The sequence below is a fragment of the Argopecten irradians genome, chromosome 6 (assembly GCF_041381155.1).
Source record: "Argopecten irradians isolate NY chromosome 6, Ai_NY, whole genome shotgun sequence".
Classification (NCBI taxonomy): domain Eukaryota; kingdom Metazoa; phylum Mollusca; class Bivalvia; order Pectinida; family Pectinidae; genus Argopecten; species Argopecten irradians.
This window is the reverse complement of record NC_091139.1, coordinates 3,401,938-3,455,178: the sequence shown is the minus strand read 5'-3', so window position 1 is coordinate 3,455,178 and position 53,241 is coordinate 3,401,938. Positions and strand designations below refer to the sequence as shown.

Below are 53,241 nucleotides of genomic sequence, written 5' to 3'. Positions count from 1 at the left end.
AAAAAAACATATAAAAAATAAAATAATGTTAAAAGTTTGTTCAAACATAACCCGATCAAATGATGATTTTTCATTTTTTAATAGTAGTATTGACATTAAAAATAGATTTCAGGCTCCAGAGGGAGTCGAACCCTCGACCTCCAGCTTTTTTTTACTTAGAATAAACCAATGCTATAATCAAATTGTTTTACAATAGTCCAAACATGTATTATCCTATCAAGTATTCTTTAACATGTTTTGTTTATTTGTGTATTGGTGTAAATCTGTATGATGGTGAATTAAATGTACTTTGTTTATTAGAAATGAATATAAATAATGATCATCATTTCAACCGATATTTGTTTGGCCAAATTTCAGTCCTTATTTATAAATTTATACAACATGTTAACATGTTGATTACCATAATTGTTAATGGTTTACATAAAAGATATGATATATGTTTAATGATAGCTTTGTTTAAGTAAAGGCCATGTTTATATATACATAAAAAATACTGCAGTTGATATCTGAGTGAGTTTGAACCTCTGAAGTCAACAGATGTCGTTTTACTACCTTTCCTGTACCTCAGCAACCACAGTTATTACTAAAATTATATGTCAGAATACTAATAATGGAAATTTCATGTATCAACTTAAATTTACCATTATTGTAAAAATTTCTTTGTTCATGAAGGAGGTTTTTAGTCATTTTGATTTTGTGAATTTTGTTTACAATGTTGTATTTTTGACAAAAATGAGTTTCCTAATATGCAAGGCTCCAAATAGTTCAACCATTCGACATCACAGTTTAATTGACTATCTCTGTTCAAACATAAGCCTGATCATTGTCATTTAGAGGTACATTCGACGAAAACAAGTAACTTTATTTTTCCATCATCACATATTCTAGCAACTGATATCCGGCGTTTGTCACGACTTGTGAAAAAATATGTCACCTTTTTACGTGCCATTTTTACGACTGGTATCTACTGATTGAATTTTGTTAATCATTGTCTTAGTTTGTTTTGGTAACCATGTTCAGTTTAGAACGATAAATAATATTGTCACTGATTTTACAAACTTCTTTATGATAACAGCAAAGATCTTACGATTAGTTTCAAACGTTAGTATATTAACTTATTATTTTAAATTTTGAAATTATCTGAATGCCCAATTAAGAGTTTGAAATTTTTGAACAATGTTATAATAGAAACTGTTAGAAATGTCCTTCCGAGTTAAGAAAATGGTTTCTTCAGTTTAAATTTTATTTATACCAAAACAATTTAATTCCTAAAGTTTGGTTTTAGGTTTAATTTCTTTGGCCATTGTATACAATTGTGTAAGGATTGCAAATCATATAAGTATCCTTTATTTAATTTAAGTTTCTACAATTTGAAAGATTTGCTCTTTAATACTTGTTTATAAGCTTTTAAAATATTTCATGCTAAATGATTATAATCGTTCCATTGAGTTTGTAAACACAAAGTTGATAATCAGAATCTATAATAAGTAATAATTATTTACTTAAATACCAAAATGGGACAAAAATCATGTGAAGAAGGAATTAATTTAGAATTAGTCGTTTTACATGTCTTTTGACATTCCTATGTAATATTTAAAAATGAAACAGTTTGAAAACAAGGCTCCATGAGGGAGTCGAACCCTTCTGGACCTCCAGTTTACTAGACTGGCGAAAATTCAATAGATTTGGATTTGAGTATACCATTTCATTCCGATAAATGGCAAGAAAGTGATATAATGTTAATACATATTTATTAATTGATCATAGTTATGTTCTTTATCTATTTTAACATTAAGTAGGGAAAATTCAATAAGTATAACTATTATAGCATATCTGCAAACAATTTAATGTATTTTTAACTTTAAAATTTCCTTTATGTTTCAACTTATTTACACTTTGATATGAATGAAGCCCTCAAATTAAAAATGATTACGATCAACAATGGTACCTTCAGTTTCTTCCCATTGTTTATGGGCACTTTTTCGTAAGCCAGTAACTTATAATTGACACCATCGGAGGTTTTCAATTATTTTCACAAGCATCAGTGTTATGAATAGCCGAAGCGATTGTTAATTTCCTTTTTCTTGTCAATAAAATTTTTCACTTATGATACAGTTGATTATTTCGATTTGTGTCATATAAATGACTCAAGTACATTACGACATGTCAAATTTTGTTATCATATATTTGGTCCATTTTTGTTTCGAGTAACATTGATTGACAGGATGTATCACAAAGTAAAATGTTGTAAGGATTCCACCATTTAACCATATTTTATGAAAAAGAAAATAAGCTGAAATGAATTTAATAAACAAATAAAAGTTTCTAAGCGTACAAATCATTTGTTATTTGGTCAGAACAAAAAGCAAGGAATGTTTTCAAAATGATTAAATAAAAATATGTGCAATGCAAGGGTATTTCAGTGAAACGATTCACATAAGAAGTTATTTTTCATTCCTATGTAATGTGTTTAAATACAAAAAGATTTATCGAATTCAAGGCTCCAGAGGGAGTCGAAAACCCTCGACCTCCAGTTTACTAGACTGGCGCTCTAACCAACTGAGCTATGGAGCCGATATATTGTTATTTCATTACACTGTAATTTATCCTTATCTAATATCAGAAATTTTCAATGACTGGTAACGTTAAGTTATGTAGTTCCATTATTTAATTTTTTCATTTTTTTTCATATTGTCATATTTGTCCTAATTATATATTATATGATGTAGAATACAAATTGTATTGTACATGTGTGTGGAACATTTCGTTACAAGTATATTATCGATATTTTTGTTTTAAGATATCAAAGATTCATGTCGTTTAAAATCACATTTGACATATTTGTATCCAATGCTTTCTAGTTTTACACAAATAAAGTATAATAAAACATCTTTGCAGATTAATCAAAATAAATATCTTGTGAAAGTTAATTTCATTAGAATCATTATAACTGCATATAGGAAGACGATAAAAAGTTTTAAATCAATGAGAGCGTTCAAATTTTTGTCTTTTAAAACACAAATTGAGAACAATTTTGATCAAATACAAGATTGAAAGCTGTATGTTTGAATCGAACAAGTAAAAAATAAAGTCTCTTTTTCGATATAGATGAAAATGGAAGTAATCAAATTTATTTGTTTATTCAGTTTTTCATAATGAGAAAACAAAATTACAATAATTATTATGATTATGTTTTAGAAATGTCAAATTTTAAAAAATGTCCTTGTAAAAACATAGTTTAGAAAATGGGATCAATAAAGTGATAAACAAAGATTGAATGATTTATGTCATTTTTTTTTCATTTGAAGTTTATTTATGAACAAAATTAATATCAGATTCCAATCATGGATAAATGCATGGCTCCATTTTATAAAGTCGATATTCGTCAAGCGTTTTAAAACACATTTCTCGGAGTCTTATGAATTAACTGATAATCCACTTGGGTTGTTTTCAAAGTTAGTCAATTCATGGATATCTTTGTTTAGTAAAAATTAGTAATAAATATTTTAAATTTGAATAGCAATAAGTTTGACATAAGAATTTGATAATGTTTTCAGATTTCATGTTTAAAATGAAAATAGAGTTTGTATTGAAAACAGTTTGCTCCAATTCATATTGCTAAATGTCGAATTTTCCATATTTTAGTTTTTAGAATTTTGGCGTTTTTAACCAACTGAGCTATGGAATGAATGTGGAATATCGATCTACTTCTTTTTTAGTATAAGCTGAGTTGTATGTTGATAAACTCTTTTGCTCCATAGAAACTAGTTTCAATTTTAGATTTCGGTGACAAAACCGTAAAAGTGTATGAGATGCGTCCAAGCAAAGTTTTGTTTAATTTTTCATTAGTTATAATTTTATTTATTGCCGCATGATATTTAAAGAGTAACTTAAATTACATTTAAATGTTTGAACATTTAGTAGTTATTGACAAATTGACATAGTTTAGTTTTAAGACGTAATATTAACAAACAATTTAAATTAATTATTGGCCTTCATATAGTTATAACAATTGAAGTTTTAAGAGAAATAAATTTAAAAAAGAGAACTTTGTTATTAAATAATACTTAAATCGTTTCCCCTTACATAAAATCATTCCCTGAAAAAAATAGTTCAGATATCATGCATCTCAAGTATAAAAATTTAATCTGATATAAATTTTAATTGATTTTAATCTACAGTTACAGAATAATTTATATCATATTTAGATGGAATGGCCAATTCGTTTCTTCCAACAAAGCATAGACCATGATTTTCAGAAATGTTCTAATTTATATGTCAATTCGTTTCTTCCAAATCATTAGATTCCTTCTTAAAATAAAATATTTGATAAATACCAATAATTCACAATAAATTTACTTTATAAAATATTCTTTAAGACACAAAGCACATAAGCTGTTAAGTTGCAAGTTTGTTATCAAATCATATATAAAATATAAAAAAAATGGTTTAAGTGAAGACATGTTAAAGCGAGTGAAAGGTTCATTTTGGATTTTATCATTTTTGCATATCTAATGTGTTTACTACAAAAATAGATGAATTGTCAACCAGGCTCCAGAGGGAGTCGAACCCTCGACCTCCAGTTTACTAGACTGGCGCTCTAACCAACTGAGCTATGGAGCCGATATTTTCATCTATTACATGTGCTAATATACGTTGAGGTAATTTGAACGTTACCTCTGATTATTTCGGTAGAACAGGTAATCATTATTTGTGTAAATACAATGTATAGTTTTTATATTGTCATTTTCACGATACAAGTTCTGATATCTACTTCTTTATTGCTCGTTTTCCACCGAATGGCAAAGAGTGTAATGCCAATGGTTATTGAGAGATATCCATCTTGCTAAATATCAATATTTATTCAAATCTTTAGAATAAAAAATAAAGAGCTACGATATTTTCAGAAAAAAAGCTTTATTTAAGAAATGCATATTGTTCTTAAATTTCGCATACCAACTTCCTGTATTCTGAAAACAAAAAACCGTTTTAAGTTAATAAGTTTTTAGGTTTGCAAGTTATAGAATATAAAGGATTGAATATGTGAGAGGACTATGATTCTGGTAGATTTTATACTTTTGAAGAATTTACTCAAAAATATCACATAGAGACTAACTTCCTTCAGTATCACAGTGTTATTTCAGCAGTAAAACAATTTAATCGCAATCCAGGTTTTCCTAAAACAGAAATACCTTGTCCATTTATTCCAATATATTATGAGCAAATGTTTAGCAAATCTAAAGGTTCCAAAGTATTTTATAATAGTCTGATAAAAACCAATATTGTACCATCAGGACAAAAGAAATGGAATTCAATTTTCGATTTGAGTAATATATCATGGAAAAATGTTTTTAAGCTTCCATTTATGATTACAAAAAACACAAAATTTCAGTGGTTTCAATATAGAGTTAATCATAATATTCTGGCAACTTATTCTTTTTTATTTAAAGCTCGAATTGTTCCGTCGCCTATGTGTACACTTTGCAACTCGGAATATGAAACTATTACACACTTGCTTTGGGAATGTCAAGAGGTGCAAAAACTTCTTGTGAGTCTTGAAACTCTTTTAGACACTCTTTTTATTGAATACCTTGTAGTTTCAATAAAGAATCTTTCTTTTTTGGACTTCTTCTGTTCTGTTATGGAGGATTCTTACTTCCTATACTTAATATGTAAACAACTGATCAAAATTACGAGTTTGTGATAGAGGCGATTTTTATCAGTTTTTTGTATTGACAAATGCCTTTTCGTTCGAATATAACATATACAATGTACGTGGTTTCAATAAAACAGTATATTCTATAGTCCATATTGGCTTTCATCTTCTGGTTTGAGAAAAAGAAAGAAAAGACAAATCTTTCATTTTCAAAATAAAAATGTTCCGTGTTCACCGATTTTTCGACAAATAACAATTTGCATCAAAAAGAAAGAAAAATATAATGTTGATTACTGAAATGTGTTCCTAAAGATGATGATATCGCCATTTGGTTTCTTGATTAGTTGTTTGGCCAATACATAAAATACTTAGTTGATATAAATCGATGCTCTGAAGCAACATGTTAAAGCCCTTTGGCACTATCAAAAGATGTAATATGTCTCCATCACTTAATTTTAATGTTATGAAGGATACCACTGGTTCTAGTCCAAAATGAGTTTCCTATATACACAAATATGTATTAACATTTCATACATGTATTTTCTTTCCTTTTTTTTAAGTTCAAAGAACATAACCGATGTCCCACGACTTGTGAAACTTATTGTCCCCGTTCTTAACGTTACATGTCGATTTTCGATGTACCGAGGTTGTACTCCTGAATTTTGTTATCATTGTCTTAGTTTTTGTTGGTACATCTCCACACTATTTAGAACGATCCGGTCGATATATTCCCATCTTGACACTCTCATGAGAAAGCAAACGGTAGAATTGTCCAACACGTTCGTAAATGTCACCTAACTAACATCTTTTTTTCCGATATTTTGAATGCCCCCATTGACGAGTTAGAAATTTTGAGAACACGGTTAGAAGAAACTTAACGAAATGATAGTCCGACTAAAAATCGTTCTTATTTATCATTTCATTTTCAAACCAATATTTGATTGGTCGTTGTTGTTATCAGTTTTATGTTAATCCATGTTTAAGTACGATAATGCATATCATATAGTTCATTGATTCTATAACACTTTTCAATGTACAAACGCAACGGAAGATTAGACAGCACGTTTATACTGTTTTATCGAAGCGTTTTAACTATTGATTTGTTTTCCGATTATTATCATGAATGCCCAATTGAGAAAGTAGGACACATTTTGAGAACACTTATACGAAACTTAGAATGTCCGACCAAAAATCGTTCTTAGTTACCAATTTATTTTCAACAATTTGATATGGACTATCTCTCTGTGTTGGTAGGTGATTTTTAATCATGGCGTGTAGCTACCCCCTCTCCAAATAGTTCATAGGGAGCTGGGCTTTAAAAGGATTATACAAAGGGCACGATTCGAACGCGTGCTGGGTGTGGGGTGGAATGACCACTGACGTAGCCGATCTTATCGACTACACCTTTTGTCCCCTTCATCAACTTTGCTTTTTTATCCATAATCCTATTGACGATATTCGCAAGGAAATGTAATTACATATCAATCCAATCTGAGCAATGTTAACACGGTAGTACCCTTGGGGAATATTATGCAATACAATTTTATGTATTTATTTTGTAAGTATGCATATGTTTCCTTATTTCTAATCTTATATGAATGATAAAGAACTTACCTGAGTGGTTACATAGACATTTACTTTTCAGCTTCTTATCATTACTTTTTAGACTTTTTATCCTTATCCTGCAGATTGGTCTAAGACATTTACCTTCAGTTTCATATGACTAGTTTATAAATAATGGACATTTTTCTTTGTATTCAAGAAACTTTTCTTACCTAGGGTATGTGACTAAACCTACTTGGGTGGGGATCAATGAATATCCAATATGATGCTTTACCTATTATGTCTTTATGCACTCAAATTTGGACTTATTATAGATGTTATGTCATGTTTTGATGTTATCATTTGAACATTTATGTCTTTATGCACTCCAATCCGGACTTATTATAGATGTTATGTCATGTTTTGGTGTTATCATTTGAACATTTATGTCTTTATGCACTCCAATCCGGACTTATTATAGATGTTATGTCATGTTTTGGTGTTATCATTTGAACATTTATGTCTTTATGCACTCCAATCCGGACTTATTATAGATGATATGTCATGTTTTGGTGTTTGATGTTATCATTTTGAATAACTTTATGTCTTTATGCACTCCAATCCGGACTTATTATAGATGTTATGTCATGTTTTGATGTTATCATTTGAACATTTATGTCTTTATGCACTCCAATCCGGACTTATTATAGATGTTATGTCATGTTTTGATGTTATCATTTGAACATTTATGTCTTTATGCACTCCAATCCGGACTTATTATAGATGTTATGTCATGTTTTGATGTTATCATTTGAACATTTATGTCTTTATGCACTCCAATCCGGACTTATTATAGATGTTATGTCATGTTTTGATGTTATCATTTGAACATTTATGTCTTTATGCACTCCAATCCGGACTTATTATAGATGTTATGTCATGTTTTGATGTTATCATTTGAACATTTATGTCTTTATGCACTCCAATCCGGACTTATTATAGATGTTATGTCATGTTTTGATGTTATCATTTGAACATTTATGTCTTTATGCACTCCAATCCGGACTTATTATAGATGTTATGTCATGTTTTGATGTTATCATTTGAACATTTATGTCTTTATGCACTCCAATCCGGACTTATTATAGATGTTATGTCATGTTTTGATGTTATCATTTGAACATTTATGTCTTTATGCACTCCAATCCGGACTTATTATAGATGTTATGTCATGTTTTGATGTTATCATTTGAACATTTTATGTCTTTATGCACTCCAATCCGGACTTATTATAGATGTTATGTCATGTTTTGATGTTATCATTTGAACATTTATGTCTTTATGCACTCCAATCCGGACTTATTATAGATGTTATGTCATGTTTTGATGTTATCATTTGAACATTTATGTCTTTATGCACTCCAATCCGGACTTATTATAGATGTTATGTCATGTTTTGATGTTATCATTTGAACATTTATGTCTTTATGCACTCCAATCCGGACTTATTATAGATGTTATGTCATGTTTTGATGTTATCATTTGAACATTTATGTCTTTATGCACTCCAATCCGGACTTATTATAGATGTTATGTCATGTTTTGATGTTATCATTTGAACATTTATGTCTTTATGCACTCCAATCCGGACTTATTATAGATGTTATGTCATGTTTTGATGTTATCATTTGAACATTTATGTCTTTATGCACTCCAATCCGGACTTATTATAGATGTTATGTCATGTTTTGATGTTATCATTTGAACATTTATGTCTTTATGCACTCCAATCCGGACTTATTATAGATGTTATGTCATGTTTTGATGTTATCATTTGAACATAAATATTTTTGTCTAGTTGTTTTCGCAACCATAAAATGTGAAAACAATAACCAGTTGATAATATCATAAATTATAAAATAATCGTCCTACAGAGGGAGAATATATATAAAATTCCAACAGTATAAATGTGAAGAGACAATTATGTTTTGTAAAAGAGACATTTGTACGGTTTGGATAATATCATATTTTCAAAAACAATAGTTATTCATACTCGTTTCATTTAAAAATAAAGCCATATGGAAAACATATAACCCGCTTAGATGTGTGTTGTTAATTAGTGAGCATTGACAAAATCTCGCGTCAATATTGTGAGAGTGTCAAACATTGCAAGCTATTATCTTCCCAAGGCATTCCATGGGTTTTTGCTCTGTATCAATATCTTCATATTTACGACACAAAAAAAAAAAAAAAAAACCAATTGCCGTCTTCAGATCATGTCAACTCCCCATGCCTCCACCAAACAAATTATTTCTGTAAAGTTTTCGTGATGGTCTTTATTAATTTTGTATTCTTAAGAACAAAAAACAGGTTTGCGTATTGGGCATCTTTTATTTTGTCAGCAGTATTCACGTGTCTTAAAACAGAGTCTGAATTAAATTTCTCTTTAAAATAAATAAAACTTCTATAACTTTCAACATATACTGCAATAGCAATGATCACACAATCATATATTTATAAAAATAGCGCGACGATAAATGTATAACAATCACGTCCATACAACATAGTTTGAAGCACAGATATTTACATTGGAAAGTTCATCACTTACATTGTGCATTTTCAATTCAAGTATAATGATATTTAACACAGAAAATATTTCCTTTCATATTTCAGTCTATGAAGTTGTCTCCCTTCCAACAGTCTGCTCTCAAGACAACTCTTCTATGGTATTTGTACTGCATATCCGAGGCATTTCTCCACTGAACTTTGATGTCTTTATAATTTTACTCCAGTAAATGGTCAAACATGACAGAACTATATATTGCCCTGAAGAAGAAACGCGATGACGACAACCATCATCACCGATAATTCACAACATGAAGAATTCAAGTACTCAATAAAATGGAAGCATGTATATATAGAGGATCTTTCATGAGTGGTTATGTCATATGAAACTTATCAAACGAGTTCAATAATTTGATACAAGGCTCGTCGCATATCAAATAATTTAATGAGTTTGATAAATTTCATATCACTTAGTCACCAGTGTAAGATTCAATTTTTCACATAGCTTATATTAATAGAAATATAAACAACACCTTAAACTTTCGTCTCTAAATAAAACAGTAAAAATACTGCTCGGATGTGACATTTCCATCTGCTGAAAAAATCGTGCGACGTCATACATATTATGACGTCAAAACTATGTGTGACGTGTTATTACACGTGAGTCTTACGATCTTAATGACATGGCAGTATGACATGGTTGGACGGGCCAGATATGTGATAAAAATACATGACATTAGGATTCCTTGGAATTAAGCCCTTGTTGCAACCTTGATAGGAATGTTTTGATAAAAAGCTGGAAATTAAGTAAAAGTAGACGAAATTAATTGCATATGTAATTTTGTCCAATGCAAATATATAAATCTTCCTTTACCAAAATAAGTTTTTCTATAAAAGTATGTATATTATTCACAAGAATCCTGAGAATTACATAATGCATACCTATACAAACAGAGACACTTATATAGCGACGTCTGTTAAGGTGCATATTAGTTATTTCCGGATATTAAGCATTAATGTTCAATACATGTCTTACGGAATGAGGTCGTATAATGATGGGAGTGAAAAAGTCCTGAGGATAGGGTAAGATTTCTTAAGTAAAAAATTGGAATGTTATTCAAAGATGCTCCACCGCTGACAAATGGTATTTTTTCACTATCAAAAACAGGAGCAGACGATTTAGTATTTTTCTTCAGTTACAAAAGTTACTTACTTTACACCATTACCACCATTGAAAAGTTTGAGCTTCTAATTTTATTTTAAGTTAAAAATACAAAAAAAAATTAATTGCATCCCGAAAAAAATCTGTGCCATCTATATGGAATGAAGTACTGATTGCCCATTCACCAAAGGCAAAATGAATTATTTTATATTATTTTTTGTGTTAATTAGACATATATATACCTGATTAAACACCAATTATTGTTCAAATAATGAATATCATGCTCTGTCGGCGGTGGAGCATCTTTAATTTGGAAAAAAGTTGATAAAGCAAGAGTTCATAAGACACATGCATTAATGGAATAAAACATAAACACAAACCGAAACAAATAAAAATCTTAAATATCAATTAATTCATTACATCTTAGTTACATATACTTAGTTCAGTGAACTTACGATAGTCATTGGACAGTAAAATTTTCTATTTTTAACAAATCTTAATTCATAATAAAAATGGATCTAACTACATGTTGTTCATGCAACTATTATCATTGACAGTATTTAATATAAACTACAAAAGACGTAGTGGACTTAAATACGAGTTTCTAAACAAGAGGGTCTTTGAAATGACAGTAATCGCGCGACTCATGAGACATACAATAAATATAGACAATCATACTAATTCAGATTCTCATATAAAGATAGTCATCATCTTCTCTCTAAAAATTCTTTACTAAAATAAATAATCTATGAAAACCAAGATAGTAAACTAATTTGATTTTTAAAAAAAGCTTAAGCTCTAAATGTAATAATAATTTGATGTCAAATAAATGTTTAGAGCGACGAGTTGCTTCCCTTCTCCCCAATTTCTGTAAAGTTCAGAAATGCTCCCAATCTTATAGCAAATCTGAGAAAATGACATTGACACAGAAGTCTAACGGTACCTTTGCTTAATTTTATCGTTAATAAAATTAAATGATTTGTTTGCGTTTATACTTATCTTTTATATTGCATTATGATTTATTATATATTCCTGGGTGTGCGTATTTGTAAACGAACGTTAGCATATTTTAACAGTTATGGTTCAATAACATTCCGTATAAGATAGGGCAACGACATAAATTAGTGAGGTTATCCTCATATTTATAAAGAAAACTGAACACTACATACTGATAGTGAAGATGTTTCCAAAATTTGTTTTCCAAGCACACTAAGCAATTTTTGTAGTTTTAGTATTTACTTATTTTCAAAAGTAACCTTCTTTAGATGCTGAATCCCAAGCTTCCTCTTCCGGAACGCTTTACTACCTCACGTTATTGATGTTTATGGCATAATAACCTATTATCCATTATGATGTTACATTAATTCTTGTGTTATATACAGGGGTTAAAGAAAAATAGGTCATATACATATTTTTCTATTCCAGGAAAAAACAAGTTTTTCATAATTGTATTGTTTTGTTTATAAAAGTTGATGTTAAAAAATGAAAACTGGCGTTTTATGTCTTAAATTTTTTCTTCAATTCTTAATTAGTTTGATTTTAAAGTTATTCTTAAAATAACTAATTTTCAAAATACGACTGACACAATTAATTACAATCAAATTGTACAGATGAAGAAATCATTAAAAATATATACGAATACTCGTTGACATTAAATGATGACATCATCATTGTGACACTTGTAATGATTGTCATTCTTATCCATTATCGTTAAAGATTCCCACACATGTGAAATATCTTCCCTCGTAACAGAGAAAGCCTTACCTAACGTTCAAGGTTGACACTCATAAAATTACACAAAGAGTCAATTTTATAGCGGAGCGTCATGTTTTCTTGTTTAATGAATAGTGTGTTAGATCTGTCACATCGGGATGAATCTGATCATCATAGGAAGCAATTACTGGCGCCTAAATTATTTCCTTTTATCACTGATATTCCACAAACAAATATACCGTAGGTGTTGCCTGTTACGTTTGCTCATTAAAACGTCTTTATATGGTATTGAATAAGTGTTTAAAAGCACAATAGGTTTATACAGTATAGAGATAAACAGAGTTTAGACAGGTGGTATACTTTAGTACAGGTATGCAGACTAAGAAGAAAATACCATTAAGTATGTAGAACAAACATCCTTAAATGAAATAAGAAAAGAAATCTTACAAGATTTATAATTAAAGAAGGGATATGTGCGAGTTTAAAATATTGACACGATCTTCAGTACATTGGACTTACTATGTAGATGACTGTCAATAACGTTACTGAGACTGGTCTGACCAACTAAAGCTAGCCAGTTTTTTAACAAAATAATGGAAACTTGAAAATGAAAAATAAGAACTACATTCATACAAAAAATTTAATTTTCATCTAATGTTAAAATATCAAACAGGTTTTAGACGAGTTATCAAAGTTTATAAGTTTCCAAATTAAAAAAAAATATTTTTTTGAAGTTTTAAAAAATTCAAATTTGAAATTGAAAGCTGACAAGACTTTAAACATTCAACGGGGCAGTGCCCGTACTATACGTATATATACATATACATGTAAGCACTAGTTCCGCACAGGTGTCCGTAGACAATTACTTTATGAATTGTTCGTTCACAATAGACTATGCCTCCTCACACTTCCACACCTGCGAGTAGAGTCGGGGCCCGCCAGACTGGCGCCAGCCATACACTTAAGTACTGTAAAAATATACACAAACCAGCTAGCTAAGTACTGTTTTCTGATACATACTATAGTGCCTGTAAAGATTACCACTATGCAGTTTTTATCTTACAATATTAGCCGGATTTATAATGTAATCCTAAAATTACGCTACAATCTCCACTGGAGCGGCCGCTGTAGGCTGATTAACTGGTAGAATGTGTTCCTACACGTAGAAGGCCTGTTGCTTCAAAGATCATTTTTATTATCTGTTTGAAATTTAACTTAAAAGGATAACGCTTTATAAAGAAATTTTGCATTATTTATTTTATTGACATCAAAAGCTTTTTTAAAAATAGGACCAAAGTTGAAAAAGATACTAACACAAAAACAAATAATAAAATCATCGTAGTTAATAAAAAAAAACACTTTAAAATAATCACAAACAAATCATTTTGTACTTTTGTACTAAAATATCATGAATAACTTCGATTAAAAATATATATACATCCGGAACCGCAGCTTAATTAGGCTGACAAAATCTTTGATGTAAGCTTCTGAAATAATTGCGAGTCTCTGATCCTAAGAATGAATATTCCAATAATAATATCAATCATTTGATCATTTATATATTTGAACACCATCTGTTATTTTCAGTCACAAAACGCAAGACCAAAATATTCGGTTACATCAACTTTAACGAGCAACAACAAAGATGAGATACGAAACAGCCGCTGTAAAAAACCTGATTTAACATGAATACATATGTGAGGCATTTTCATTTAGTTTAGAAAACCTAATGAAACTGACATCCCCTACTAAGTAATGAGATTCCTATACGATACAATAAGGCCCACAGTGATTGATTATTCCAATGAAAAGATAACACAAACCTTCACCCCCATCTACACTCACTATGTCATAAGCACGATAACGACAAAACTTTGGGTTTTGTTAAATACCGGGGAAAAATAACTGATATTTCGAGTCTCTTGAATAGCGAAGAAATACTTCACACATGAATTTACATGGGTTTTTTCGCGTTTTCCATTCTTTTCTTTGCTAGTAAACTGATTATAGAGCCAGAAGGAAGCATCGAATAACGATATTGATTTCTTACTGGCCTTTTGTATGGATCACAATATCCTTGACAAAACCTGAAAAGGACTGTTTTGTCAACCAAGTTTCACTTTGATTTCTGTCGTAATTGTAACTGATTGATATAGAGTTATGCCACTATGCGAAAATAAGCATTTTCAAAGCAACACCATATGAAAGCAAAGTAGGTGACGAAGTTAAGATTATTTAAAAACAAATCAAACCCCAAAAACAAAATGAATTAAGCAATGTAATAAATCAATTAACCATTTGTCATAACTTCAATATCAAACGTAATCAGCCAATTTGAACTGAACTAGAAAGGATCATCGGATACCAGAGAGCACGCTCGCTAATGCCAAATATATTAAAATGAACGGCATTAAAAACAGAAATCGTATTTCAATCATTATTAAGTTGTATATCATGATATCATTTCAAATGATATGTTCAATAACTCCATTGAAAGAATGAATCGGTTGAATAGTTGAATAGTCGTTCTACCCTTAATTAAAGATTTACACAAGTATATATACGCAAATTAACATGATATTTTCATGTTATTTCTCCATCTAACATTCCATCGCTTAACTGACCTTTAATGATCAATTACGTTTATTGAAATGAACCAACCAAAATTTATTGAAATGAACCCACCAAATTAGAGAGTGCTTTGGTAAGTTGTGATGTCACACTCGAGTGTACACAGTGAACACCTGACAAAACTTTAGCCTTCAGGTATCTGACGGTCAGAGTGGGAGGAAAAATATGAAGTAAACAAGTAATATTTACGAGATTTTGATAGAGAGACCTTTACGGAAGCTAGAATGAACTCGTCGTGTTATTTTCAACCCTCGGGGAAAAGAGTTATCTGACATGTCAAATCTGTCTATCTGTAGCAATAATCGCAGGGAACTCGAACTCGTACAAATATGGATTTTATCTACAATTATCATATTGTTCTATCTAACTGTCAGGCAGGGTTATGACCCCTCTGAGTGGAGGTTATGACCTCACAGAGTTGGGTCATGGCCCCATATACTACATCAGTGTTTACTCTTCTGATAAAAGGTTCAGGGTACAACATTCTATGGGAAAATAAAACAATAAAGATTATAAGTTTCATTGTTTTTTCTTCATGTTCATTTGACATGCTTCAACTAAATTTATGTAAAGAATCTTAATGTATGTTAATTGATATCTATATGAAAATAATGATAAAGGGGTTTGTACAACACAATTAAAAACTTTAATGTTAATTATTATAATACACCATTGTGCCGATTACAAAAGAATTCATACATAAAAGTAAAGAAATAATAACTATTATTGATAGACTATTTGATAATATAATCGTGATATAATATACACATGAATGACCGACACCGCTGGCTCCAACACCAACTCACAAGGGGTATCGTATTTACAAAATAAACAATTAGTATCAACCGTGACGGATTAATAAAGAGAAGGCGACACCTAGGCTGGATGTGGACAGGATTGATACCACAGTACCAGGTGAGCGTCCCCTAATCTCAACAGCACAAGGTGTGAGATGATAAACAAAACGATGGACGGACTGTGGGAAATCCGGAAATGGTCGCTTTAACTGACGGCTCGGGCAATAGACTTTACTCCTAACACACACGTGTGTGTATTAACGCTATCAAAGCCTGGAGCGGTTTTGAGTGTAAGAATGCATGTCAAAACTCCAGTGATAACATGTGGTCGGATCTCGCCCCAGCACAGGTGCTCCGTAGACAGACTGGCGTCAACTGCGTTAGGCAGACACTCGTGTAAATAGCAGGGCTCGCTCGGCTAAGGCACATAATCAACTTCTCTATAGGCCTTTTGTACACGCCATTACAATACAGATCGTAAGCAGCTGTTTCAAGTTTTTATGACCGACAACAAGATTTTTTCAGGTGGAAAGGTGAAATGCTATTAATTGATTCAGTTAAGTTTACTTAGAGTAGATATTTATCCTTTTGATAGGCAGCTACAATTTTATTTGACTTTATGGGCCCCTTCTCAGTTCCCGACAGCCACACCGGTACTTTGCTCTGAAAGATGATACGCACCGTGTCAATAATTGCCTTGAAAAGAAAATAATTATTGATACAGTGATTGTATGCTTGTATCGGTATGTGAAACCGATGGTAGTGACAAGTTACTGAGGCCTGCGCCAGCTGTAGACGGCCAGTGTGGGAAAATCAACCAGTCATTGATACAAGTAGTTATGATAGCTATGATAAAGACTCTAATAGCCCGATAAACGGTTTATATTGATCCTAATTACTAGAGGAAGGAGAGAAGGGGTAAATACCACGGAGATCCGCATCACACTTAATACAGCGAGATCACAGCGAAAAACACCTCCATCCCTGTACCCATACATCAAGTTATGTCATATATGTAGCTTCCCTGAATACCATGCATATGACCGTTACTGTTAAGCTCATTTATCGTTACAAACTTGTGTAATCACACTAGAATTATAGCTCCTAAACGTCCAATACACCAACGGTATTATTTATGATTTATAACAAATTGATGGTACTATATTATCTTAGGAAGACTTTGTAAAATGTCATTATTGTCATGTTTGTAAATATTTCAGAATCAAATCTGATTTAATGCCAAAATATAAACGAGGATCTAGTATATATAATTATTTTATTTGTGATTATAAACAGCAACAAATACGTATACATGTGTTTTGAAGAATTTATTCAATTTTGATAAAGCAAGAAGAATAATACATAGATGTCAGATTTTTTTCTAACTTACAGTTATTTCATCAACGTGCATTATACGCAAATTCATACAAAGCAAAATTATCAATAAATTGAAATTATTATCAAAAATTATTGCAACATATCTGTTTACTATTATTTCTAAGATCGTGAATAAATAAATGTTTTTTAAGAAATTTTGGCATTTGATTCTAAACCCCCATTAAAGTCAACATTTTATATATACTTAGAATATTTCATTTCATAAGGTTAAGTTCGTATTTTACACACCTAAGTAGATCCAATGAAAACATTGTTTTACTATCATTAATCTCGTTATTATTAAAAACAATCAGGATATAATTGTAAAGTTGTAACTGAAATAATCTCCTGGCCCTATTTATTGTTCTGGTTTAATAATAATACAATTTTTGAGGTTGTTTTCTGACATAAAACATCACAATGCATTATGTCATATTAAAGCATTGTATGAAATATATGACAGTGACGGCTTGTGGTCCGAGAGCGAATTCTCATTTGTCAGCACTTATCACCGGTTTGAGGAGATGTGAGGTCAAGCTATACAACCGTTTGGTCTCTTGTAATGTTACCTGCCTCATTTTTTTTCTATTTCGACGTTTTCGACCAAAAAAGCATAAAAAGTAACAATTAATAAATCTGATAATATTCTTGACAAAGTTTCTTTAATCATGCAAATTTTCCTAATAACATTTTCATTTTTGATTTTGTTGCACTATGATTGAATAGTTACTTTCAATTTCACCTTTTTTCAATTATTTGATTCAATGCAAGTCATGCAAGCGATTAGTACTTTCGTCATTATTGAAGCAATTGCTAATCTTACTCTCCATTTCGAAGAAATTTTTAATTTGACGCGGGTAGCCCATACAGTCATTCAATATAAAACAAATAATAGAAATGTAGAACTTTTCTTAATTGATGTTATTTAACTTAATATAAAAGCACACATCACGAACATACCATATCGTTAATAATGATTAATGCAGCATTCACAATCTAACTTTTAACTCATACAAAATTTCGAAAATGCCCTTAATCTGTCTGACTTCTGGTTGGTGTTACATTTATTCCCTAAAATCATTCGAGACTTGCGCCGAAATAATTTATATAATCTCTACAGAAAAGCAAACATTAACGCAATGATATACCTACTTAAAGAGGAAACATTTATTTCTTGCCAAATATAAACATGATATAAAAACTGCACGGCGCCATGTGCAAACTTTGCATGTACATTACATCACTCGGTGTCTGTAAGACATTGTTTCAAAATTAGTCATCTATCGGTGAAGTAGTTATTTACATATACAACATTTAGTCTGCTAAGTGGATTGGTACAAAAGTTTTCAAACAGAAAATAAAAATTTATGAGGCTACACTCATTTTTATTTACGATTTATTAATTGATATGTTGTTTTACTAAATCAATATATGATGTCAATGTTTCTGTTATGACATAATGGCAGCGTCACGTTTTCTAAGTTGTTAAGCATATAAGAAAAACTGGGGTAATAAGAGCTAAAACGAAAACTGTATTCTGCATACAAGTAACGAATTATTATGCAATTATATTCAAAGAATTGCAGAAATGTCTCGCTATCATGCAACATAGCAGCATGCATTAATACCTTATATGGTAAGAAACCCAGACGACACGTTACCAGAGTACAGAATATGTGTCGTTTTTTCCACACCCAGTGACCTCTATGTGAAAGAAGGATACACTTTTTACACTAGTTATGATATGATTACGTGTAATTGAAAGGTAATTGGCCGGCTGGCGCCCTAGGGTGTAAATACATCTATCTGTGCATATGTCTAATGAAAACGAGAACAATTACTCTCTATGCTTGGTTTGCACTCTGGAACCCGCTGCATGTCACTAGCCAATATGTTTTGGTATTAAAACTATCTGTGTTTTGGCATTAATGGCCAGTATCCCGTCTGTAATATACCTAATTTAAAATAGATGTTGAATTCTCTATTGCTTCATTTAAGTGTTTGACCAAAAAACACATTTTAGCAATTCGTTTAATATCATATTCATTAATGTCTTTAAACTCGAATAATGAGATTACTTTGAAGCCTATACTTTCTGCTCTGTATATCTGCTGGTGTTTTGAATATATTTTATTTTAAAATATAATGGTCTTTCTTAATACAATGCAATGCTTAATCTAGTATCGTTTAATCTCCAGTTGATGGGGCACATGTATTACCATTTCGTATGTAAGATTTGCTCCAACTGATCTTACGTTTCGGACAGACTAGTTAGCCAGACTCGCAATTATGACTATTAACACAGCAAAATTTAAAAATAGACTATAAACTTACAAATTGGTTGATTTCTAGGTAAAATAATAATTAATAATGTCACGCCCCAACGACGCAACATATTAAGACCTCGTCATATCCACCGTCTGCCATCCAGCCGACGTTGCACTAATCCACTAAGCATAGAGCTCCAGCAGCTGCGGACGAACAAAGATTCTGCTAATGCCATCAGCCAGATTCGTCTGATTTTCTCTCGCTTGCATTTTTCCTTATCTGGACTTCAAAAGATCGCACATAGATATACTCAAACAATGCAGGTGTACCACATGTTCTGTACGGGTCCATGTTGTGCTCAGATGTTTTAAAGGAGAAATTTACGGAGATTAAAGAAAGAAGAAGGAACATGAAATAAAGATGTTAATAGCAGATGCGGCTATGTAATTTATATTATTATATAACACTTATTTGAACTACAAAATGAATAGCGTTATTTATATAACCAAGATATGTTTTAGGAGCTGCAAAATCAGTTGGATTAAAATCTAATTAGTGTTTTTAACACCAAGGCTATTGCAGTCTACACTGGTAAAAACAGTGTATTAGAATGTTTGTTATACATAATACGAATAATTTTCGTTTCAATGATGTGAATTGTTTGCAATAAGATCGTGTCTAGAACTATTTAGAGTCATAAAAAATGGCACTCTGTATGTATTGATTCTTTATCAAATATTAATACAACACTTCAAGCTTTATATGAAGAACTATAAATAGCTATAATAAAGTTAGATGAACTGTAATCACGCTTTGAAAGGAAGCTTCATGGAAAAAATCTCCATGAATCTTAAAGATTAAGGCATATTAACAAATACTCAATTTGCTTCTTTTACTTGAGGAGAATATATAATTTTATTTCGTTATAAATGGGGTAATTAGTATGTAATATCATAGGGACCAAATCAATATACTATTTGATTTGATTAAATGTAAATTGCATACTGAAGAATACTGAGAATAGGACCAGATGAGCCTGCATAGCAAACGTCTTCTGCTTCAAAGAACGCCGGTTGTCATTGAAATCAAGGTCAAAATGGTCCCGTGGTAACTATGATTATCATAATAGAATCAGAGGTATATTAAACATTTAATTAGTTTAGCTTTATGAAGCATGTATTACGAATACAAAATAGTGATGGAAATACATATTCGATTCGACTGCAGAAATAAAATACAGACTTTGTCTCCGAAAAAGATACATGGTCGTTTTTTAACCTCAAACGTATTTTATTATACAGCAAATATCTATATTTTTATATATGCAAAGAATAATTAACTTGTTAAGTCTTCTCTTGTAAACAAGACATGAATATTGTATCACAGACATGACAAATCAGGATATGATCGTTGCTATACTTTTATTTTGCTAAATCTGCCATTTGTCATTAAAACCATACCAGATGTTCAATAAAACAAACTGATAACTTTTTATACATATTAATACACAGATGTTCATAATGCAGTAGATAGAATGTAGAAATGGTTTTATTGTTGTTGCTTTGATGACAAATAAAAATAATTAAGCATCAAATAGTACGAATCGTTGACATATTTCAGTTGAAATGGCAAATGTCATCGCGGACACCACAGGGTGAATTCTGATTTTTTTTCAATGAATGCTGAATTCGTAAAAATCATAAGGGGGTTTGTTTATAGAATGGAAGCACGAAAAGACGAACAATTATGAAATAGACAATAAATAACACCAAATATAGGTAAGTTTATTATAATATTTATAATAAAAAAGACTAACTTTATATCATGGAACTATAAGATAAATAAACAGAATTACAACCATTATAATGAAGAAAAACAACTGATACAAACAATTCAGATGATAAATAAAAGTTAACATATTGACAAAATCATTAGTAATGTGGAAAATACGTTTTATGAAAATATCACATTATGTATTTTGTTAAATATATTGTAAGTGGAGATATATCAGAATGTGTTATTGAACACTATGATTTGTTTGTTATTTTCGTTCATTACTATTCCTAACTACGTCATAATTAACATAATTAATGTAACTCTACTTGTAGAAAACAACGCAAATATAAATAAATTATTGATAAATGGTAAATCATTGTTCATTTCGGTTATTATCGAACAAAAACTTTAATAAGTGCGAGTTATTTGACACAGAGGAGGTGAACATATCATAATAATATAGGAAAGTGTAATGTTTTAATGATGTAAAGACTTTAAATCTATGATTTAACATGCCCAATTATAATGTTGCTAAACACCCATTAATGCAGTTTAATTGAATATATTTGTTTCTATAGAGGCGTTAAATACCTCGATGTGATTAAATATCTCACGCAATCGGTGTTATAGTGTTAGCGTAACATGCCATTCAGCACCGAATTACTTATCAGATTGTTCAGGCAATGAAGCGTGTGCTATATGGCGACTACTGAACACGATCTGATGGCTCGACATGTAAAAAAACCACAGACCAGTAAATACCACAGACTAGTAAATACCGCAAAACCAATACAATTCAGATACAATCGATAAAGACCACATCGATTAAGAAAACTAGACATTGGAAACTGGGTCGTTTAACCGCAAATCGATAATATTTCAGCCTTTTTGAAAATCAATTTATTGAAAGAAACATTGTATGAAATACATTTCGTTATGATTTAATTCCATTTTGATTCAATTCAATTATTTCAACATTTAGCTAGGTGAAAAAAAAAAGATTAGAGCATTAAAATACAAACAGTATAATTATTAGTCATTTAGAAGATATTTTGCAATACAATTAAGATCAAGTATTTCATTGTAATTTTAGAACAATCGATCAGTATAGTTATTATAATCTAAACACAACCAGTAAAGTTATCATAATTTTGAAGAACTATTCAGTATAATTCTTATCTTTTAGAGTCAAAGATATATAAAGCTATTTCCTTTTGCATTAAAGATCTATGTATTGAATATTTTCGTCATGTTTACAAACGTTTAAATATTATTTGAAATTAGTTATCATCTGAATGAAAACACGTCCGTTTTGTATTCATTACATGTTTTGAAACGCACAGCAATTAATTCATGGTAAGATAGCTAAGAAGATAGAGAATGAAAAGGCATGCAATCATGACCTTACACTAATGGCATTAAAATATGCACAAAGGTTTCATTCGTCATTCGTTTTACTTGCCTTATTTTTATTTTATTTTTTAAGCTTGATTTTCCAAGAATTGATATATTATAATGATTTAAATCGTTTGCCGATGTCACGAAATCATTTATTTGGATACCTCAAACTGTCATAAGCATAGGTAAACACTGTTGTGTGTCGTTACATCCTTTTTCAGGTATACCAGTGCATTTGCCTGTCGTCTGAGTGACATGTCAAAAAACATCTCTAAAGTGTAACGTAATAGCTTATAGCTATTTGTTTCCAATTTAAAATTTCATTAAAACAGATGACTGGGGATATCGGATGTTACCATATTTAAAGAGAAATAAAATTTTATACGTCTACCCCACCTGGAGCAATGAATAAAAACCGTCTAATCAAATTACTATCCTATGTAAGCTATCAGAAAACGTCTGTAAAACAGAGACATCTTGATCTAACTTAACAGGTAAATAGATCAGCTTATATTTGATTCCAGCTTAGATTTCACGGACGGGGAAATAAAATATTAAAACAAATAGATGATTTTTGTTCCTGGTGCCGAGTTTATTCCTGCTTGGATATTTGTATCAACTAGATCTTATCTAACCGAACCCTTTTGTCGAGTTTATTTCTGCTTGGATTTTAGTATAAACCAGATCCTAACTCACTGAACTATGTTAGGATACAGATTTTAGTGTTATTTCTTATCAGTCATATATTATATGGCTCGTAATTTTATTAAGACATAATTAAGTTCAAATTTGCACCATTCCACCGGAATGTGAAGTTAATGACGCCAAAGTCAGATGTGTTTTCTTCCCATACCATTTTTTTTTTGGGGGGGGGGGGGGGGTGGTTCTTATGTTTTACTTCTTCCTTAATGAAAAAAAAATATTACGACATATTTGTTTTTTAATAAATTATTAATTAGACGTTTTGTTTTCTTTTTCAGAAAAGGTTTTATATTTTAAAAAGTCCCAAGACACATTTTTCGTTTATCCTATAGCTTCTAATCGCTGTTTAAACATTAAATATCCATATTGATAAATAAGCAAAAATAGTCTCCGCACAATTTCAATTGTTAAAATTCCGACACACAGGTTTGAATTCCGAGTATACCTGATGGCCCCGAGAGCCAACTACAAGTACACACGTGCGGAACACTAGGCTTGTGGGAATAAATGACTACATAATACCAGTGTCGCCAGTCTGGCTGCCGAACACCTGAGCGACTCGTAACTGACTGTACATCTGTGAGGGTAGTATTTCAGAGCCGCTATCTGTTGAGTATGATAGGGGGCAGTCTGTTGGAGACGCACTGGCGGCACTCGAGTGGGCTAGGGAGTCCACCTGGGCACCACAACCAGGCATGCTCTACAGGAACCTTTAGTGTATCAGAAAGTGAATAGTATACCGCCAGTTAGCAGGCTACGAGATTTATCTTTGTGAGATATGTAGAGATATATTAAAGGAATTATAAACTGATATCAGAGGGTGGTCAGACACGTCCAGTATAGAAATATAAAGAATTCAATATAATCGAGCTCTAAAATAAAATTGCAAAACGCAAGAAAAAAAAACAGTGAAAGTTAACAACAAACAAAAAATCATTAGATGCATCATAAGAGGAACCCAGATGTTCCTGAAGATAAACTCTATTTATTGCTCCATTATGCATTATAAAGAATAACAAGGCTCCAGAGGGAGTCGAACCCTCGACCTCCAGTTTACTAGACTGGCGCTCTAACCAACTGAGCTATGGAGCCGATGTAAGATATAAGGTATGATCAATATATGAAACTGATATAGACAACAAAATAAATAATGCATATACATGACAGAATTCAGTCCTTTTTAAAGTAAGAATAAATGCATGTTTTTATGCTGTGTATTAGCAGTTTGCATTCCGTTTTATTTTAGAATGTTCTCACTAACACGCAACAAAAAGTGTCGCGATGCAAAATAAACCAAATCTAATAAAAATAAATCCAAAGAATGTTAATCAATTGATATCAATTCATTTCTTATTGTGAGGTAAACTATCACATGAAGAATACCCGTAGTTTAATTTTGACCAAATATATGTGCTTATCTTAGATTTTTTCGAAAGAAAAACACAAAATTGAAAATAAAAAATCTCTTTGATTATGATACTTCACTCGCATGCCAGAATATCACTTTTGTGACAGAATGTTCCAATTTTATAAGATGTTTTTAGGAATAAAAGAAAACATGAAGCATTTCTTGTGGTTTCAGTAATCAAATTTGGTGTTTAAAAGATTATTATGACGTATTTGAAACGCTTTGCTTCGCCAGATATAAGCCACACAAAGAGTAAACGATTGTTTTGTACTTTCAATACATTAACGTTTATTTCAAAGCTTTATCCATGAAATCGTGTTCGACATTTTAATATAAAAAAGTATATCAGGTAAATGTGAATAAGCCATCACTTTTAAATCAATTAAAAAAACAATGATTTTAATCTAAAACTTCTGTTTACAACAAATACGTTCCTGTTTGAAAGTAAAAACGTAAACTAGCTTTAATCAATCATTTTCATTTCATTTCCATTTAAACCATATAAAAACATTTCTACCGAAATAATAAGAATACTTAATCAAACAAGGGTTCTGATTGAAAAATCAAATGATGAATACTATATTTGTCTTGTTGTATTTGCGTGAATGTGGTAAAAGTTGAGCGACAAGTGTTATATTTAACTCTGTAAGAGTGGTAGTGAGTGTTCCCTAGTGTGGTTGGAAACTATTACATTACGTAGAAGCGTGGAAGTGAAGGGAAAAAGGATTTACACAAACTATAAAGGAAAAACCTCACACTTTGATTAAATACAAATTGTGGTAAATTATTAAAATTACAAACGAAAACAGACACATGCTACAATTCAACGTATAAAATGCTAAAGGATGTGAATACACCGAACTGAAATTATTCTCAGATGCATTTACATAGATAAAGAGTATTTATGTGGTGAAGTGCTATATCATTGTCGCCACGTCTTCTGATAAGTTTTATTTTTGATAATATCTTGTCATCAGTTCTAGCCATACATTAGATAACTGTACTAGCTGTCTTGTCCCCCGTCAAAAGACAGCACTTAAGGTTATATAACATTTATTATATCCCTCTCTCGGTATCATCTGTACTCTACTTAGGTGTCATGTTTAGACGGCGCTTTTGATAGATACATTAGCTGAATTCTTTAGAATAACGTGCCATTAACAGTCAGTGTCATTTAAGAACGGCGTCCCGTGTATGCAGCGTGTTCCGTTTGTGAACTGCGTTGATTATTTGGGAGACTGCAGTATATTCATGTTGTGTCTCTTTGCGATGGTCGAACTTTTACCCTTTTTATAGTGCTATCTCACTGAAGCATACCTTCAGAGGCACTCGCAATTGTTGCATATTGTTTGGAAACATTTGGCGAGAACTTTCTCCTCCTTCATTTATACACAACCTCTGGAACACCAACAAGACGAAATTACTAGAGACTCTTGCTAGACGTTTGGGTGTATAGGTTTCAGACTAAATCAGACTGATCGACTGAGGTGCTCTCATTTACTATCCTTTGTGGTCTCATCGCGTTTTCTCTTTTGCAAAAAAAAAAATGGTAAAATCGAGCGAAGTAATTCTAATTATGAATTACTTTAAAAAACAATGTAACTATCAGGATCAATTGTTGTACATGGTGTTATGTGACACAATATTAAATCCATTGTTTGTTTGTTTAATTAACTTCCGATTAACAGCCATGGTAATGTAAGGACGGCTTCCCATGTATACGGTGCGAAGTGTGTAGGAAGTGCGTGGTGCATGTTTTGGGAGACCTAGAAGAAGCATCATGTTAGCTATTAAATTTTCAATCCAGTTTCTGATATGATACATCTCTAATTGTTATAATGGTTTTTGTACAAACATGCTTTCGGAAATTGTTGTCGTGTATACGAAACATGACTTTTCCGTCGTAATAAACGCGTAAGTAGATGCTAATAGTAGAGGAAAGTAATATATATTATTGGTGATATTTTGTGGCATTCTTCATCATGTTCATAACGAGCATTGTATAAAGGTCATTGATATTAAGTAAATAGGCCCCAGGATTATAAAACGGAAATACAAAGCAATCTTTATGATGATCATATGTCGTGGAATCAGGATTTCGTTACCTTAGCATTATGAAACGTGCATTAAACCGTCATATTGTGCCCCCGTCCGTTTGCACGTGTTTCGGTAACTAGGCTTGGCTTCCATGGTTGGCCATATAGGCTAGGCCTAAAGGAAGCTATGATGGTACCCCTGGGGAGTTCGTTAGCCTCTTCACCGTACTAAATTTGACATGACCAGGTGCTCCCCAGCTCTACCATCAGTGCGAACTTGTTGGCATGACGCAGAGACATACGTGCTAAATGGTTTGCCAAATTTTCTATGATAAATATCCTCTAACCGAAACAGGACCTCGGTATCAGAGCTTCCGCACATGTTGGTTATCACTCATAGAACTGAAACACTAACGATTAGACGTATCTACAGGTCATCAAACGGCCTGTCCATTTCTCTTAGTGCCAGGGTTAACAGAATCAAACAGTACAAACATTCTTAATCTTCTGTTTACAGCGCAGCAAATGGTTAGTTGGTATCATCAGCTGCCAATATACCGTGATAAACACTGATGAAGCTATAATATCCATTTGTTTTGCCTATGTCCAAAAGGAAATTTCGTTATAAAAAAAAAACTATGAACTTTGACGTTAATAAAGACGAATGTCAATGCACCTACATATGCAGGCACAGCGTCCACAACTCTGAGTTTTGAATAAACGATAGCATTCAAGGGAACACGGATTTTGAAATACCACTTAATTAACGTCATTAATTTTTTTGCGAAATACAATTTTACTTATTGTGAACCATATTCTTGCCATGTTGTAGCATAAGATCCCAGAAAGGGTGTCTTCATATAAGGCTTTAAGTAGGCATTAATTTCGTCTTAACTTCTAAATCTTTGATATACTAGTATCTATGTGTCAATACAAGGCAGTGGACTCACAATAGGTGCAAGTGAATAATAGGTAGTTTTTTCGCACTTTGGAAAGTAAAGAAACAAATTGAGATTTTTTTAGAAAGAATGTGATTGTCTATCCTTTCTTTATATGAAAATTATGCCAAAAAAAGATCACGCCAAGATTTACAGCATGCAAATTTTCAGCAAATTCGTACTTACCGTTTCCTTATTACCCAAATCGCGGTTATAAGCGTGTTGGTTAACCGTGTAACATTTCGTTCAAGAACGATAACTCGTTCTTTCTCTTCATTCAATATGCTGATACAACAGATACAAAGTGATTTTTCCGTTACATTTATTGGTTCTTTTTGCTTCCGCATGGATAAGTCGAACACACTACAATAAATAGGGTCTGTTTATCTATATCTTAAAACTTCGTTGCATTATCCATTGTATTATCATTCATAATACCTTCCCTTATCCCGCATTGGTTTTAATATTGACCACTTTACAAAACTTAGATATTCCTGTATATGTATGTATATCAAAGTTGAGAATGATCAATGGAGGAAAGAAGGATGTCTCTTCTACCTCAGTTCTCAACAGTATTTACAGGAAGGTAAGACCAGATGTGTAAGATCATTGAGGAAAGAAAACATCTCCTCTAGCCTATACCTCGGTTCTCAAAATTATATTTACAGGAAGGTATGGCCAAGTGAGTATGATCACTGACGAAAGAAGGACATCTCCTCTAGCCTATACCTCAGTTCTCAGTTGTATGAGTATGGTTACCAGGTAATGTATGGTCACTAAGGAGGGAAGGACATCGCCTCTAGCCTCTATCTCAGTTCCCGGCAGTATATTTACAGGAAGTTAAGACCAGGTTGAGTATGGTCACATGGTAATGTATGGTCACAAAGGAGGAAGGACATCTTCTCTAGCCTCTACCTCAGTTCGCAGCAGTATATTTACAGGAAGGTATGGTCAGGGAGTATGATCACTGACGAAAGAAGGACATCTTCTCTGCTCTATACCTCAGTTCTCAGCAGTATATTTTTAGGAAGGTATGACCTGGTGAGTATTACCACTGACGAAAGAAGGACATCTTCTCTGCTTTATACCTCAGTTCTCAGCAGTATATTTACAGGAAGGTATTACCTGGTGAGTATTACCACTGACGAAAGAAGGACATCTTCTCTGCTTTATACCTCAGCATTACATTTACAGGAAGGTAAGACCAGCACCTGTGTCAGGTAGGGCGGCCTTTGAACTAACCAGATGTGTATCACATCCAGTCATTCATTACATTACCGAAAACTTCGTCTAGTTAAACCCAGCTGTTTCTTCCACAGGTGATACGGAACACTCGCATATTTCCTTATGAATTCCCCAATTCGTTTCTCATTTCTAATGAATATAAATATATTATGTTTATCGCAGGTGCGAACACACATCAAGGGCATTGGCTCCTGACCTCTGACCCGATTAGATTCCATTAATCGATGGGTATGTTGTTGGTTGTGTAGATCGATCAAAAGAACTATAACTGTGTAAGTAAGAGTACAACTGTGACATGACATTCACCGACAAACACATCCCTTTGATGAATTCTAATGTTCATATATATATTTCAGATTTCTTTAATAAATTACTTTCATTCACACACAAATTTTGGTCATTAATGCTATATCTGTTGTCAGTATAATCACATACTCAGGAAATTTTCTTAATCGTTGGAACGAGCGTATCCAATCATATATAATTTATAAGAAGATCATAGTAAAAAGTAGTAATGTGTTCCCAATGCATACACGTCTTTTGCATAATTATATGAGCCAATAAAATACATCGATTCACACAGAATTTATGTCAAAAGGATAAAGTACAAAGTGTAAATTTGCAGTGCTCGAAATGTGTTATGAATAAAAATCGCATTTCTTCTTTGCTACAAAATACACGAAAGTATTCTCCCCAAAAATACAAAAAGAAAAGGTATCCATAAGAATCCATCTGATAAGAATTATTGTTATACCGTGGAAATGTCAAACAGGTCTCGCTTAATATGTCTTTTTTCCTTGCTTAAGATACTTTGTTTTAACAATACAATGCATCTCCATTACATCATAATTCATTGTAATGATCGACATTGAATGATTTCCATTTGTATCCGCCATCATCAACTCTTCTGTCGTGTAATCAGTTTAAATCTAAAAGTAAAGTTACGTTTGTTCTATGTTTTTCCATATTAGTAATATTTGTTGAATTTACATTATCTTATTTTACGTACCCTACACGCATTATTTGATTGAGGATTTCGTACTTTATCACTACAAAATGTAATATTCCTGATATTATGGTCTCAGTAATAATTGTACGCCAATTATCATGCCATTTTCAAATACTGACAACTTCTCCATGCATTCCTCAAGAAAAATGATCAGGACTTATGACATCGTTTGTGTTTTAGAAGCTTCTGAATTGGTCTTATCTATGTTTACTGCTTGGGCGTCTTCTAGTTCCATTGTGGTTTAACCTTGTCAATTAACAATGAAGTACATATCCCTTTCATTCTATTTACTCTATTCCTGGTTAATCAAGCGTATGAATTACATAAAACCACTTTTAGTGTGCTTATAAATGTATTTTAAATATCTCGATATGCTGCTTTTGGCAAGACAAAACGTGTCACTATTTTATAAACGATATTTATTCTTGTCAGTATTGGGGAAAAATAGGCAATACTGCAGGTAAAACCTTGTTAGCTCTCGGCACACGCTAATTGACACAGCCCTTTACCACACCTGGTTAGAGAGACTTTTGTCCCAATTAAAATGTGACGTCTCCCTTTACCAACCTGTTAGAAGGTTGAGATCGGATAATTTACATCCCAATGGGAGCAAATTATGAAAACATTTTGATGGGTACAGGTGATAACCACACAGGTGTAATACAGGTGTAGAACTACAGGTAAATAAAAGGCTACTGACACGCTATATCAGCGAAGTGACACCGAGACTATTGTAGCGTACTCAAGCTCGTACATTCTACCTTTATGAACGTGTGAAATATCCTCTCCCACCCGTATAATGCTTATTTACCTGTGTAGAAACGAACAGGTGCATCAAACAAACATTGAATATCATATGCAATTCTAAATGCATATAGATTATATTTCATATCATTTTATTATCATCTTCTCTTAATTGAAATCACAACAAATATTATTACCTTCAAAAAAGTAGGCTTTATTTCTCATTTTCTGTATGTGAATATAATTTGTTTTCATATTACGGTGAGCTTTAGTATCTAATCAGAATTTTATAATTATATATAGGTGTATAAATAAATAGAATTAATAAATTATCTCTTGGATTATAAAGCTGCCATCAGCTGTGTTTTGTAATGAACACGTGGTACGTAGATAGGTGTGCTGTACTTCAGATGTTCCCGGATCCTATGTAATATCCATGGAATACGTGTTCTGAGAAAAAAGACAACAGGGTGATATTAAATTAAACATGATTTACAGGGTGTGGATAATTTGTCAAGCCTACGTGATTAAACATCAAACTATAACACCACGAATGATTAATGTTCTTGTTTGTAAACATACTGAAAATAGGATGAAAGTGAAATAGTTAAAAAAAATATATATATATATATTCTGGTGTTATGTCGGTCATACGGTGGTATGAAACCGAAATATATTTGGGGCTTTCCAAAATTCATGGCAAATTTCGAATTTATGACGGTTTTTCTTCATTCATTTATCCTCTCATTCCGTGAGAATTTTTTTTATTGAACATTTTGAATTGTCAACTTGGTTGTGAAAGGACTATTAATAAATTACCGATGTAATATTATATATATATTATTATAAAATACTGTGGATTTTTCTGGTAAATAATAATTTTATATAAAACATAAGCCATGTGTTTCTCACAAAAAAAAAGAAAAACGGCATGATATGTAAAAGAAAATTGGAGGAACATCAGTGATATAGGAATGTTTCAGGATAAAGGGGAAGCATCTGTACTTGAAGCCGTGATGATATTGTGTAACATGAGCAAACAACAGAAAAACGGATTTAAAGAAAACCCAGAACAGAAGAACTATCGAGGCATTAGATTCCAGTTTCACCACATGAGATTCAACAGAATGATAAGTCATCACCCAAAGAAACATATGTATTCCAGTGCAGATATATACGTAAGATATAAATGTAATAGTCAACAGTACAGAAATAATGGAAGCCTCTTCTGAAAACAAAACTCTGCATTGTTCAATAATTTCAGTATCACGACTGAGTGTCGGGTGTAACAGACAAGTCACCACTAATAAAACCTTTACTTGGTGAGTGACACCTGATGTGTATCCCCTATCAGACCAGACAGGGAGTAATTAGCTGACATTCCACTGGAGCCCGACGTAGGCTGCCCCCTCCCCCGCCGGTTTACGGTAGCCAAACGTAAATCAATATGCAATAAAAGCCCGATTAAGGCTAACGATAAACCACTGTGGTTAAACGTGTATAGGCAAACACTAAGCACTATTCATAGGTGTATACCATTACGTCAGCTCCGAGACAGCCAGGCGCCGGCCAGGTGTGTGTCGATGTAAACAATAATATATTAAATCCACAAATGTCATATCGTCCCTAAAATCAGCGACACATCGAAACTAGCCCCTCTCTATGCTGAAGAACAGTAACATTGTCTAGGGTCAACGCTCCTGTCATGAGCTTGTAGAACTCCATACAACTGCCCATGATACTCCGTAGCGTTTTTTGCCGACCTGGGGGTTGATATCATAAACGGTTACCCAGTATCCGATAACTAAATGATTAGCTAGCTTAACATGATTTTATAAAATTATAATTTTCTTCTAAAAAATTTGCAGTAGAAATTAATATATTCCGTATATTTTTCACGTGAGGGATTTATTTGGTATAGGTCATTTATTTATATAGTAAGATATTATTCAACAATTAATGCTTGAAATTGTTTTTATCGTTGTAGTGCTGTAAAGTTGATGATACTGAAACCAAGACATATCCAGGTGCTTGACAATAGTTAAGGTGAAGAAGAAAGACGAGATAGGCGGACGAGTTAGCTTTTCCGTGATTGGCACCGTGTCTAGGAATGTAAGACAGCACAGCAATCTATTAGATGTTAAACAATACCTACCAATCCACACAGAGTTCTACTGGTAGTTTCAGGTGGTGACGATGTCAATTGCATTCAACAAACACAAAATTTATTGATTTTCATTCTAATAGATTTTAAAACGACACCATTGGTATGCGAAGGTAGACGAGATTATTCTTAGTTAAAATAACGTTGTTCATAATCTGTTTAATGACAGAATACGACTTGGATCATTAAATTAATAAAATACAATACATTAAATTGTACATTTTTTATAGCTTAAATTGATGAACCATATCAAAGTATTATGTATGTTCGACAGTTCGACAGTCTATTAGGTATTGATGAAAATAGATTTGATATGAAGTTACTAACTTAAAAGTTGATCACGAGTATAACTAAATTTACAAATTTGCAAACGCACATGTATTGCTTAGGTCCTCCGTCAAGGTCGTGTTCATTATCATAATCAAGTAATAGATATAATAAACATTCCCATGTAAGGATGTTCTCAAAGTACAAGTTCAAGTTCGTACAAAATAATTCCCATAATCCTGTCGCCTATCTACTTATAGCGACTAATTGTGATTAATACCAAATTTGAAATATTAAATGACATAATAAAACACCAAATTGTCTCGAATGACACACCACAGGCGCCAACCAACACTTTTATAATAGTTATCAATTACACTAATATAACAATGAAGTCACGCTTAATTAAAATAATCTTGTTAGCTTCATGAATTACGTAATCAATATTGTGATATGTTCTGATATCTTATAATTGAGATATTCAGATTTTCGAATCAATTTCAAACCAGTATAGACAATTATGTGTTTTTAAAACTAATAAAGTATTGTATTGTAAAGGCATAGCTTGATATTGATAGTCCAATACGACTTGTTATGAAGCTCACTTTTCTTTTATCTGAGTATTATTTCTGACATTTATTGGAATAACTTTAAGATTAATTGTATATACATTAGTCCAATTTTAATTCATACTCCATTCAAACTTGCTGACACATTATTAATCACACAAGAAGCATGTTCATATTGCGTTTCTAAACTTATGGATACGTTTTGGAAAAATGTTTTCGAAATACTTATTAAAACAATTTTGTTCATGTTGCTTTACAAAGTTAACGTACATTATTGCAATTAATAGGTAAATTTCATTTCAATCACTTTTTATTCATATACAAAATAAAACCAAGCCAAAACTGAAAAAACATGAATGTTTCATTAAATAATCCACATAAAAATGAAAGATGAAAAAGTATTCATTCAGGAACTAGGGAATGGAAATTGTTGCGAAATAGATTCAAGCACAGGCACTAAACGTATTTGGCTTGAAAATATCCAGTGTTTTTAAGGTTTATTAATGTTTATTGTAAAATCATCAAAGTCATGAAATAAATGGCATAACTTGCTTTTGAAGACCCTATTACTTAAAATCATTTTAGCATTAAAACACGAAATGTTAAATCACAGCGAAAATCTATGTTTTCAATTTGGTCTACTTTATATATACAATGTACTTGAACAACGTTCTGTTTTCTTACGTGGCTTTTAATCAATTACTTACACAAAAATATAATGTGCACCTTGGAAAATATCGTATACTAGTACTAATTGAAAAATTAGATTAAAAAAAGTTCAAAACAAAAAGTAATTTCGACAATTAAAAAATCTCAGAAAAACAGTTGTTGACCATTTAAATAAATTTTAAAGTTTAAATATCTGTTCATTAATGCCACAGACAATAAGCCTTGTGGTGTGTGGTTGCCGGATAATTACAGATCTACCTGAATGGCATTCTTTTCCAAAAGATACCATCTCCGACAACAGATCGCTTGCGGTTAGCACTGTGTAAATCACAAGATATCTGAGTGGGTAAAGATATTTATAAACTGTGCAAAAATGTTTTGTGCTGAAAACTGTTTTAATTTATTTTTATTTGAAAAATGCAAATTTTAATTATAATATTTCAATGGATATTTCTGTACAAAAATAACATTCAATACTCAGTGCAAATTTCCAAAATAAATTACACTGAAAATATGCCATATGGTTATAAAATCGCAAAAACACATAAAAGTGGTATTTCCAAAAAATAGATCTAATGAATATGGATAAAATATAAATATGGTTATTTATAACATATTGAAAAGAAACTTACAAATAAAGAAAGCTTATTGAATATTATTTTGGGAAATGAACGAAATGGTATATCATTGAAAATATATACCAAATGGGGATAAATTGCTTATACAAAGTAATTCGATCTTATTGATAGATAAAATCAAATGTATTGAAAGACACAGACTCATGAGATAAAGCCTTTTGTTTTACAAGAAGCGAGATAAACAAATTCGGATTTGGAGTTTCGCTGCCCCAAACAGCTTCATTTAGTTTGTAGAATTCAGAGGCACTCATATTCCTATCATTGACTGTAATATTTCGTTATTATTACATTGTGAATGTTTTATCATCAGAAAGCAGACAAGGATGATTTTATTCTTTACTTCGCAAGCCAGCCTTCCCTTATGTTTTAAAAAATAAAAAATAAAAATATCTGGCGAACGAAAATATATTTGTCTTGTAATTAATAATTCCTCAATGGTCCATTACAATGGGGATAAAACACTCTGAGTAAGCACATCTTCTGTATGTGCACCTCATCGATACACGGCTCCATCCAGTTGGATGTACTGTGGTGGGGTAGATATAAAGTCAGCGATAGTAACCCCCGGAACATCGAGAATGGTTGTACTCCATTTTCGTGGCAAATGTATACAAAATATACTTGTCAATTTACTATCTAGTCATTTTTTATTTATTTGCTTATCAGTCATGTATTTTTTGTCCCATCATCAGATTACTGGTCTAAAGGATGAATCATGGGAGAAATCCTAAACTCTAAGTTTATATAGTAAATTTTGTGAAATTGACATTATGGTCATTACATGGTTTTGTTGGATGGCAGCGTCCCTGGTATCATTGGTCTTGGGACGTTCGGGAAATACTTTATTACTGTCCAAATAGATTGACACTTTGTTTTTACTAAGAAGTTAAGATCATTAGTCCTTGGGTGATGTTGACGTCTGTATAAAATAATAAACGACGTGCATTGTCATTTTATTAAGACTCCACGAACAAACAGCTTACGGAGATTTAACACAAATCTGTTCGTCTTTTAATTGACAATATTTCAGTTTGAGATTCCCTCAATGGTCCATTATAATGTGGATGACACTCTCAGAGTAAGTACAATTTCTTCATCGTGTGGACGTCATGGACACACCACTATTATTGACTCATAGATACGATGTCATACTGCACTAGGTAGTGTGTTTGCGTATTAAGTGAACTTGTTGTAGTGACAAGCAGTTGTAAATAAACAAACAAGAATGTAAATAGGGCCAGAGTATGTAAATGGAAGCTACTAGTCCGAGGGGTATACCCCCTGTACTGTTACTACTGTATATGTGATATCCCAACCTTCCCACATCCCTGATACATACTAATTAAGACCAATATACAATTGATGGTTTGGTTTAAAAAACACTTTATGTTTTGCTGATAAAAGTAATAAGCTTACTAATTACACGAGGATTCTGAACTGGTCTTAGTTTTCAATACTATTGATATTGTTGCAATTATTCGGTCAACTTCAAAATGAATTCAAATGTGAATATATTTAAAGGGGCAATTCAGTCTAAGAGAACATTAAAATTTGTACATATATCGGAAAAAAACCAGTTCTAATGTAAATTAAATCAGTCGGGTTTACTGTGATATGCCTGAAAAGCCCACGGTGGCGACATGTGTGTGAAATGTTCAAACTCGCTCGCTGTCCGCCATTACACACTGTGGTCAAACTTCTTGTATGCCGAACCCTGTCCCTTGCTCGTAGAATAATTCAACTTTTGTCTAGAACTGCTCAAATCGCTCTGACAGTAGTGTGTTTACCTTATTAGGTGCATTGTCTTACCTAAAAATCATTTTATCACCTTCTCAGTGGTTACATAGTTCATTTGTTTAACGTGCATGACTTTGGCTCGAGTATGGGTACAGCGTCAATAATGTACCTGCTTAATTGTATTGATCAACGATTTGAAATTTCAACGATATTAATCAAAATACTTAACAATGTCGTGGAATTTGTCAATGTTTTACGTTATATGTTTCATAAGAAATGTAGAACAATACATTTATGCTATATTTTGCTTTTTGGTAATGTAAAAGAATTAGCCTGAGTGAATTGTCTCTTTAAAAGCCTACCGATACAAAGTGCATGGCTAATGAAGACGTGAATTTATATATGTGTAAGTTTCCTTAATTATTTTCAATATTTCTTATTTCATGACTGCGCTTATATGGGACTTGAGTAGGGCTATATCTTTTCGAACCACAGACAGACGCGTAACGAGGTGTGACCGTCAATGCCCAGAACGCACGTGTGGCCCTCTAGAGTGTAAGCGATACACATAGTTGATAATATGACAACTTTCAAGTTGAAATTAAATAGTCCATATTTGATGTTTAGAAACATTGTGGGCTCCTTATGAGTGATGTCACGATTTCTGTGCGTCGCCTCACGCTAGTCTGTGTCGGGCAGGATCACACATCAAACAAAACGCTGATTGTGGTATAAATTTCTTATGTTGGAAAATCACAATATGGTAAATAGTTTGTATTGTTTAGCCTGGAGCCGACGAGGTATTTATATTGTTAACGATGGGACAATATAATGTTACTGGGTCTAAGCTAAGGCTTGTCAGGTTTACGAAAGTCAACACAACTCATTCTAGGATTATTTCTAAAAGAAAGAAAACATATTATAAAATGCAAATTCACAAACATTTTGCATGAAACAAAATTTTATTTAGATCTGTATCATAAGAAACATATCTTACACTGTAAGAAAAGCTAATGATACTTTATGTAACATGTTCGAATAAACTGAATGCTAGGGGTGTGGATGTACTTTAAAGTGAAAACACACTCGATAAACCCTCCACTTACTCATATATCTTTCTCGTGAAATCTTTATATGAGGCCATGATAATTGTTTTTGTTTTCTCTTATTTCGATTGTCATGACGGATTCGAAAAGAATTCCAAATGAAAAATACACATCAAAGAAAATGAAGAAACTTAAGAAATTACAAAGATCACGTTTTTGGTCTAAAGAGATTTTGTAACTTTTTTTTACACATTACAGAAGTTAGAATTACGCTGGTCGATTGTTTAATGTATTTATTGTTCTATTGTGTTCTATTATCTAAAGTGCATCTAATACCCATTTACACTAGTTACTTACATTACATGCTCGGAATAAAATTTTGTCATGAAAATGATAATGTGTACATCGTGTCGGTTTAAGTATCAGATCAGGTTTATGGGAAATTCAAGACAGTGACAACAACAAAATTCAGATGATACATATATGTAAAATATATTATTAGTAACATTTGTATGTAGCTTTCAACTTTTTATCTTAGAAACAGACGTGTCAAGCATACAATACGATTAAATGAAACATTTTTACAGAGAGAACGCAAGCTCTGTATAGACTCTTCGGTTGATTTGTACTACTACTGAAATGTCTTTCTCCCCTGTAGTTTGAAACTTAGAATTAGGCATGTAGTAGAGACAAAAATAATCAAGCCAAACTTCAGTGATTTTGTTTTTAATATTCTAGAGACTGGTGGGCAGTCTCCTTACCAATATGTCGCGACAACTTCATTTCCCGTTTTCATGCCTTATTTTTTCGTGATTTTTCTCGATTCAAAGTCACATTAGTCTATTTTACATATTCTTGTGACTTTTGGGGGCGATAAATTTTCCAAAATTCTTCTTAATGCAGCGATGCGTAACCTGTTCTTTAACGCGATAATAACTCAGGTTTTTGATACGCTTCCTGAACCGTTTCACTTCTTAACATTACCTTTGGACCTAGAATCGGTGATGACTGTACCATGGTGTTATCCTCTAAAATTTTGTACATTATTGTACTTAGTGTATCAATAAAATACATTTTATTTCCTGGAATTCTCCCATTAATTATCCAAACCAGATTTAGATTTATTGTTTGTCATGTCTGACATTGGAATACGTTATCCTTCTGTCAGCGAATTAACAACATCAACACGAAGTATTATATTTCACAGCACGTTCAGATGATCTGTCCAGTTCATCCTTTATAAATGTCTCTGAATGAATAAGGACAGTGATCCTGACGTCATTCACACATACAGCACATCATGTCTATTTCTGTATTCGGCTGATATTTGCTATGATCAATTCTGACGACGACCAGGTGCGCGCGTAAGGACACAACGTGGGTGAAGTGTAAAATTACACTGTTTCACCGCCTACGTGAGTTCGACTATTCATCAAGGCAAGATTTCATCAAAAATGTTTCTATATCTGTTCTCGTAGGTGGTGTTATGGGTAAATTTATTCAGTCAACATTACCATACTTGATGTTAACATATGACTGACAGACATATTGGGGCAATTAAGAGTACTATGGAATCGGATTCCAAAAGATTTTCTAACTAAATATCCTATGATTTTATCCTCTAAATTAATGCTTTTATCAATGTTTGACAGGGATGGGATCGTATAATATCGTATTATTAAATGCTTTTCTGTTGATTGCATTTTAATCCATGATTTATACTAGAACAATATATTACGGATCGAGCTACAAATAAACTACACAACTATGAACATACAGTTAGCAGATAATATTATTTTAAGACATAACTTTCTTTAGTTCAATACAGTTTTAAACGATAGACCAGAATCGCGAATACGTTAAAGTTTATCACAAGGCTTGTTTTGTATTTATTTCACCGTTACAAGAGACATAGTCTTAATTGAGCTTTACATTATATATGTTTATATAACTATTATATATCAAATTACTGGGTTGATCAGAGAGTCAATCAATGAAATTTGTCAAAACAGTTTTGACCCTACGTTAGAAATGCGAGTTCTGAAACACTTATTTTTGTCACAATTATAGATAATATCTGTGAACTTTTAGTAGATGCGTTACAAAGGGTACTCTTTACCTAGACTGGCCACTATACCTAAAGTAACAAAAACAATTTCTCGTCAGAATTCTAATATAATATGTTATCTACGCAGAGCCACACTTTAGCGATGTTTTCTTTTGAAAGAAAATGCAAACATACATCATGTGACCTATCGATATTCCGACATGTTGATGATCATGTGATGTATGGTGATGGATCAAGGGCTGATGTGTTTATTGTTAAAGTATCAGATGTTGGGACTTCAGCGGACTTTCTGCAATACTACCACACTGTGACAATGATGTATGTTTCATCGTACCATAAACGTCAACGAAGTGTCAGACATGGCGGTGTGAAGTCCTGCTCACTTCATAGCCATACGAACTGCTCTTAGTGTAAATAATGCGTTCATTACCTCGTAAAACATTCCCCAAAAAAGTGGTCGCCATCTTAGCAGCAATTTGTATGATAATGTGTAATGATATATATTGAGGATATTTTATATGGTGTGAATTTCTTAATATTAAAAATTCTGAGTAGCATCTATCTTATCTGTGTGTCCTTTTGAAGGACTGATGTCAACTATTTTGACATATATATGAAACTATATGTGAGAGATTTATCGTGAAGATAATAATGAAACGGAGCAAATAACATCAGAGAATGTGGATTACTTAGTGTGATAACAGTTTGTTAATGTAAGTTTACAGTTATTAAAATATTGGTCATTAATTATGGTGAAGAATATGCGCGCATACTTGAAACTTTAAGATGGTTAGATGTGAAATTTTCATTGACGAATAGGTTTAGCAAATTAAGCGGTCTTGAAAATCATTCAAATTTCGATTAGCAAAAACTAAAAATAAAACCCTCAAATCACGTATTTTGTTGTGACATTTTTGAATTACTAGTATAATTTTCGCATCACATTATTACTGTAAACAATTTTGTTTTGGCATATTGTATATTTTGCGTCTTCGTCAATGTATTCATAACAAACATAATAAACGATGTTTGAGTATAGATTTAGGGTTACAAAGTACAAGCCAAAGGCTGCCAATGTTCAAAGATTGTTTTATAGAATTGTTCGCGAAACATTTGTGCTCGCATTGTGACTCTTTCGCGAAATAACGCGAAGAATTTACATCGCGAAAATAATGCAGTTTAAAGTATAAGAATCTATCTGTTTTGGTTTTTTTTTTCAGGGCGTTACATCCTATATCTTACAATTCTGTGGATCTAGAACTGATAATACGGTACCTAGTCACCTCGCACGCGGATTGGTAATGTGCAAGTCACGAGCTCTATTAACTGTCATATTGCATGGGATTGTACAACTCTACCAAATGGTATTCTTATCAAGACAACAATCTTTCTCCTCATCTCCATTCACGTCACTCCCGACGACACTTCCTGTCAGACTAAATTTCGGTGAGGGTCCGGACCGGAAACGCGATAGTATCGTCCTGTCTGCACGTTAGAAGAAATCGTTACTATTTGTAGCCGGACTAATGTAAAAATAGTATAGATATGCTGTATATTTACTTTTCAGGCGTGGAATATGTGGACACTTAGCTGTAGAGGAGGATTTTGTTATCTGAAAGTAGGCGCATTTAAGCTCACTTATATCCCAACACTAAGCGATGTTTTTATTTTTTCGTATAAATCATGTGTTGGTGGAGTTAAACATATCTAAATAATGATGATAATTATAATCATAATTATATAACTACAGGCTTTAGAATTGTGAAATTTGGCTTCCGCATAATTGATATATTTAACGTCTTCTCGTAAATATTTCATATATGAAAATGACTGTGACATTAATCTATATTAATGTTTCCTCTAGGATTGACCAAAATGACATATATGTGTGAGAGATCCATTATTTGATACTGTGTAAGGGTGTTATACATGTTATATCCATTGTAATATAAAGTAATATACGCGAACCTAGATAAAATTGAAAGTATGGCATGAAAGATAAGTTGTATAGTTTATTACTATTATAAATTGACAATCTGCGAGTAGAGCATATCGCGAAATCCCCTGTCCGCGAAATGAATGAAACGACTAAACAGTGCTGCGTATCAGAGACTCTTTGGGGATATTTTAATTAAAGATGCAGATGGAAATAAAGTCCGATTTACCAAAAGAATAAACTTTGAGCACTTTGAAACTGGAAATCGGCTTTAATAACTAGATTTAACCTCTCTTTTCAGAATATATATAAAGAAGCAGTTTTGGTTTTTATTATGCAGACTGATTGTAGAATCGACAGAGTATGTCATCAAGGATGCATTCAAAAATGTATGAAGCTATTATAACGTGAACTGAAGTGGGCGGAACGTCACCACCTCTGTAGATCAAGATATGTGATTGCTACATTTGAATATCACACTATGTATTGGACATCAATTACAATGAAAGAATGACCCAAATTTATCGCAACCATTATTTTTTACTGATATCTATTGATTTATATAACTAAGTTTTCAAATTTTAATTGAAATACTTCCTATCAAGATTTAGTTTCACAGATCTCAAAATTCAAAACTTATCTCACTTTTCTTACTAGCAATACAAAGCCCATTTTGACACTGTCCCAAAGACTACACGTATTTGGTTAGCTTATACTGTGAAGCAACTTTCTTTCGTGGCTTCTTAATTTCGCGATTTGATTTAACTTTTTATCAAATGTTGGATATGAAAGATGTGTATCAGGTAGATGAAAATATGATTGAATGTGAAGATGATACTGATATAAGAGCTGTGTAAATAAATGGATGAAAGCTATACATTGAAAACCGAGTGAATGAATTCAAATGATAAATGTGGTTTGAAGATGTGATAATGATTTGAGGATGTAATGAAGATAGTATTTGCATGTATGGTTGATGATTTAAAGGAAAATGAGGATGGCAACAGCCAGGATGATGATAAGGAAATAATTACGTAATGTATATTGCATATGGAAAACTGAATAAAAATAAGTTATAACAAAAATTCGCGATTTCCGTTTCGCAAAATTTTCGCGGAGATAAAGGTTTGCGGATTTAACATGATCGCGAAATTCGCAAAAATAAATCACACGCGAAAGAAATGTTGTTTACAGTATATTTTCCTGTTAAGTGCTAATGTTCATCGTTTCAATTTTAAATCTCTCTAAAGTTATCCTGCAATGTCACAGACCTACAATATGACTTACTTTATATGTATACTTATAAACCCTTTGTTAGCTTAACTCAAGACAGGTATTCATGGGTTTTGCTAAAACCTCATCTGTATATTTGATTTTCTTCATCACGAGCTTGTGTGATTTAGGACCAAGGCCGGCGCCAGCGTTCTTTCCATTCAGAATTAACGATTTCAGTTAGTATATGTATCGTTATAATCAGATGTTAATTTATTTGCTTTGTCACGGAGACTCGTTACACTTGGATCATTTTCATGAATATTCATGTTTTAAAACATGTATATGCATGATTACAATTAAATTATATCATTAGCTTGACAGTAACAAGACATAAAGCTAATAGCCTCGGGCTTTGGAGTACTCTGCTGATATAACAAAAGTGAATGAAAGGCAAAACTGAGGAGCTACTCATTTTTGAGCTGGACTAGCAAATTAAACAAGAGACTGCTTAGATTTGCAATATTACTACAAACTTTAACTTTTCAATTTGTTAAAACTTTTAGACTTTTTAAAAGGCCTTTGAATTATTTTTTTTGAAGTTTGAATATGAGATTATTGGCTTTTTTTTTTACTTTATTCCATTTCTGTATTTTTTTTAGTTTTTTTTTTCATCTTACACCCATATACTCAAGAAAAAGAATCGATTATCATAAAAAATCGAAATTAATTACTGTTGCTTATCTGATAAACATAAACAAATAGTTTAAATAAAATGTGTTATCATCATCTTATGTTATTGTCTGTGTCTTTAGTGGGACCCTGATCCATTTATTCTGGGTATATAACAGGAGACGTTACGGCTACTTTTTATGTCACATGACATGAGGTATCCTTTTTGTTATTGTTCATTTTTTGACGGTCTGTCAATGTTTCTAACCTACATTTGATATTACTTGCACTTGCATCATTCAATACAATCAATAGTATTAAAGACAATAATGGTTTTTTTCATCGGTTGTGTTATGTAGTTTATATAAATTATTACTTTACAACTTCAAGAATTAACTTCAGAATGTTTCTATCACTTGACCTTTTGCATTTTGTTGACTTTGATAATATCAAATTACACTTATGCTAAGTGAATACAATATCAAATGTGCGTCAGCTCGCTTGGATGTCATGTTTAGTTTGCACTATAAAATATTTCCGTTATCATTTATTAAACTTTTGAATGTTTTGCATTTTTGGTTACTCACCATAAACTTCATTTGTATTCCTTGTATATCTTCTATTTATGCATGTATGTAGAAAACCTAGTTTTTTACCCCTTTTTTGTCTGGTTTCCCGGTGATATCATCCCCTTATTTACACGTTGTCTGGTATATTTAGACTGCCTTATTTCTGATTTGTTTACGGTGTTCAATTACGTCCATATCAATTTGTTTAATCTTGTCTCGTTTCATAAATAGACACACCTTTTTTTTAATTCTGGTACACCTGCATGGTTACATCATTTCTATCTTTTTTGCTACTAATACATGTAAATTGTATTAAAAATTCTTAATAATTAATTGTCTTATCTGTCACTCTTCTTTTTTTCTTCGTCCTATTTTTTTTTCTGAATGAATATGCCAATACAATACGCTATAATAATTTCCTTGTATAAATTTTATCCTATTACATACATGTACATTTCGTAACAAAATCGAATCTCATGAGCGTCAGGCCCGTCATTTGACAAAATTCAATTAGTATATGGTACATGTATGACCATGGCTTGTATTTGTCTATAAAATAGTTTGATATTTTTTGTTCCATTCATCTCCTACCCGCTGTGGGGGTGGAGGGAGGGGGGTGGGGGTAGGTAGGTATTTTAAAATGTTTGACATGTATTACATTGTAGCTATTTTTGTCTTTAAGCATGAAATTTTGAGAGACAATATAGAACGTTTTGGTCGACTGGGCTGTCTCATATAAACCCTACCCCATATATATATATGTTACATATATCATTATCTATTGCCGTAGGACGATGAGAACGATTTCAGAGTCACACCTGCTTCAGGTAAACACTGGTACAATCATCAACAGGTGTGCCGGTGACAGTAAATACAGGTACACTCATCCGTTCAGGTGTCTCGAGTGTCCGAGAACTCCTACAGAAGTAATCGATGGTCGAGGAACTTTTTGTATTTCTTTTTCAAGTTTCTTCCCCGTTTAGTTGAAGAGAGTGTTGATTTATATTAACGTATCCATAAATATCATCTTAATTGCTGTTCATACATTGATGTACCCGATAAACACCTGTTATCGCGTAATCAGCGTACGAAATACAGTGACAAGTTTCAGACATTTTTCCAGCTTTATTTACTTTTTTTCCCGAAAACTATTGACCAATTAATGGTTGCATGAGTCTCTCCAAAACTTATTTCATACCTTTAAGAAATACTTGTACAACTTGTGAATAATTCTCTCATTAATGGATGTTTACGATCAAGTGTTGTTTATACAGGTAAAAGTAATCTAAAAGATAGTTTCTGCCAAGGCCTTTCATACGCTTTAACACTTTTTATAATGACAATATGTTAAATGTATATCAGGTAGCGTCAAATAAGATAAACATGTTTTAAAGTTATATGTGCCATAACTGAACGAAAATTTTGACATGTAACATTTTCTTCAGCAAGCTATTGAAAATCATCAGGTTTGGTGAATTAAGCCGTGAAAATAATTTTAATAGACAGACAAACATATATGATGCCTTATAAAAGTATGTTAATGTGAAATTAAATTGTAGACCACAATTAAGCTGCTTAATCTATCCGTATGTACTCATTTCACTACACTGTGGATGTAAATACCATGCCAAAAATCATTTTCAGTTCTTGTGAAAATTTTGATGGAATTCTCAAAATGTTTTTACTTTAAAGTTATATGTGCCGTATTTTTCATGCTCACCCGTCAAGAAGAGATTTTAATATGTGATTTACCACCAAAAGTTAGAAAATTATACAACAAACATTTTGAGAATTCCAATACTTTCAATGCATAGGTTTCAATTTCACAAGTACAAATAAGAGCTGAAAATTATTTTTGGCATAGTATTTAAAAAAAGGTGTGCACATCATTAGATCATATATAATATAATATATAAAGTCAATATATATAACGCTATGTATAAAAAATAAAACACCAATTATTAAAAATAAGGGGTGGTATCGCCATTTTCATTGCCTTCCATTTTTCATAAATCATGCATTGTTTACTCCTGTAATATCATATGCTTGAAATCTTTGGGGGAAAATAACATTACAAACATTACGCATGCATCCTTCAAATCAATTATATCCTCGATGAATTTGCATCGACGTTTGCATTTTATATTTCCTCGTTTATCGTAGTAATGGTGATTCTATTGTTGAAACAACATTTCCTCGTAAATGAACGATATTTGCTTGGCTTATTCAACATACACTTCAAATTCATTTCAATAACATCCGCTGTTGGTTGGTTGGTTGGGTGGCGTAACATCCTATTAACAGCTAAGGCAATATAAGGACGGCCTCCCTTTTATGCGTAATATTGTGTGTGGATATCTCTGTATTGGGAGGCTGCGGTATAAATATTTTGTGTCTCTTTGCAATAGCGGAAACTCCGATGTGAATATAATGATTGCCTTTTTTCGAAATATGTTTGTGCCAACACATTTTTTTTAATTGTTATGATATCAAGGTCCCTCTTTATTCATTTTAGTAAGTCCTTGCTTGATTTAAAAAGGATGATTACAGCGACAGCTGGAGGCAGAAGAGACCGGTTATGATTCCTCTATAGAAATGGTGATGGCATTTATTGGGGAGATTTGTGTGGGTGAAGGGTTGAGTGGAGTCTAATCCGTATAGTAGGAGCAACTGGACACAAGATACAACTTAGAACAACGTTATTATGTGATTATGCCAAGAGACAAAGTAATAGAAAATGAAGGCGATGGTAACAGGGTTGTCACAGGCAATGTATCATTGGGAGGGTAACTATTCTACTACATTATTCTGTCATTTTCATTTACCAGAGAAGGTATTTAAATCCAATTCCAAAGCATTGAGTAACAAAAAGAATTGAATTTGTAAGGAAGATTGATAAAATTTGACACTATTTTTTGTACTATTGTTGATAAATTTTGTTATAATGTATGTTGTACACAATTCATATATCTACTTTTGTGCTGATGGGTTACTGACCAAAGGTCAATACAAGTATTGAATTAAATTGACTTTGGAATTTAGAGTCCACAAGTATTCATTACGGAACTTCATATTCAAATCTAGCCCGAGATTTACCAGACATCTATCTGTCATAATGTCTAAGTCTGGTGTCAGGGCCAGAGTATCTCGGGCTAATTCAAGTCATGAAGGACAAATGAAAATGACATGCTAGTACAGTAGAACAATAGAATTGCAGTGTTTGTTATGACTGTCCAGTATGACAACACTATACAAACGATATTAGTCCCTCCGTCCTTGAATACTATCAACGAATGGTCGTTTAACCTAGTAACTTTCATTTTATAAAAACAAAAAAGGTATTTTTATCATTTTGCTGAGGTCAACATATTTGCTTGGTATCGTTTGTCTTAGCAACGATTGTGTTTTCATTTTAAAGCGCTAAAAACGTGTGTTCGTCATTGGAGTAAATCCTGTAGTACTTAATACATGTTTGATACAATAATAATACAATAATACATTTTTTGCAGCTTTTGAGGTTGTGTGTAATATGTAGTAAGTAGCTATGGTCGAGCTAGTGGGGCCACAGTGAAAGGTCGAATCTATCCAGAACCTCAAGCAATATAAGCCCAAGTTATTATTCCATTATTGTAACAGTGAAAGTTTTTATCTTTATTTTCTTTTACTGTGAATAAATTATAGACTTTGTTTCACCATCCCATCTGGCATGTTATTATCTCTACTGGGTTTTATTTACATTTTCGAATAGACTCACATTTGATAATATTGCATTACATTCAAATAAAATCCTACTGGTTTACATGTTGAATCTGAGGAAGCAGTTCTGTATTCAGAGCCCGTCATGATCTTGTCCTCGAAATGACCTATCTTTACTGGGTTTTATTTTAATTTTCCAATAGACATACATTTTAAACATGATATTACTTTTGTCGTTTTTGTAACAGGATCGATTGAAGTATCGCTGCAAGCATTTAATGAGGTGCACCAATGCATCATTTAAGTGTCAGTTTTAATGTTCAATGTATAAATCCATAACGATATTACAAAACTTATCAATTATTTCAATTCTGTTACAGAAACTTATTACATCTTTAATGTATAAATCAATAACAAAATGTCAATTACTTATTTTAATCATTTAATCGTGTTCTAGAAACAAAATGAATATTTTAATAGAAATTAGACTTTTGTTTGTCTTAACAAAAGGGTCGCTTGTCATTGATGTTAACTTCTATCATTAATGATGTACCTTTACAGGTATGGAAAGGTGATAATCAGTAGCCAGGTGTGTTAACAGATACCTGACAGCAGCCTGACAGGTAGATGACGTAGATTGATGATGTACACAGTACAGTGTCCTAAGATACCAGGTTTGATTCCACACTGAACATCTGGAGATTTTACATTCATCATCAGGCTCACTCGATTTAATGTCATTTCAGAGACACGTCCCATTTATTGCGTACAAAGACGCCATTTATTTACAATCCGTCATTAACGACTCAAACGCTAAAACAAAAAGTCGACATATACAGTGATCTAAGTCATTTATAATTCCACGTAGGGTCCAATCTTTCTTACTCGTGATGTCGGAGTCTTAATACAGGTGTACAATTCGATGTGTGTGGCTCCTCCTTACTTGCCTAAAGCTGTGTTATATCCTACATCACAGACTCAACTCTCCAATCATGATTGTAACCTCGAGCTATTTTGCTTTCAATAAAATATGATCGTGAACATTTCGTGTACAATCCTCAGGTGCGCCGAGAAAGAAGTCATTGCATGATCAGTTGACATGGCATTTTTACCATGAAAACAACGATAATAATCATAATAAGTCTCATTCTCATTTATGTTACATCAAACCAGAAAATTTAGAATCATTACTAAGTACAATAGTATTTTGCTTCATATTGTGAATGATATTTATTATTTATTTTGCATCAATTGAAAATTATAGACGTAACTGATAATGTGTTTAGACATAATTAGACATTTTGAGGATATCTTTGAATATTGAATTGTGTTGCAGACAAATATGTTTTAGTAATGATTTCATGATAAAATAATAACGTTCATAAAGCGATAACTCAATTTAACATTATATTATATTATATTATATACGCGAACATTATGAAGCCTTAAAAATTGCACTGGAGTTACACTTTTAAGGCGTTGCTTTGTCCACCAAAGTTTACCTCACCTTAACCTCCATTTAGGTGTAACCGACACACAAGGAGGTTATTATTGTACGTTGATTACAGCTCGTTAATTAACTTCTTGTGACCGGTACGATAAACTCTAGGTCAAAGTTCTGACACGAGGTGAAAAACACCTGTTATTTAGACTCCAACACCTGTTCGTAAAATACTTAATATGGTTTTATATACACCTAAAACAGAACAACACTACCTTAAACTTAATGAGCTAACACACAAACCAGGAACTTATAAAACATCAACATTGTACTATTATCAATATCATATCATATTTGATTGAAACATATTTTATTTTCGAATAATTTAAAAATGGGATTGGACACAAGTTATTTAGGTAAATGACCCTACCCATACCATATCACAAAATCTGTTTTTGTACTGGTGTACAAATACTCTTTATGTTAACAAACATTTCTCTGGTCGATTCATTTACGTTCTGATTGAAATAGGACTGACAAAAGGCCAAAATAGACAATGCCTGATTATGAGCATTATAATATACAGTATCATGCTCGTATACGACTCGAATAAAGCTCCTAAAATTTTCATTTGTATAGAAAAATATCTTGTTCATAGTCCATTGTGTTTTTGTGATAAGTTTATAGAAAACCTTTCTTACTATGTTGCCCTGTACAGATCATATTGTCATATGCAAAAGGTTCATATCATATTTGACATTACAAATAGTGTTGCTTATTGTCTTCAGCGGCATGCTTCAGTGATATATCAGTACAAAAAGGGCAAGAGTTCCACTATACAAGAAGACACAACACGAATATACCGCAGTCTCCCAAAAAATGTTTCACGCATTTCATACACACTACACACCAAATACATGTGAGGCGATCCTTACATGTCTATGGCTGTTAATATAATAAATCAAATAAATAAACAAAGGTAAGGAATAAGTGTTCATTATCTATAACTGTGATAGAGCTTTATTTTACGACCAAAATTTTGAATTGTTTACAGCCGCTGAAAAGTTTATTATTTCAAGCAGAAGAGTCCAAAATAATAAGTGATCAAGTTACTAAACCAAAGTCAGATTAATTTCGTCTGAGAAAAAGAAACTAAAATGTTCACCGAACACGGAACCTCAAATATAAGGTTGTCAACAATGCAAATGTAGTGAATTATATGTCTGGTTATTTTGTGTGCCTTAATCCAAGTTACTAAATGTGGAAAATGGGAATTACTAAAATACATGTTAATTTCGATTCTTAGAATATCAATTGATTAATTATTAATCGTCGGTTTACCTATTCAATGACGTTTGGAATAAATTCATCTCCAATTTAAAACCAGAACATGCAAATTATAACAATTATTCATATATCATAATTACATATAATGAATTTATAATTCATTTAATGATCTATACGTTATTTATTTCCTTTTGTGACTAATTTCTTACTTTGGAAAACCTAAAGTTTCAGCTTAATGTCTGTAAACGTCAACTGTTCAAGATATGTCACAAAGTTAGTCAAATCTTCACGACTGCTTCTTCGGCAATATTTTATTCTGAAATCCTGTTCTAATTGATGATACTTGATTTTGTACTTTACATAATGTTTCTAAATCACTATTAATTCATGCCGTTATAAATCAAAGGTCTTGTATAGGAGTAAATCATGAAGGTTGCACATTAGCGTGCACCTGTTGATTACAAACGATCAATTTCGCTCACCTGACATCTTTTAGATATCTGAATACGTATGTGTGATTGATAAATTCAATGTGAGGTACGCGGTAAGATGGTGTAAATGACGGTGTTAATCAGTGCTCAGAGGGATCGGTCAAGGTCATACAATTACTAGGTTACATAATTGTTCAAAATTGGTCATTAATTTAATTCACGATTCAAACGCTTTATTCATTTTCTGTGCATCGTAGAACATTTATATTAGTATAAAAGTTAATCTTGTGTTGCGTTTTTCTTAATCAAAACATTTATCATATCTCCTTAGCCCTAATATGTTTGCGAACGTAACGTCATAATTTTCGGAGAAATGACGTGAGTTGCACTCACAAAATAATGACGTAACAATTGATAACTATCCACAAGGGAGCTAACTCTGCAATATACAACGGTTAATTACAGGTAGGGACTGTTTCACCGCCTACACGACTTCCCTGTTGTTGGGTCTACGTATAGATCTGTAAGACTACTCCAAGCAAGTACGTGTTCCTGAAATGTGGAGTCGTTGGTGGTAAACCGATTGTAATTGATCACATGAAACCTTCGTGTTCTTACAGAAGTAAACAGAGCAGGAAAGATATTGAATGTAATTAAGGGTGGTTGAAATTTCAAGTTTCTCTTTGGAAGCGGATTGTTTTAGATTGCGCAAGAAGGCTTGATGAGTGGGGCAGAACTTGACTAAATGCTTTCCCGGGACACCAGTTAACCGATTTCTAATTCCTAGAATGTTGCCAATAATTTATGTTTCAACGAGATATTTTACAGTTTGTATACAATGCAAATTGCTGTTTCTTGCGTTTCTTATATTCCTTGTAGATATAAACGTTTTGGTGTGTCTCTCATAAGATATCGGCTATAATGATATTGCCTGCAAGTTCTTGAAGTCTAAGTGAATCTACTTTCACTTTCACTTTTTCATGAATTACACAGAACGGCGGTAGATAAGAAATGTTCAAGTCGCACCTTGCAATTCTTCGGAGAGAAATATCAAGAGAAAGCTGTGCTTACAGCAGACATTCATAAAATAAAAAAAAATGTTATGGTCCGACACGCAATGGATCACTGAAGAAACAATTGACGTCTGAATTGCAGCTAAGCATTCTGACCTATATTATATATACGGTTATTTATGGTCGCCATTCCGGAGCCTCGACTCCTCATTTAGTTGTAGAATAACTACATCCGGTAGACAATTGGTCAATTACTGAAACATCTGCTGTATAATGCCAAAGCACTTAAGCACGTGCTGGCCTGTCCTGACACGCAATATACAAACCGTCCATGTTTCTTTTGACACCATCATAAATCGGCGGATTTGGATTTGTGACACTGTCATCAATATAAATCAAAAAGACAAGTTGATTCTCGTAATCTAGTTAAAAAGAACCGATTAGAGCATTGACTTAACTAGATGGATCCGCGTTGAATATATTTGTTTTCATTGAGCTAAAATACTTGAGTTATTACAAAAGTTGCAATATTATGCTTGGAAAACCCAATCCATATTATAAATTGTTCTTTTCAAACGACTAGTATCGTCCTACGCGATAAATTTAACCAGAAACATATTATACATGTTTCTGATTTAACATTCATACAGACTCAGTTTCTAAAGTGTTACGAAGTCATACATTAGAATTAGAATCACCGGTCCTTTCTATTATATATTTTCAAATATCTAGCTATCATTTAAATTAAGGACGTAGATAAATCCTTGTTTAAATGTTGGAGTAAATACTTGACATCAGTATTCATTTTGGTTCACTCTTTAAAAGGTTCTGTTATTTGTGTAAACCTTGACAAGGCCAA

General features: G+C 32.2%; 1 long non-coding RNA gene and 3 other non-coding genes across 4 annotated transcripts; 1 reads left to right on the top strand and 3 right to left on the bottom strand.

Annotated features, from left to right (window-relative positions):
* Nucleotides 1-2,498: 2,498 nt before the first annotated feature.
* Trnat-agu (transfer RNA threonine (anticodon AGU)) lies at nucleotides 2,499-2,574 on the bottom strand. The gene has a single exon. It is a non-coding gene; the product is annotated as a tRNA-Thr (tRNA).
* A 1,975-nt stretch (nucleotides 2,575-4,549) lies between these two features.
* Trnat-agu (transfer RNA threonine (anticodon AGU)) lies at nucleotides 4,550-4,623 on the bottom strand. Its single transcript has one exon. It is a non-coding gene; the product is annotated as a tRNA-Thr (tRNA).
* A 19,982-nt stretch (nucleotides 4,624-24,605) lies between these two features.
* Trnat-agu (transfer RNA threonine (anticodon AGU)) lies at nucleotides 24,606-24,679 on the bottom strand. Its single transcript has one exon. It is a non-coding gene; the product is annotated as a tRNA-Thr (tRNA).
* A 14,571-nt stretch (nucleotides 24,680-39,250) lies between these two features.
* On the top strand, nucleotides 39,251-42,681 carry LOC138324737 (uncharacterized). Its single transcript, XR_011208674.1, has 2 exons — nucleotides 39,251-39,494; nucleotides 41,346-42,681. It is a non-coding gene; the product is annotated as an uncharacterized lncRNA (long non-coding RNA).
* Nucleotides 42,682-53,241: the final 10,560 nt, after the last annotated feature.